Source organism: Mytilus trossulus, unplaced genomic scaffold, assembly GCF_036588685.1.
Source record: "Mytilus trossulus isolate FHL-02 unplaced genomic scaffold, PNRI_Mtr1.1.1.hap1 h1tg000085l___fragment_1__unscaffolded, whole genome shotgun sequence".
NCBI classification, from domain to species: domain Eukaryota; kingdom Metazoa; phylum Mollusca; class Bivalvia; order Mytilida; family Mytilidae; genus Mytilus; species Mytilus trossulus.
In genome coordinates, this window is record NW_026963295.1 from 951,374 (window position 1) to 1,023,462 (window position 72,089).

A 72,089-nucleotide genomic window follows, 5' to 3' on the forward strand; every position below is an offset into this window, starting at 1 on the left:
AGTGCTGTTTGGTTGTTGTACCATTATTGTATATCAGAGCATCTCTTGTATATTTAATTCATGCTTTAAAATAACGCCAATAGTACATTATATTGCCACATTTACAAGTGTAACTACAATTGTTGTCATGGACATTTGAATTTTAATATTAGATTATTCAAACATTTATGTAATGGATACTCAAGCACTATGTTAGATACGCGGAAGGACTGCATATACATGTACATAAGCTGCAGGTAAGCACGCGATGTATAAACTCTAAACAGGTTAAAATGTTATGCTTTTCTAGTAAAAGGTCAACAATGTATTGCATCAACACAAAGGTGGTATATTGCTATTATATATCGTAAATCAGATATACGCAGAAACACAGCAAACAGAATTTGAAAAATCACGAAAGATTTAGTTCTGACCACAACAACCTTTTTGCATGTTCTAATCAAAATCTTAAGGAAAACTGACCGTACTTTTTAGTTATTTTAGATGTTTTTTGTTTTGTTATTGTAAATATCATTCTCAAAGATATTTTTATTCAATCATGTTTGTTGTTTGTTCATCTTTTTTTTTAAATGAGTCAGACCATTATGGCAAGAACCTCGACCATGATAATAAATACATTGTATACTAGAAGCTTGTAATGGGTGCCACATGTGGAGCAAGATCTGCTTACCCTTCCGGAGCACCTGATATCAACCGTAGTTTTTGGTGGGGATCGTGTTGCTTATTCTTTAGTTTTCTATGCTGTGTCTTGTGTTCTATCATTTGTCTGTTTGTATTTTTTTTTTGCAATGGCGTTGACAGTTTATTTGCGATTTATGAGGTTGACTGTCTCTCTGGTATCTTTCGTCCCTCTTTTGTTATACTGATTTAAACGTGGAACTCATGCTGTCTATTGAGAACATAACTCGGATGAATTGAGGGTATACAAAAAATAAAGGCTCCTCTGATACACCATCATTACCATTGCACATACCAGCAAAGAACACTTCGCCGATTTTTTTTCATTTCCGAAAAATTCCACGTCAGTAACTTCAGACACCAGTGTGGGGTTTGTTTGTGTGGGTGATCATGACGATTAAAAAGTTATTTTTGTTCAGGTTGAAAAAAATCAAAAAGAACTATTTTTTACATGACTTAAATGATTACTTTTAAAAGTTTTTACTTTAATATTTCACATTTTATACTAGATCAAACCTGTTTCGTTTGTATTTTATGTCTACCCACACAGAAAGATACTTTACACGAGTGGCTATGAACCCAATTTAAATTAAAAAAAAACTGTTTTTCAAACGACTAAAATAAAATATTTCATTATAAATATATAATATAAATATAAAATGAAATTTATCATAAACAACATTATTTACTTTCATCCTTTTTTGCTTGAGTGCATATACATGTACATGTATATATTATAAACTACACGGATATTAATTTATCCGATTCGGAATTTCAATTAAAAATTATAGTGATGCACTTTTGACGTTTCATTACAAAAGTATATTATCTGTGAAATTTGCCAACGCATTTTGTATATGTTGTAAGTTTAAATCTGTTTTATCAGCTTAATCAAGTATGAAATATTAAAAACAAGTGAAACTGCGAGCTACTGCTCACTGATGATACCCCCGCCGCAAGTGGATAATATAAATAGTGTAAAAATATGCAAGTGTTCAGTAAACAGGAAGTTGTCGAGTGATGAATCTGAAAACGCATCACACGGTATAGCTGAGTTATATAAATCCTGAAACCAAATTTCAGAAATCCTTGTATTGTAGTTCCTGAGAAAAATGCGACGAAAAAATAAATAGTGTAAAAATATGCAAGTGTTCGGTAAACAGGAAGTTGTCGAGTGACGAATCTGAAAACGCATCACACAGTATAGCTGACTCATATAAATCCTGAAACCAAATTTCAGACATCCTTGTATTGTAGTTCCTGAGAAAAGTGTGACGAAAATTTTCAACTTGGCTATCATGTGTAAAATCATACAAGTGTTCGGTAAATAGGAAGTTGTCAAGTGATCAATCTGAAAACGCATCACACGGTATAGCTGACTTAGATAAACCCTGAAACCAAATTTCAGATATCCTTGTATAGTAGTTCCTGAGAAAAATGCGACGAAAAATATTCATGGGACGGACTGACTGACGGACGGACTGATGGACGGACTGACGGACGGACTGACGGAAAGACAGAGGTAAAACAGTATACCCCCCTTTTTTTTAAAGCGGGGGTATAAAAAGATTGTTTTGTCAAGAGAGATGTAACCAACAAAATGTAAGAAATTTGAGTATTCAAATTATTTATTTTGGAATAAACATAGTCGATATGTTGATGCTTCTACCAATATCAAATTATAAAAAATAGCAGATTTGGTATAATTCCGAAATTGAGACATCTTACATGTGAAAAAACGACGTAGATGGGGGGGAGCAACCAATTCATCCTCTTGTAGTTAAATGGTTGTGTTCTAATAGGTTTCTACAGGGACGCTATAGAACTATCTGACCAAATGTTTGCATGTTCGAACAAAACTTTTGGTAAAAGTGTTTAAATGATTCATTATTTATCCCCCAATCCTGAAATCCCAAGGGCTTTATAATGGCCGTAGTATACCGCTGTTCGATATTAATAAATCCATTGAAAAAAACAAACAAATCCGAGTTCGAAATTAAACTATTTATTCTTTAACTTATACTTTGGACTGAAGATACAATGTATACTATCATGTTGGATAACTTGACAATGTGCCTTCAGTAGTTTATTTGGACTTTTGAACAATAAAATATGTCTAAAATAAGCTATTTATACATAGATTACGGTCATCGAAATAAAAAACTTTTACAAGACACAACACCTATAGGCAACACGAACCTCATCAAAAACTGGTGGTGACCTAAGGTGCATCGGAAGGGTAAGCAGATCCTGCTCCACATGTGACAATTATCGCGTTGCTCGTGTTATTATACACACGGTAAAAAGTCTAATTCGGTAGGTCACATTCGTGGAAAGGGATTGTAGTTACGACATAAGGAACGAATCCGATATCATCTGTGAAACAAATAAAGTCCGGAATGATTAACAAACTCGTGTGATGGCGTCCGTAAAATTTACGAAGGATTGAATTCAACTTCACTATTTGGAACTCATGGTTTAACAGTTTTCTAGTAAGCAGTAACCCTCTTTCAAGGAAATTATGATAGAAAAAAGAAGCCCGAGAATATCGTATCAATTGGGAGATATATATTCCGTATGCAGGCGCTGCTGGAATGTTGCTACCTATTAATGGAAAGTTCACTATTTGGAAGCTGATATCATCTCTTTTGTCCTAAAGATTTGTTTTCAACCGACCCTCATTGATAATTTCTAGATGTAAGACAATATGCAACAGACCTAACTTTGACTGTTTTGTCCTTTATATCTTAGCTAAACCGGTGGGATATACATGTATGTGTTCAACATATATAGTTATCAAATTTTGAATAATTTAGTGGGAGAACATTATCTATATAGTGGAAAGTAAAGTTAAAGGGTGATTACTTTTTTGTGGTGAATCGTTTTAAAAAAAATTGTATACTAGTATATGTTCACAGAGCTGATGAACAAATGTCTCTGCTGTAACTTTTATAGTAGAACAACGATATTATATTATTTTGTCATGTACTTATCTTTAATGTCGCAGCCTGTTCGATTCAGTCTGATTTCAAAAGATCCCGTGTACTTGTTTTGCTTGCTGCTTTCAAAAAAATTTATCGTTTCTTTTGGCTGATAAGTATACATTGTACTAGTATTGCCTCAACAAATGTAAGTGCGCATGACAATTGATAAGGGTACATGTAAGAACATTACGGCAAATTCCGAATGTCTTTGAAAGGTTATAAAGTGAGTTTCCAAAATAGAGAACAAATCATATACGTCTCAATCAGATTTTAATTGCTATAGATGCCATTTTTATGATAACCACAACAGCATACCACATAAATGATAAAATCATCAGAAGTCTGTGGCACCATTTGCGTCTGTTTGTACGTATCCGTATACTTAATAACGAAAGTAAAACACCATTGTCTGGTCTAAAGAAAACACCGGCGAAGGTGGCAAATAGAAATGAAATAAAAAGCATCTGTCCACTTGTTTTGTCAACATTGTATATCAGCAAAGCAGTTTTTAGAACATACAGTATATACACTGGTCCCAAATTGGCGCGTACTTCTCTCAGGTTGCTCTTAAACGGCTGGCATCGGATGAACTGTGGAACAGCAGCAAATATTGCTATGGTGATAGTAAAAGTTGTCTTGTTAGTATTAAATACTGTAGATGGATCAACAATAGCAACAAAAAACGTCAGAAATGTCCAGATATTGCATGTTTTTAAAATTGTCCAGCTATACAAAATGATGATTAATCCGACCGCGAAAGCCGGCAGACGTAAGGAATATGATAATATACTTGTTAAATATCCTGCAAATACGAAACCTAGAACAGTCCACATCCATTTTAGCTGAAAAGACTTTCTATAAAATATCGTAGCACCCGCGGCAAAATATATTGAATGAAAATTGCTCAGAAAAATTAGTAAACTATTATTTAAAAGCATGTTTCAGTATAATGTTTATACTTAAATTAAATCATATTTCCACTTACGTTTATAAGTATTATTTTTTTCCAAATATAGCTCATATTATGATTTATTTAGTTCCCCCACACATAAGTAAATACAGGTATACCAAAATAATGTGGTCCATTAGACAACCGTGTCACAATTTATTCTCTATATCTTTTTGGATTTTAAAAGTACAATTTTATTTTATTCTCTATATTTTTGGGGATTTTAAAAGTAACAGGATATCGAAAGTTAGATTTAGATTAAAATTAAAAACTGCGTTAGTTCAAGATATGTTTACTTAATATTACGAACCCAGGTTAAAAACCGCGACATTCTATATACATGTAGGCCTGTCCCGACTCATGAGCCTGTAGTTCAGTTGTCTTGGGTTCATGTCGGTCATATTTGTTTTTTTCGTATTTTTTTTGGTTATAAATTAGGCCGTTTGGTTTCTCAATTAAAGTTTTCAAATGTTTTATATATCGGGTATTGTTATAGCCGACCATATGAGTTTTCCTCATTGTTGAAGGCCGTACGTTTTTTTTTTTAAATTGCTTATATCCATTTCATGGTTAAACTGTCTTTGTCTCATTGGCAATTTTTCTACATCTCCTTATTGTTCTATTGATTTTGTTTTACTTTAATAATGGACAGTACACATGAAAACAAAAGTTTAACAAGACTTTTGAGTAGCAATACAATTATAAACATAGATGACACGACAATGTCAGTTCTAATTGACATCAAAATGTTAAATTATAAACCAAGACGCCACGTGCTCTCTCCAATCTTCCTTTTATTCATTCATCATTAAGAAAATTACAGTTACTAAGATCTCAATTCTAGCAATTAATATGACCTTTTCTGTAGTTTAATCTAAGCAACGGAAATAAATGTCATGTTCTCAGCAAGAAGAACCGGGTCTTTTTAGTAATTAAACTTATCAAAGGAAACATCCATGTTTGTCTCGTCCTTTAGTAACAAATAAGGGGATTCTTTAGACATTTATGTTGTACTATTAGTTCCGACTTTAAGCGATGGAAATGAGTAGCAAGCTTTTCTCCGTCAACAGAAGAAAACATCGTGCTTAGTTCTTAGTACATGTAGCTTGCCGTCCATAGATAAAATTGACACCGACCATGGCAGGCCTGTGTAGCCAGTCAAGGACGTTATGCAAGCCGATCTTTTTCCCCAGCTGTAAGACAGGATTATGCTGATGTTTTGCTTTAATCAGTTCCCATTTTAAAATGCCAGAACCTGTTATATATTACTATTGGTATAAGTGTTTGCTCATTGTTGAAGGTCGTACAGTAATGCATACCTGTTTACACCATCGCCCTTTTGTCTCTTAAGTACTGTAACAGGTAGTGTATCTCATTTGCAATCATACCATACAATTTTATTCTTAAAGCAAAATTTTATGCATAACAAAAAGAAACCAAAATTTTAGCTGGATACTTTCGGGTGTAATACCTCCCTCTTAACCTGTCTTGAAAAAAACCCCGCAAGAATGTGTCTATCGTACACGGATGGGGAATAAAATATTTGCTAGATGATTCCAGATAATAATTAAAAAGTATATCTACACATCTACTTTTGCATAGGTACTATTTCTGTACTAAAAATCTGTAGTACTGGAAATCTACTTTTAATATTCAGTACTATTTTGTAATATTTAGGTACTTGTATTTTACAGTACTTAATTTGTACTTGAAACTTAGGCACTACAGATTTTTAGTTACTACTGTTACATTTTCAGCATTTTGAAAGTTTTTCTATTTCAAATCTCTTAAAATTATGATTTTCAAACATGGAATAGTGTATTAATTTTGTACCAAGATATTTAGTACAAATCAAGTACTGTACAATGCAAGTACCTAAATATTACAATAATTTTAAAGTACAGAAATAGTACTAAATATTAAAAGTAAATTTCCAGTACTACATATTTTTAGTATAGAAATAGTACCTATGCAAAAGTAGCTGTGTACACAATGTAACATAATACTGGTATTGAAAACTCAGACAACCTCACTCTGAGATAATGAGAAAATTTAGTTGGTCACTTGATCAAGGAGGTTATATATATAATAAAATTGAGAATGGAAATGAAGAATGTGTCAAAGAGACAACAACCCGACCAAATAAAAAAACAACAGCAGATGGTCACCAACAGGTCTTCAATGTAGCGAGAAATTCCCGCACCCGGAGTCGTCCTTCAGCAGGCCCCTAAACAAATATATACTAGTTCAGTGATAACGAACGCCAAACTAAGTTCCAAATTGTACACAAGAAACTAAAATTAAACGATAATACAAGACTAACAAAGGCCAGAGGCTCCTGACTTGGGTACATGTATAACCTCCTTGACTTGAGGTAGCACAATACAAAGATAATATACCTCCAATTCCCCAGTTTTAAAATTCTGTAACTTTCTTTATAATGCTTGATAAAGTGATATTTCTGGATTCCTAAATTGAAATTCGCTCCTTCATGGATACCCCCAGAGGGTTGATTTTTATATTTTATTTTCTAGAGCAATTAGTTGCAAAATGTTGTTTCAGATATCGGATAGAATGTATAGATCACATTTTACAACTAATCAAACATTATCTACTTTTATGTGGTTAGAATTCGAATGTTTGTACACTAATTACAGATTTATGAGAGAATGGAATACGATAGCGATAATTTGAGACACCCTTATGTAGCTCCTGATGTGTTGATTAAGATTTCGTTAATATTTCCTCTTTTACAAATCTATATGCAGAAAGTAACAGCATTTTACAGGTTGGAGATTGAAAGTAAAAAATCTTTATATTGTGCTTCCTTTTATAAGTACATACATTGAAATAGCGAACGATAATAACAAATAATGTGCATGGGGTTTATAATTTAATAAACAAACTACCCGAAGGCTTGAAAATGAATATGTACTCGTATTTCCTAGACATGATTGTGTTTTCAACGTGACTATGTAGAGTTTTCTTCTGGTGGTATGACGTTGAATAATTCTGTCATATTTAGTCTGACGAATGATCTACAACAAAGAAGAGAGACAACATGAAAATAAATAACACACTATTTTTTTAAATATCATTTTCAATAGTTTAAGGAAGATGTGGTGTGAGTGCCAATGAGACAACTCTCCATCCAAATAACAGTTTATAAAAGTAAACCATTATAGGTCAATGTACGGTCTTCAACATGGAGCCTTGGCTCACATCAAACAACAAGCTATAAAGGGCCCCGAAATTACTAGTGTAAAACCATTCAAACGGGAAAACCAACGGTCTAATCTATATATAAAAAAAAAGTTAGTCGGACTTGTTTTTGTTGCTCGATTCATACATTGTAATCTTGATATTAGGGACAGTAGTATAGTAAATGTATGGATGCCTATATAGTCGCGATTACACTGTAAATTGATAATGTACATGAGGTCCAAGATGGCGGCCGTTATCCAGAAACACGTGTCGAGCGCTGAAAATGTTTTGACAATTTTTTAGCTACCATACATGCTTTATCGATAAATCTGTTGATAGACTTGGAGTACAATCAGTCTAGTAGCCGCTACCTCATAATTATCATTGGCATTTTAAGACAATTTATTATGCGAACTTCTCGTTTTACCCTTTTTTGAATGTTGCTACGGTTGAACTTTCATAGTTCCTCGCATAATTATGTTTATTATTTTCCAATCAAAATAATCGTACCTAAAAGAGATTATTCCAGAAATACGCATTGCACTTGTGCTAAATAAAATGTCTGATATTACAGACTAGGGGAATAGCTCTGGTAGCATGGATGGGGACAATTATATTCGGACACATAAAAACACATCTGCTTCTATTTTCTACATTGCAATCAGATAAAAATGACGTCACAAACATAAATACAAAATACTGACAAAAGGGGAACAACTCTCTCTAACAAACAGAAACACAATCTGACCATACATACTGATATATAACACTGAGCCCTCATTTAAAATCATTTTACCTTTCATATGCATAAAGAGGTCCTGACTGATTGGTAGATTTAGCGTTGGCAATGTATGCGATGCTGTTTGTTAGATCGTAAATGGCAATATGTAAGTTTCCTGTCTGGGTAATAGACGTGACGTCACGTATTACATTTTCTACGGTGATGTTGCCGTAATGTTTGGTTAATTGTCTTGAAAGTGTCTGACTAAAAGCTGGACACAACCAATCCATGCCTATAATAAAGAGGCCCCTCATGGGGGTATCGAAGTTATCAAATAATCCAAAAAAAATTGCTAATATGTACTCATGCAACAACATAACCATTAAGTTTTCTTTCTCAGCAATATAATCAAAAATACAGTCCTTAATATTCGTTGTTAGTGGCGTTAAACTAGCTGTCAGATAACTGCGAGTACTCTCAAATCTGTTCATTGTGTCTTATGGTGTCGGGATGTACAAGTACCCGGCCACGTCCACTTGTATGTTTGTCCATCTGATGAGTTAAGCCATTTTCAACTGATTTTTATAGTTCGTTCTTATATTGTACTGTTATACCACTGTCCCAGGTAAGGGGAGGGTTGGGATTCCGCTAACATATTTAACCCCGCCACGTTATTTATGTATGTGTCTGTCCCAAGTCAGGAGCCTGTAATTCAGTGGTTGTTTTTCGTTCATTTTTTTTTATATACATAAGGCCGTTAGTTTTCTCGTTTGAATTGTTTTACATATCTTATCGGGGCCTTTTATATCTGACTTTGCGGTATGGGCTTAGCTCATTGTTGAAGGCCGTACGGTGACCTATAGTTGTTAATTTCTATGTCATTTTGGTCTCTTTTGGACATTTGTCTCATTGGCAATCATACCACATCTTCTTTTTTATACTAGCTAGATAATCAAATAATCAAATGGTCATGAAATATTTGGTCTGGTTATCAAATAACCAATCTAATTAAAATATTGATCTCTGATTACGTATGTAGTATAACGTAATAAAAGGAAGCTTTTAAAATCTCGAAGAACAAACACAGATCGAAGAATTATTATACGTTGAAATTATTGTCTAAGTATTTTTTTCACTCAAAGAAATTTGAGAAATGGTTCAGTCTATATAATTCCTCTCCCATACGAAATGGATAAAATAGTAATGAGTTTTTATATAATATTAAACTTAGTCTAACAAATTAATTCTTTTGATTCAAAGCAAAAGAAAAAAATCATTTAACCCACTATTAATAAATCTCATTTCAAAAGAGAAAAAAATGTATTTCTCTACAAAAGCTTTATGGATGGACTTAGGTAAACTTAAAAAATAGAGATTAAAATTGATATTTTTTAAGCCCAAAGATCTTTATACTAATGGATAAAATCAGCTAATTATATCAATTTTCAAGATATTTTAATTTTTTTCTTAAATGATGGGAACAGGCTGACTCATGACTTTTACTTTAAATTTGCACTGGTATAATTTTGGTATCAAATCGAAAGAAGAAAGCTAGAATCTAGTACTGATTTTTTTTGTAAATGACACTTTATGAGTAATCGAAGTCTTATATAAAATGAACATTGGGTGTTATAGGGTAACATAATGTTACCCTGAATCATGGGGAATACAAGAATGATTGTGTCCGTAGTAAACGGATGCCCCACTCGCACTATCATTTACAATGGACCGTGAAATTAGGGTAACACTCTAATTTGATATTAAGATTAGAAAGATCATACCATTGTTCAACGAACAGACGGACAAACGAACGGGACAACAAACGGACGAACAGACGGACGGACCGACAGACCAGAAAACAACGCCCCTCTACTATCGTAGGTGGGGCATATATCATAGGTGGGCATACAATCAAGGAGTCGGTTGTGTTATGGTATTAACCCAACAGCTGTAAATAACGTTTTTCCTTGTTCAGTAACATGCCAACAAAGAACCTTCATATAATATCTGAATCCTTTTGGCCTGAGGGAATTGAAACCTTGGTTCATTGTTAATGTAACGCTTCAGTGTTTTTGATAATTATATTTCTTATGACTTACCCCAATATACCACGTCTTTTATTTGTGGATGCCAGGACGCCGTTGGTTTCATATTTACGTCATCCATAAAATTTGCTACTGACGCTGAGTATTGAATTCCTCGAAATTCACCCATCTGTGTAAAACAAATTTAACAAGTAATCCTGTGTTAGGATGCTAACACAAAAGTCACCAAAACGGACCCCGAATTATTGTTCTACGGTATCCATGATGCCACATAACCTGTGTGTAAAGTTTCATTTACATTTGAGATTAAAGGATTATGATTTTTTTCACATTTTTGCCGTTTCCATGGTTACAGCGGTCATTTTGGAAATTTTAAAGTCAAAAGTTATGTCTACATATAGTAGGCAACATCTGTTTTAAGTTTCATCAATTTTGAAGCATTTTGAAATTTTTGGCCTTTTTTGCTGTTTCCATGGCAACGGTGGCCATTTTGAAAATTCCAAACTCAAAAGTTCAGTCTACATAAGTTAGGCAACATTTGTTGTAAGTTTTAATAATTTTGAAGCATTTCTAAGTTTTTCATATATTATTTAAACTTCAACTTAAACTTTTATTAACACTCTAGACAGTTTACACTGTCACAAGAGGCAGACAAATATAATACAAGTAGTTATAGTTTACAATGGTGAACAAGATAGAAAGAAATATACATACATACACATGTACATTTTTTTTGTACATGTAGTTCATCATACCTAATTCTCTGTACATAAGTATACACATACATAACACATGATAATCATTCAAATCTAAAATAATGGGATATGAGATCGCCAGTCGATTACATGTAAGTGATAATATATTAGAATCATAGATATTTCATAAGTTTTTTTTTTATAAAAATAGACAAAAGGGATAAATAAACCTTGGTTCAGTATGAAAGTATATAAGACTCACAATTTTTTTTTATTTATCTTGTCATTACGAGATAAATAAGGTTGCATTTTTTTTTATAATTACCTCGTAATTACGAGATAAACAATTTTTTGAATGACCCTAACAGGCTTTCGTAGCTCAGGAATATACATGTAACTCTTTAAATCTGTTATGCTTTCGTAAAAGCATTTTTTCGTTAATATGTTTTAAGCGTTTACATTGTACCTGAAACGGATTAGAAATAATGTATGTAACCTAGAAGCTTAGAATATATTTATGAAAATGGTTGACACAAACGTACTGATGATTTTTTAAAAGAGTAAATTCCCTTAACAAAGGTATACCTCTTTAATTGGATGTACAAGTTATTCGGTATCACTTAGGCCAAAGCAAATATTTTTGTGTTTCCCAATCCCTAATGTCATTAGAAAGAGCAGGTAACTTTAGATAGATAAATAGATAAAGTATTTTTTGTTCAAAATATTTGACATTATGTATAGCCAAATGTTTTCGACTTCTGCAGTGCTTTATAAACAAAAATATCTATAAAATACGTTCGTTTAGGCTTGTAAATTAAGTAGCTATGGTGAGGTATGAAAAATTTTGTTTTATCTTGAGAAATACAGAAATGGTCTAAGGGAACGATTTTTCATAATAATTTGATTGATAGCATCGAAAAAGTAAAAGAAATCCTTGAATTTAAATGATTGCTCCCTAAAAAAACCAGTTTAGACAATAACGATCAATAACGTAGCGATGCAATAAACGTGTTCAAGGGATATTTTGGTGTATGGTACCGCAAATGTCACTTACCTTTCCGTCGCCGACCCCGAGTATTAAATCACAAGTTCTTGGAGAATTGGCAATTCTGTTGATGGAATCATCTATCGTGTTGTCAAATTGCAGAATATCACGTAAAAGATACTGATAAAATACACGAAGCATTAGTCTAACCTTTCGTAATACTATATATTACGTCAACATAAAGCTAATTAATAAACTATACTATAGTTATAATCCGTATTTTATATTGTCTTCTGTTCGAGAAAATGGAACCGTGGCTGGTATCTTTGGCTAGCGAACATTATATGGGGCATATTCGATGTTCTGTATCTCATTCTAGCCACAAAAAAAACAAAACCTGACCAAATCCGAACCAACCGATCAGAACCGATAATTGTGTCAGAGTGATAATTTAAATATAGCGTGAATATCAAATGAAACCAATAACGTCGCGAAACAATTACATATATACAAAGATGTGGTATGATTGCCAATGGGAAAACTGTCCACAAGAGACCAAAATGACACATACATTAACAACTGTAGGTCACTATACGGCCTTCAACAATGAGCAAAGCCTATACCGCATAGTCAACTATACATGTATTTTAACACATCCAATAAGGAAATATATTTTTAACTCGTCAAAATGTACCAAAAAAAATGTTTGTGTTTGAAAGACATAGACAATGTTCTTTCTCCTACATTTATGCTTAACACAACTCCAAGTTTAAACTCAAAATGCCTTGCAATATGTTTGGTCATGTTATAAAATTGATAATGGAAATGGAGAATGTGTCAAAGAGACAACATCCAGACCAAAGAGCGGAAAATAATCGAGGGCAACCAATGGGTCTCCAATTAATACAGCAAGAAAATCCCGCACCCAGAGGCGTTGACCATGTTAGAGTCAATAAAACGTACCGTAAAACGGAACTCCAGAATCTCGATTATTATTCAAATGTATCATCGGGAAATTAAAACCTATGTCATTAGGAATTGTGTAGAGTTGTTTGATTGACAAGCATACCACATCATTTTTGTCGAGCCTGCAACTTTTGTTGCGAAAAGCTCGACATAGGAATAGTGATCCGGCGGCGGCGGTGGCGTTAGCTAACTCTTAAAAGCTATATATTATAGAAGGTGGAAGACCTGAATGCTTCATACTTTGTATATAGATGTCTCAGTCACATGTCCAATGTCCTTGACCTCATTTTCATGGTTCAGTGACTTCTTGAAAAAAAGTTAAGATGTTTTGTAATGTTAAATTTTCTTTTATTATAAGTAATAGGATAACTATATTTGGTATGTGCGTACCTTACAAGGTCCTCATGCCTTTCAGACAGTTTTCACTTGACCTCGACCTCATTTCATGGATCAGTGAACAAGGTTAAATTTTGGTGGTCAAGTCCATATCTCAGATACTATAAGCAATAGTTCTAGTATTTTCGGTGTATGGAAGGACTGTAAGGTTTACATGTCCAACTAGCAGGTGTCATCTGACCTTGACCTCATTTTCATGGTTCAGTTGTGATGGTTAAGTTTTTGTGTTTTGGTTTGTTTTTCTTATACTATATGCAATAGGTCTACTATATTTGGTGTATGGAATGATTGTAAGGTGTACATGTATAGCTGAAAGATTTCATCTGACTTGACCTCATTTTAATGGTTCATTGATCAATGTTTAGTTTTCTTGGTTAATGTTGAGTTTATGTGACAGTTGTGATAAAGCTTTATATTTAGGACTAACAACATTATATCAATGATTATTAAAGAAGGCAAGACACTTCAGCGTGTGCACTCTTGTTTTATATAGACAATGCTCTTGATCCTACATTTATGCTTAACATTACCCCTCCTTTTAAACTCAAATTTACTTGCATGTCTCATAACGGAGGCAATATGTTTGGTCATATTGACCATATCATAGTCAATAAAACTTACAGTAAAAGGGACTCCGAATCTCGATTCCTTTCCGAATGTGTCATCAGGAAAGGTTACACCTATTTCTGATATTGCCATATTTTTGGAGCTCATTCCTATTTGATTGGAATTATAATAATTTAAAATAAAATGTCATACGTGTAAATGCGAGAACATTTTCTACAAACATCGTTACATGTTAAAAGTAGTACTACGTAGTACACACAATGTAGATCAAGTTGTAGTATTGTACGATTCTATGTTATGCAGTTATTATCTACTACATGTACCAAAATCCTTGGTAATAATGTTTTTGAATACTTCAAACATATACACATGTATTATTCTAACTTTATATTAAATATGATCATCTTATAGTTCAAAACGAAATTTCATTCAACAAAATAGGATGAATCATGGATGAATCATGATGTACTGTATCATCATATTTTTATATTGTCATCTGAACAAAGAAAATGATAGTGCGAGTGGAGAAGCCGCGTACTATGATATATTTAGTCAGATGTAGTGTGAGTGCCAATGAGACAACTCTCCATCCAAATAACAATTTAAAAAAGTAAACCATTATAGGTCAATGTACGGCCTTCGACACGGAGCCTTGGCTCACACCGAACAACAAGCTATGAACATATTTTTGTTTTTCATCAATTGGTTGGTCAGCAAAACTACCTGAAAGCTTATGGTTTTTCATTAAATTAAAAATGTGTAAGAACTCTCACAGGCAATGCTAACCGTATATACAGCCTTCTATTCTTTGTATGCTATTTTCGGAAAAGCTGTTCCTATCGTTAAGAACCACGCATCTCTATCTTCCTAAGGGAGCTTGCATACGGGTTTTCAGGGGGAGGGGGAGGGGGTGATTATGAAGAAAAATTATGTCCTGCATTTTGTTTTCTAGTCACCACCCCTTTTCTCGCTTAAAATCACAAATAGTAGGTCATTTACGACTTCCAAATATCTAGGTTTAATTCTTAATTTGTTTTAAGTTACTTCGGTCGCACGAAATTTATGAAGTTTGATTTTCTCTTTATAAGGTTTCAGACGCATCGTTTACCTGTTATGGATCCTATCCAGCCTGTCCATCCAAAATTAGCAAAAGCATGTCCGTTACCTTCAATTGGGTGGTACACGGTTACTTGTGGGAAATCTTTAAATGGACCTTAAAGATTAAAAAAAAAACAAAAAAAAACATCATTTCAGTTTAAAAATTACTTTATAATATTTTACTGTACATGTATTCCGTTCATTCTTCGTTTTTTAAAACTAAACCTTTTCTTGCATATTATTGAACTACTATTCATTTTCATCAGTTGCTACATAGCTGATTTTTTAGGGGCAGAATATAAAAAAATTTCATCCTGTAATGTGCTATAAATTTTCTTCTATCGAAAGGTAAAAACTATTCAGTCGATCGATGGTTGTTTTTTATGATTCCTAGGCGTCCAGTGGCAACTACTTCATTGTTATCGGGACGATCTAAATTTTGTATTTTACATTTTTGCTTGATTTCCATATGTTGAAGACATACTTTTTCGATCAGTTTAATTGAGGTCTTGAGCTGGCATGTGTTTGTCAGTAATAATTGCTAGCATTCCTTTGTTAACTTATGAAGCATTGTGTTTAGTTTCTTATGTTACATATTCTGAAATCGGACTCGGACTTCTTTTAATCTGCGTTTTACTGTGCGTTTGGCTGTGTTTCTAGATTCTACATTGGGTAAATTATAGACGAGGTTTGAGATATCACAAAACACGTTTAACCCCGCGCATTGATGCGCCTGTCCCAAATCAGCAGTCTCTGTCCTTGGAAAGTATTCATTTTTTTGTATGTTTTTAAATTTTATAAAAAGAAGATGTGGTATGATTGCCAATGAGACAACTATCCACAAAAGACCAAAATTACACAGACATTAACAACTATAGGTCATCGTACGGCCTTCAACAATGAGCAAAGGCCGGCCTTCAACAGTGAGCAAAGCCCATACCGCATAGTCAGCTATAAAAGGCCCCGATAAGACAATATAAAACAATTTTAACGAGAAAACTAACGGGCTTATTTATGTAAAAAAAAAGGAACGAAGAACAAATATGTAAAACATAAGTTTAGTTCATTTGTTTGTTTTGGAACTTAGTTTGACGTCCCTTTTCACCGAACTAGTGCACATAGTTATTTAGGGCCCAGCTGACCTCCCTCCTGGTGCTAGATTTCTAACTGGTGGCTTTCAGCTGTTATCTAATCTTTTGTCGGGATTGTTGTCTCTTTGACGTATTTTCCATTTTCATTCTCAATTTTTACATGACTGACTCTTATTAAGCTAGCATTGTGATAAATTTTGCTTACCGTCAACGCTCCAATCTAATGCTCTTAGTTGTAACAGTGAACCTTCTACTGGAACACTTTTACCCCATGCTCCAAACATTGAGCAGTCACCTTTGCTAGGAATTGAAATTATATAACACAATGCAAATAAATGCACACTATTACTTATATATGACAATGTAAACATTGGAGAAATTATATATTTTCTAAACATTTGTTCAAATATGATCGTTTACCAACTATTAAGAAAGTACAATCAAGACGTCATGAATGCATAGTGTACAAAACCAGATTATTTTTGAAAAAGAGTTAATAAAAGTAGATCTGGACCAATTATAAATAAGAGAGCAACCAAATGATCTATATAGAAGAACATATAAAACATAGGAAACTTAAAAGGTCAGCTTTCCATTCGTCAATTGACTATTTAACGATTGGTATATTGATTTTAATTCTTTTTTTGTGTCCAATTGTAAACCTTTTTCAGATTAATATATAAATTAAATTCCCACAGTTCTGTGTGTCTAATTTCTACGGAAGCCCATAGGGGACCTACAAAAAAATAAAATTATTTCGTTATCTCAATATATATATCGTTATTTCGATATAATTAAATCGTTATTTCGATATAATTAAATCGTTATCTCGATATATTTATATCGTTATCTCGATAATTATTTATTTCGTTATCTCGATATAATTATATCGTTATCTCGATATTTAAATCGTTATATCGATATATTTATTTCGTTATCTCGATATAATTTCATCGTTATCTCGATATATTTATTTCGTTATCTCGTTATCTCGATATTTAAATTGTTATATCGATATATTTATTTCGTTATCTCGATATAATAACATATAATTGCAATTTTTGTCTCGCCTGCAACCAAAGTCGCAGTATGCGAGACATAGGTATTACTATCAGGTGGCGTAAACTATTTGTTTAAAGCATTATATGTCAGAAGCCAGAAGACCTGTATGCTTCATTTCTTATATGCATATACCTTATGTTACGAAGTTTCCGTCTGTCATATGTCCTTTGTCCCTGACCTCATTTTCATGGTTCAGCGACTGCTTAAAAAAGGGGAGGGTTGGGATCCCGCTAACATGTTTAACCCCGCCACATTCTGTATGTATGTGCCTGTCCCAAGTCAGGGGCCTGTAATTCAGTGGCTGCCGTTTGTTGCTGTGTTACATATTTGGTTTTTTTTAGTTTGAATTGTTTTACATTTGTGATGTAGGGGCCTTTTATTGCTGACTATGCGGTATGGGGTTTGTTCATTGTTGAAGGCCTTTCGGTGACCTATAGCTGTTAATTTCTGAGTCATTTGTTCTGTTGTGGCGAGTTGTCTCAGTGACAATCATACCACATCTTCTTTTTTATATTTATATGTTGGTTTGAGTTTTGTTGCACCTAATATGAAGAATCACATGAGCCTCAGCCAATTCCATTATCATGCATCCGTCTTCCGTCCTTTAACCGTTAAGTTTAAAAATCTACTTTGGAACAACTATTGGTATTCTGGCATAAAGTGTTACCCTTGTCCGTCCGCCCGTCCGTACGTACGTCCACCAGGGGACTTTGAACATTCTATTTGGTCGATTTTTTCAAGAGTTTTCTATATATAACTACTGAATTGATTTGATTGAATCTAATTATAAGTAAATATGTTCTTACCAAAGTCCTTAACAAGTGTTGTTTCTTTTTGAGCCGATCCGAAATTCAAACTGTCTGGCCACTAGCGGAGGTCAAAATTTGCATTGAATCCCTATAGAAAACCACATTTGCATCTCCCTTTTTGAGAATCACTAATCAGAATCGAACAATTATTACTGAAAAATTATTACATCAGGGTTTTCGATATCACAAACTAGTCAAAACATTTACTAAAATTTATCATCGGTATAAAGACATCATTGGTAAATATAGCTCAACATGCAGACTTCTTATACGTTCTGGTATTTCACATCCAATTTTTTTATGAAAATATTCTTTATAAAGCACAAAGGTGTCATTATTCACCTCAGAAACTTACAAAACCTTTGAATAGACTTATTAAGAAGGGATATAATTACGGTACTGTTGTCAAGTCATTAAAGATTGCATATTTTGGCGTTAATATTGAGTCACTGATAAGGTCTTTGCGTCGGAACTAAACACATTTATTCTAAAAACAGTTGTTGGTATGACACGGGTTATGTTCTTCTCATATATTTTATAATGGTTTGATACTAAACCCCTAACGGGAAGGATTGTGCCTGATGTTCATATGATAAAATTATAGTCTTTCAGTCAGTTTAATTGAAGTGTGGAGCTGGCATGTCAGTTAACTGCTAGTAGTCTGTTGTTATTTATGTATAATTGTCATTTTGTTTATTTTCTTTGGTTACACCTTCTGACATCAGACTCGGACTTCTCTTGAACTGAATTTTAATGTGCGTATTGTTATGCGTTTACTTTTTTACATTGGTTAGAGGTATAGGGGGAGGGTTGAGATCTCACAAACATGTTTAACCCCGCCGCATTTTTGCGTCTGTCCCAAGTCAGGAGCCTCTGGCCTCTGTTAGTCTTGTATTATTTTAATTTTACTTTCTTGTGTACAATTTGGAAATTAGTATGGCGTTCATTATCACTGAACTAGTATATATTTGTTTAGAGTCCAGCTGAAGGACGCCTCCGGGTGCGGGAATTTCTCGCTACATTGAAGACCTGTTGGTGACATTCTGCTGTTGTGTTTTTTTATTTGGTCGGGTTGTTGTCTCTTGACACATTTCCCATTTCCATTCTCAATTTTAAAACTTGATATAGGTGTTCACTATATAGGTCTTGTTGTTACTTTGTAGTGGATTCGTTAAACAAGAGTGCACACGCTGAAATGTCTCGCATGCTTTACTAACCATGATTGGTTTAATGTTGATAGTTCTTAAGATAAAGTTTCACTACAAGTATCACATATATAAACTTAAAATCATCATTGATCCATGAAAATGAGGTCAAGGTCATATAAAACAAGACAGACAGACATGTTCACCTTACAATCATTCCATCCATCAAATAAAGTTGACCTATTGCTTATAGTATCTAAGAAGGAAACTTAAACAGGAAAACTAAATACTAACCAATGAACCATGAAAATGAGGTCAAGGTCAGATGAACCCTGCCAGACAGACATGTACACCTTACAATCATTCCATACACCAAATATAGTTGACCTATTGATTATAGTATACAAGAAAAAGACCAAACCATGAAGACTTAACATTGACCAATGAACCATGAAAATGAGGTCAATGACAAATGACACCTGCCAGACAGACATGCACACCTTCCAATCATTCCATAAACCAAATATTGTTGACCTATGGCTTATAGTATTAGAAAAACAGACCAAAACACAAAAACTTAACATTGACCAATGAACGGTGAAAATGAGGTCATGGTCAGATGAAACCTGCCAGACTGACATGTACCCCTTACAATCATTCCATACACCACATATAGCTGACCTACTGCTTATAGTATCTGAGAAACGGACCTAATCATGTTACTTTAACCTTGATCATTGATACATGAAATGAGGTGGAGGTCAGGTGAATCCTGCCATCGTTTAGAAATGTCGCAGACTGATTCACATGCGCTTGTTGGGTAGACCCTCATTTTATGTCGCCTGCGCACGCAGAAGCGACATATAGGGATCACTATTCGTCGTCATGTTTAACTTTGTTTTGAAAACATTCTTTCATTATTTCATTTAATAGCACTAATAATAGTGTTATTATAGTTAAAATTTATTAAGTATCATAAGAATTAAATACGAAAAATAAAAAGGTTGTGCAGCCCATCGGCACATGTGGGCTAATTAAGCTTATCATAAAAAACACAAGAAGGAAGGTTGTTGATGATATGAAGATTTTAATGCCTTAGAAAATGTACCCATTACAGTCATAACATACACCTAATATACATTTGTAGTTGAACTGTTGCTTAAAGTACTTCAAAAACAGACTAAAAAAAAAAAAGAATACATTAACCAATGAACCATGAAAATGAGGTCAAGGTCAGATGAAACCTGCCAGACTGATATGTACCCGTTACAGTCATTACATACACCACATATGGTTGACCTACTGTTTATAGTATTTAAAAAACGGACCTAATCACGTAACTTTAACCTTGATCACTGATCATGAAATGAGGTCGAGGTCAGGTGAAACTTGTCTAACAGACTTGAAGACGTTGCAATGAACCCGTATACCAAATATGGTTATCCTATTACTCACAATAAGTGAGAAATCCATATGACAAAAAAGTCTTTTTTTTTCAAGCAATCGCTGAACCATGAAAATGAGGTAAGGGACAAAGGACATATGACAGACGGAAACTTCGTAACATAAGGTATATGCATATAAGAAATGAAGCATACAGGTCTTCTGGCTTCTGACATATAAAGCTTTAAAAAAATAGTTTACGCCACCTGATAGTAATACATATGTCTCGCATACTGCGACTTTGATTGCAGGCGAGACAAAAATTGCAATTATATGTTATTATATCGAGATAACGAAATAAATATATCGATATAACGATTTAAATATCGAGATAACGAGATAACGAAATAAATATATCGAGATAACGATGAAATTATATCGAGATAACGAAATAAATATATCGATATAACGATTTAAATATCGAGATAACGATTTAAATATCGAGATAACGATATAAATATATCGAGATAACGAAATAAATAATTATCGAGATAACGATATAAATATATTGAGATAACGATTTAATTATATCGAAATAACGATTTAATTATATCGAAATAACGATATATATATTGAGATAACGAAATAATTTTATTTTTTTGTAGGTCCCCTATGGGCTTCCGTAAATTTCGGAAGTTTTCTTAGTAACTTTCATAAAACTTACGTTAGTTCACCAATCATATGAATTCGTAGAATTTTCTGAAAAATAGAAAGTTGATACTAGTAAGCTGAGTAGACTCAGATACTTTACAATAACTCATACAGTTTGTACAATGTTTAACCAAAGAAACAAATTAGATCATATTTTGTTTTCTCGTGATGCTTTTAATTGGAAATATGATTATAATTACCGACCAATACCCCTTGATGTTAAATGTTTATAGCTTTAGGGGGATTCCAGTTTTGGTAGAGAATGATACATGAAGCACCAACATTTACCACTAATCTGTATTCAATTACCTCTCAGTGTAAGAATTGTCTAATGTCCAGTCAAAAACATTACATGCATCAGAACGAGAATATGCTTTTTGGGCCTTGCTTTTTACTAGAAATATTGATCCAGATTTTTACCGTGCTTTCTAACAAGGTAAAAGCAACATATGGTTCTAAGGTAGCAACTATTCATTTACTTCAAGTAGGGTGGTGTAATGTCTTTATTTTTTTTTTTATCAGAAAATCTTTTTCGTCAAACGTGCGAAGAGATTTTTTAGTGTTTCGACGGTATCTATCAAATGTTTTTTCTCTCAAAATTTAACACTACAATATATGAGGGAAATCTGCATTAATAACGTTTTTCTTTAGTCATCTACCTGACCAGAATATTTCCTTTTTTTTAGGGATTAGAATATTTTTTGGGAGAAAATTCCTTGCAGTCAAATGCTCGTTCCCTAACTGGCCACATCATTATGACTCCGAACTGTCTAGTATTTGCTTTTACTGCTTTTCGGAGACGCAGCGATATAGAATATTTCTATTCTAATAGGACAAATGTATGGTTAGTTTAATATACTGCAACTCCTACAGCTGTTCCAAAATAATTATTTTGAATAAAAACTATTAGTTTTTGAATTGGAGAAATGTGTAAATAGTTTACATTTATAGGTCAAGGTACACCTTCAACATGGAGCATTTACTCCAAAAAGACTAGTGTAAAACATTTCAAAGAAGAAAACCAAGACTCAGATTTGTTTGCTTGCAAATTCTGCATGCTTTCTATTTCGATTGTTATCTTGTTTAATATAACTTATTGCGTGTTATGCCAGTGGGTCGGTTAAAAGCTCACTATAGTTATGTTATTGATTCGTAAACAGTGTCGTTTCTAGATTAAGCCTATTTATCTTTATTTTCAATCACAACTCCCGGGTGACCCCTTCCCAAAATGAAAAACAACATAATAAAAAAAAACTTGAACAATTTACTTACAACGGAACTAATTATTTACAGTTTATTAGAATTTTATATTTCCCCATAATTTACAACAAAAAACCCGTACAAAATGAATTATGAAAAAAGAAGTCTAAAAATACAATCATAATAAAATGAGCTGTAACAATTTATCAAAACGGAAGTTCCTATTTACAATTGATTAATATTTTTTATGTTCTTCAAATTTTAATTGCAATCTATTTTTTTAATTTCCTACCACAACTCCCGAGTGATTCCTCCCCCCATATGAAGAACAACATAATAAAAAAGGCGATAACAATGAGTTATGCAAAAGAGGTTTAAAAAACAAACTGGAACAATGCAATAACATCAGGAGTAATTATCAGCGTTTTGCATTTGCGCCGATCTGCACTTCATTTGCGCCGATTTTTTCTTTCAATTGCGCCGATATTTTCTTTCATTTGCGCCGATTTTTTTACAGGTAAATTACAGGTGAATAGATATAAGAAGATGTGATATGAGTGCCAATGAGAGAATTTAACTCTCCATCCAAGTCATGTTATTTTTCATTTAACATTATAGACCTCATCCATTAGCCACTTGTACAAATTTATGAATTGTCAATCATAACATGTATATAACTGGTGTCCCCTGCTCAAAGTGGGGAGGTGGAAGAAGGCCTACAAGATACATCTCTATACATTTTCCCTGACCGTAACCGTAGTTCTTTAGCCTCTGTCTTTCGGACATCTGCCACATATTTATGCACGATCTGTGTTTTGACATTAAAATCCGTGGTGACTCTGGCTTTACACAGTTTTATGGTACATTAGTAAGATATGTTGTTATATTTCAGGTCACTGACCTTCCGATATGTATGGCCCTTCATGATTAAAGAATTGTCTCCTCGGCTCGTTTCAGTGTGCAATATGCCAATCATGTTACAATGAAGTTGCAGAAAAATATAAATCAAAATTATCTTTTAACATAAATGAAAAACATTTAGAACCAAATTTTACCAAAGGTATAGTACAGTACATGTACAAGTTTTAATTTACCTGTAAATCTAATTAGGAGCAAATAAAAAATAGGCGCAAATGAAAGAATGAAAATTTTCAAAATCGGCGCAAATGTCATACGCCCGTAATTATTTACAGTACTTAAATTTAATGTATGGAATCTGATATTTCTTTAATGTTTTAAATTACTAAAAAAACGTTCAAAATTAATACTGAAAAAGAAATCTAAAACACAATCATGATAAAATAAGCTGTAACAATTTACCAACAACGAAAATAATTATCTAATGATAGTATGTCAAAAATAATCAATCATTATAATATATATATTTAATTTCATATTTTCCGGTTATTTACATTTTAATTTCAATTTTAATTAATTTACTTCATTACAATGTAATTGCATTGTATTAACACCAATTAACATATATATTAATCAATTATAAGTAATTATTCTTGTTAATCGAGTAGCTTGTTATGAAAAGGTGCCAAAATGAGGCAAGGTGAACTCTATTTTTGAGTTAATTGGAGCAGATCGTTACGAATAGTATTCATTGCCTGTGAGCATTGAGAAATCTTGACTTGTGACAATGGAATAAAAATATATATAAACATGGATTTTAATATATTTTGTACATGATTCTTAACATTCTGTTATATATTTGAAACAAAGGATATTTATTTTAACTGTAAACAGTCTACCAGACCCCATCTACAAAGGATAAAGTGTTAGAAGTAAACATGTCTGGAATTAGTTTGTAAGTACATTATATACTTCTATTAATTTTAATTTATATGAATAAAGACTACTGACACATTTTTTTATATCCCAAGTATTATTTTTCTTCAAATGAATTATGCAAATTTCCAAACAGGAAAATCAACGGTACATAATAAACCAATTTCCTTCCTCAAAAGGGGCATACAAGGGGGGACATGCTCCCCTTACCGCTTATGCTTTCGCATTGTTTTAAACATGCAGCTCTCAAAACAGTTCATGATATCAAGTAGCTGAAAGTTACAATTTGTCAAGAGTAAAGTAGCTTTACGATTGATAGTACAGATAAAAATTAAAAGATGGTGTATGATTACCAATGAAACAACTACAAACCCGATTCCAAATTGCATGGATTTAAGCAGATGTAGGATTAAAACAATTTAAAAGTCAAAATCAACAGCTTGATCTACAAATGTATATCAAAACAATCAATGAAAACCAAGCAGACACGAACCAGTAAATAAACTCATCATAGATACCAAGACCAAATTTAGTATATAATACGCCAGACGCGCGTTTCGTCTACAAAAGACTCATCAGTGACGCTGAATACATTGTTTTCAATGTTTTTCGAATCTTTTTTCGTATTTACCTGACTTTTTTCATTACATTATTTACGTTGGCATCAATATTTTTTTTGTTTTCTAGCAATGCGCAGTTTACTTTCCATATCCTTAAAAAAAGTTTACTGAAAAATCTTATATTTAAGTTGAAAGACAATTTTTTTATCTGATCACTGAATCCATGTGCATACAAAATACGACGGCGTTAAACATACGGGTCAATCGTGAACCATCTGTATTACAGATATACATGTAGGAAGATGGGATATGCGTGCCAAATGAGACAACTCTCTATCCAAGTCACAATTTATAAAAGTAAACCATTATAGGTCAAGGTACGGTCTTAAACACGAAGATTAGTCTCACAACCAACAGGAAGCTTTAAAGGCCCCTAAAATTACTAGTGTAAAACCATTCAAACGGGAAAACCAATGGTCTGATCTATGAACACCATGAACCACATCAACATACGACATCTACTGAACACCGTGACCAACCACATCAACAAACGACATCTACTGAACACCGTGAACCATCTGTATAATGTTTAGTAAAGTTTTACAATTTACATATGCTCTCGTTTCAGATTAACCAATAGCATGGGTTTATCTGGTACCTGTACACCAACAAAAGATGGGATAGATGAAGTTTTAAGTATCATCACACCAGAGATGAAGAAAAATTTGTTTCAAACCACTGACGAAGACGACGATTCCGGTATTGGTTTGGAGTTTAAAAAGGTAAGTTTATCTGTAACCCTTCCGGAGGACCTAGATCTATTTTTAAAAAGGTGAAGTAGTAATTTTCCCCGATATTTAGAATAACGATGCAAAATGTCTATTTTTAAAAGGTATATGTATCCGCATCTTTTCTTGCCAAGGGTTACGATCCACTTCCCTACTCTCCACCCCTGGCGGATTGAGATAGAATTTCGGAGAGGAGTGAAACCATAACCCTTGGCTAGAGAAGATGAGTTAATCCGGTTTCCCGCACATTTATAATTACACTATGCAAAATATATCTTGAAAAGGTGTAGAGTTTCCCCGACATTTAGAATTGCACTGCGTAGATTTTATCTTAAAAAGGTGTAGGGTTTCCCCGTCATTTAGTTTAGTTTTTTTTTTTTTTGGTGATGTGTTTGTAGATCTTACTTTTACTGAACATTCTTGCTACCTACAATTTTCTCTGTATAGACTTGGCCCTTTAGATACAGAGGAACATATTTTGTAAAAATTTACAAAATTTACAAAATTAATGAAAATTATCAAAATTGACTATAAAGGGCAATAACTCCTTAAGGGGCAAACATTGTGGTCATGTTGACTTATTTGTAAATCTTATTTTGCTGAACATTATTGCTGTTTACAGTTTATCTCTATCAATAATAATATGCAAGATAATAACCAAAATCCGAAAATTTCTTTAACAATTACTAATTCCGGGGCAGCAACCGAATAACTGGTTGTCCAATTCATCTGAAAAACAATTTTACCGCGTGTCAGACGACGACGACGACGGACGCAAAGTGATGAGAAAAGCTCACTTGGCCCTGTGGGCCAGGTGAGCTAAAAAAGATTAGAGTTTGACTTTTCCCGTCATTAAGAATTATAATGCGCAGTCTAATTTAAAAAGGTGTAGGGATTTCCCGAAAGGAATTGTGGTATGATTGCAAATGAGACAACTCTTCACAAGAGACCAGAAATTAACAACTATAGGTCACCTTACGACCCTCGACAATGATTTAAGCCCATACCGCATGGATAGTGAGCTATAAAGGTACTAAAATGAAGTTTGTGAGCACTTCAAACAAGAAAACTAGCATGTTTTATTTACCATAATTATTTCAGTTACCAGAAGACCTTCCAGTGCCAAGATTTTCAGCAATCTGTTCGGATAACCCTTCGGAATCTCTCACTCCAGATATATGTTTTCAGGTAAGTTTTTAAGTACATTGTATCTGGTACACTCAATGGGTGAAATTACGAGAATTGAGATTTTCTTTTTCTTGTCACAATTTTTATACTTATTTAAGATTTCTCTCAACAACTTGTTAAACAGTTACTAGATGCCTTTGCTGATGTATTATCTTTTTTTTTCGTACGTATACTGTATTGTTGAAATCAATTAATTTGAAACTAATCTATCAAATTCATAATCAAAATGTGTAAGAAAACCTTAACGTTTAAAAAATGCAATTCTCCTAATTTTAAGAAAGTTCGACAGTGGTATTACAATAAACTCTGTGTCAGAGGCCTCGGTGGCCGAGTGGTCATAGTAGTTACTACTATAATCCTTAGCCAATCAACACTGAGGTTGTGAGTTCAAACCCCGCTCGTACGGGTGCACTCGATTCCAATCTTAATTGACTGGGATTGTCGTTTTCCTTTCGAAGTTCGGTGGTTTTCTCTGGTCTTTCCGGCTTCCCCCACCAATAAAAACTGGCAACCACGAAATAGCTTATAAGTGGCGTTAAAAACACAAAAAACAACAAAAAAAAACTTTTGTGTCATTCTATAGAATCTATCTTTTTTTACAGATCCGAAAACCAAAAAGAAACACCAGAAACTCGCTTTTCTCTTCAAAACGCCTCCTTGAAGAAGATGTTGGACCATCAGCAAAATTGCAACGTTGTGATGACACAAATTTTAAACGGTGGTTTTCATTTGGGGTTAGTATAACATCTTATCTGTAAAATGTAGTAACTTTTTATAGCTGACTATGCGGTATGAGTATTTCTCATTGTTGAAGGCCGTAAGCGGACCTATCATATTTGATCATTTCTGTGTCATTTGGTTTCTTAAGAAGAGTTATTTCATTGGCAATCGTGCCAAATCTTTTTTTATAATTTTAATTTCACAAACATTTAACAGAGGAGGACATTCAATTTTGTGAATCGTCAGTTATAATATAGACAATATATATATAATTTTTGTAATATTTGACTCAAGTGATTTTGGCGTTGATGGAACAACCTCTGGTTCGGTCAAACAAAACACGTGACGCGGTATTTACGAGAAAGAGAAAAGTCTTGTGAGCTGGGAACCAATTGTATGTCCGGGTAATGTTTTCTTGTAGGTTTTTACCTAGGATACAACCACTAAATCCGGCTTAGAATGTCGTTCAAATAAAAAACAGCCTTTTTATATGGCCCGTATGCATCAAGCTACTTAATTAAGTTTATATTTGTTTCGAACGAACGATTTTTTCTACATATTCAACGAGAAATTCGTATTACGATTTATTTCTCAACTTAAGTGTTTATGAAAAAAAAAAGATGTGGTATGATTGCAAATGAGACAACCCTCCACAAGATACCAAAATGACACAGATATAAAACAACTATAGGTCACCGTACGGCTTTCAACCATGAGCAAAGCCCATACCGCATAGTCAGGTGTAAAAGGCCCCGAAATGACAATGTAAAACAATTTAAACGAGAAAACGAACGGCCTTTTAAACTTATGTGTAAAAAATGAAAGAAAAGCAAATATGTAAACATAAACAAACGAAAACCACTGAATTACAGGCTTATACGGGCCCCGATTCATATCAAAATCAACATGGTTTCGTCTTGATATGAATATGACATTTGTAATTGGATGTTAAATATGGATCGGTCCATCTTTCAATATTTCGTAATAAAGCACGAAGTGGGAAGAATGAAATGAGTTTTCACGTGCAGTTTAAGAGGGAAAACTCTATGTAAACGTTGATTTAATTTTTTTTCTCTTATACTAGGTTTCATCTATTATGTCAGACTTACACAATATACATTTTACCTCATAAACATAATAAAACCAGCACCATTGTATTTTTTTCAGGACCAAGTAAACACAAATAGTCCAATGCAAATTAAAGAATCAGCTGTTTGTCGACTTGGAGAGACTGTGGAACTAGGTAAGAGTCCAGCGGTGAGCGTGCAGTCCATTGTATCCAATTCCAGTGAGAATCATGTCCAGTCAGCTGTTTCCCGCCTAAGCGAGAGCCAGGATCTTATAGCTGATGGCTCTAGTACGTTTTGTCTTCAGATGGTCAGGGGACAGCATCCAGATTTGAAAAGTATTTCTCCAGTTACGGTACGTAATAGATTGTACGAGAACCCATGCTAGTTGTTAATTTCTGTGTCATTTGTTCTCTTGTGAATTGTTGTCTCATTGGCAATCATACTATTATATATTGTTAGCGTAGTGTATTTGGTAACCTTGGTGATTTTTTAAAATACAAAACACAAAAATTAAATGGACAGTTCTCAGAGAAAAATAGAGAATTGATTCAGTATCTTTTTATCTTATCCTTAATAACCTCAGTCAATAATTACCAATTTTCCTCCGTTTCCGCATATGCGCAGTTGAAGCGTTTTGAACAGAAATATGTCTCATTGACAACCTTGATTTCAAGGTAGTCTTTCATGAATATTGATATATAAAGTTGAAATGCATATATTTTGAGAAAAAAACTGTTTGGAGAAGTCACACACTGTGTCTTGTGCCCTTATCATTTGTATGCCTTTAGTTGTCTCTTTCCTGACTGCCGTCGTGTTACTATTCTATTCGCGTTAACTCTTCATTTTTGTGCTCACGTTTATAAATATAGTTCAGCCAAAAAAAAATATTACGTCATCTCCAAAAAATATCAATCATTTCTGACAGAATGTACAATTTTAAATGTACTAACGAATTGATTATTTGCGATTTTTGTCACTTTTTTGCAATAATTTCAGAACTGTTACATCATAAGACGTATTTTATTTTTTATTTCAGATGTTAGAATTACTCAATGGTCATCTTGACCATATGATTGACAGTTACAAAGTCATAGATTGCAGATACCCATATGAATTTACTGGTGGTCATATAAAGGTTTGTAGGGTTTTTCCTCACGTAATTTTTTTCCTCACATGTATTTTCATTACAAAATTTCTGTAAATTGAGATTGAAGCGAAATACATGTAAACTATGCTAAATATCAAAACATATATAAATAAAACAATCACAAAACCAGAGTTCAATTTAAGAACGGTTCTCGAGTGTCATTTTTTCATAGTAAAGGTCCACTTATGTATTGTAAAAAAAATATCATATGCTACACAGTAAAAATAAACTCGCCAACTCCAAATCTTAGGTAAAAATTTAAGACTATACGCAATTTGTGTTTCTACCAACGGTGCAAGGGTTTTAGAATAATGCATTGGCGAAAAAGTCGAATTATTATTGCATTTTTAAAGTCCCGTGAAAAATAGTCCATGCATATTCAGCACGTTAAGGAAATTTTCTTCAACTAAACAAAACAAGAGTAATAAAACATAAACTAAAGTTATTAAATAGAAAAGTAGAGTGCAAATTTGTATATACATGTTACAACTTTTGTTTATGGAAGTCCTAGGCACACGTTGGATTTAGTAACAAGACTCTAAAAATGTCAGACCAACCCGAACAATAACTTCGAAGGGGTTACTAGGCAACTGCTTTTAAGCCAAATTTTCAACGCATCAAACAATCTCTTCAATATAGCCGATGACAGTAAGCCATATCTTCCCTTTTAAATGTTTACAATATTTGAAATTCTGCGAATTGTATGATCTTATTTATGTTTTCTTCCGAATAACATTTGACGTGAAGGCATACAAGAATCAAGTAGATATAGGAAGATGTGGTGTGAGTGCCAATGAGACAACTCTCCACCCAAATAACAATTTAAAAAGTAAACCATTATAGGTTAAAGTACGGCCTTCAACACGGAGCCTTGGCTCATACCGAACAACAAGCTATAAAGGGCCCCAAAATTACTAGTGTAAAACCATTCAAACGGGAAAACCAACGGTCTAATCTATATAAACAAAACGAGAAACGAGAAACACGTATATATTAGATAAACAAACGACAACTACTGTACATCAGATTCCTGACTTAGGACAGGTGCAAACATTTGCAGCAGGATTAAACGTTTTAATGGATCCAAACCTTCTCCCTTTTTCTGAAACAATAGCATAACATCACAACATAGAAAAACATACGATAAAATATTATACATGTGTAACATCCTAACTATTCCGTTCTTTTCTTACAGGGAGCCGAAAATCGGTTTACACACGAAAGCATATTAGAACTATTAACATTACAAAGTCCACCAAAGGTCGGAGGAAAAAGAAAGATACTTGTCTTCCATTGTGAATTTTCATCAGAAAGAGCACCAAAATTGTAAGTACTTATTTTAGTGTATAACAATTTACAATGAAATTTTACAAAAAAAATGTTTTCTTCAATATTTCTTGCCCTGTCTCCTAATTATGCTCATGAAATAAAAGATTGTGTTCCTTAAAAATTACCAAAAGGCTATAGATCAGACAATAGGGATAGACGATTCCGCGTTTAAAAAATACATATATGTATATGAAACAAAAAGAAATAAACCAAAATCCAAGCAAATAATAGTTCATGACTCATGTTTTTCTTTAGGTGTCGATTTCTGAGAGGAAAAGATCGTGAACAGAACAAAGAACATTATCCTGCACTTAACTACCCAGAAGTCTACATTCTGCATGGCGGCTACAAGGCATTCTACGAACAACACAAGGTAAGACGCACGGAATAAATGAACCAAGTTCATGGTAGACTGGTCTTGTAGGGTATCAGAGTCGGATTAAAGAGAGAAAGGATGCCTGTTCCCCTCTTTTGACGGAAAACAAATGGTTGGATATACTAGTATAGGATATCGCTGAGGCATGACTGAAGTAGACCCTCAAAGTAGCCAATGGTTACAACACGTAAAAAAATACTATTCGGAAGCAGAAACTCTCTCCCTTACTCCAATGAGCTTTTGTTCTTTAAAAAGCTAGACGGCTTGATACTTTAGTACTTAACGTCCAGTGGCATATATTACACGTATATTAGGACGGGAACATGATAATGATCAATACTTATGAACTCTGCTTTGTTAGGTGATGCATATGAGTTGGACTTAAACAGGAATTGCATTTTATAATGGATAATAATAACCATGAACCACAACCACTCAATTAGTATATATCACTTGCAAATATTTGTGTTTTGCTTAGCCACATATTTGTTTATTTATTAAGATATAATTTTATTTTGGATGCAACACGTCTTCTGATTGGCTGACGTAATTTTGTTATCAGTCCATAGACATAACTTAGTCATGTGACCGTGGCGTCATCAACGCTTTTTCATGGTTTTCTACTGTTTAAAATGGAATTTAGAATTAAAAATAACATAAAACATGTGGTGCACACTGTTTAATAACCTGCTACGCGCGTTATTTAGTATGCACCAAATTTTTTATGTTATTTCTTCATAGACAGAAAAAATATTACAGTCATTCGTTAAATGAAATATAGAATATACATTTTGCTGAACCAAATGTCAAGAGAGCCTAGTCTGGATTTCTTTGACTTATATCGTAAATAACGTTTTCCCCTAAACATTTTGAATAAAAGTGCAACTCGAAATTTTGTTTTTATTTTTGCATATATTCAGAGCAAACATTTCAGGATTTTTAATTAGTATTCTTATTACTGCATTATAAGGGTAACTGTTGAAGAATCATTCACTATATTGAAATGAAATGCACTTGAAGATATACATTGTAATCGTATTTTAATTTTACTTTGCAGGATATGTGTACCCCGATTGGATACAAACCCATGCTTCACTCAGATCATTCCGCGGATTTACGTCACTTCCGTATAAAATCCAAATCATGGACTGCTGGAGAAAAACGACGTTATGCCCTCAAGACATTAAGATTTTAATTACCGAAAGAGAAAGACACTAAGTGCTTATTTGTAAATGTTTTGTTGATTTTTTGTTTTTGTACATACGCGAGATGCGTGCTTCAATATATAGTGAAACCTGTCCTAACCAAAACTCTTCTGGACTTAAGATTTTGTTCGGTTTTTTGGAGGTTTTTGTTTTAACCGGGTTCACAACGCATAATGTTTGATACGACTAGAAAATACTTAGTTTAGAAAAGTTTTCGGTTTATGCAAGATTTAGTTTAAACAGATTTCACTATATAAGATTACATAACAAATTGATGGCATCCATCAGTTTATACACTGTCATAAATATTATTTGTGTATTATACATTTGTAGATTCAAAATTCCGGTGTATACGGATATGTAAATTGTAAATAAATCATACAAAATTAAACCAAAATGTTTACTAGAGAGGACCAAAGTTTTGACGCTGCGTTTATTGACGCATGTAAGGTCAGGGGCCGATCCAGCCATTTGAAAAAAGGGGGGACTAACCCGGGACAGGTTCCAACTACATGTCCCCATTCAAATGCATTGATCGTCCCCAAAAAAGGGGGGTTCCAACCCCCGGTTACCCCCCCCCCCCCCCCCCCCCCCCCCCCCCCCTTTTTAGATCCGTGCCTGAAGGTGTCTCTTCCGGTCATGTTTTCAGTGGATGTTAGGATAGATAATACAATCATATAGTTGTTATATGAACACTTAGCTAGTCCTAACTAAAGATGCATTACTTCTACTTTCACGGATTACTTCCATAGATGTTTGGGTTTCCCCCTGATCCTAGAATAATTGAACGAGTCGGACTTACCTTAAAGTCAGCCCCTGACCCATCTGCAAGACCTTGGGCTTCTTCGAAGAATGCTTTACGAGTGAATGGACGAGTAATTTCTATTTCAAGATCTAAAGCTGCGTCAAGGCTAAAAATAAAGTAAAATTTATATACTTGGATATTAACAAATATTAGATGGTAAAACAAAGCCACTAACAAGTAGATCGGCTCATTTTGATTATAAACCATCACATGTTCCTCCAAAGATATTGAATTATCTGGTAAATTCTCCTCACTACATACAAAGCGTCATTTCCAACTATTTGAACATTGAAACATCTCTAAACGGAATCTCTTCTGGACTTAAGATTTTGTTCGGTTTTCGCAGGTTTTCGGTTTAATCGGGCCAATAACGCATAACATTTGATACACCTAGACTTTAGAAAATACTTGGTTTAGAATGGTTTTCGGTTTATGCAAGATTCAATTTAAACATATTTTACTGCACTTTACTTGAGAGGTGAAGGCTATATTGCAAACTTATTGTTCGGCCGTTTATCATAAGTTTGTCATATCGTCTACCAAGCATTTTTGTCTTGTGTCTCTAAGAAACTGTAAACAGCATGCCTTAATATTTGAATAGCAGCTATATAGAGGCAAGTTGTAACGTGTGTGCGGTTTTTAAATCCAGTATATACCTATATAAGACAATATGATAATCAAAAATGCATGTTCTGTATGCTAAAATCGAATAAAAAAAAGAATGTTGGTTATCCATCCATGACGAAATTAGTACAATACAAAAATATATTTACACAATATGCGTTGCAAAGGAACAATGCTATGGTGCTGTTCCTCGTCTCAAAGTCACTCCGAGGCGTATAACACAAAAAAAACCAACCCTGTCTCCCCTAATCCGCTAGTACTGTCTTGAGCCAATAGAGCTCTTGGCGAACATAAATTGAATAGACTTTTTAAGATGTAACAAAGCCAAACAACGACGGCGGGTGCGTTCTTGTTACATTGTACATTCTGAAAATAACAGTTCTGTGTAGACGGTGTACACAGGTACTAAACACATTAAGACTCTTGTTGGTACATATACATGTACTTTTAAAAATTACATAATTTAGATGATAAAAGTACAGTTACTGGGACATGTTCTTCGTCTTTTAGAGTCACCCCTTCGTATATGTATCATATACGTATCTTCTGTTTTTTGATGTTCCCACCTCAACGGAAGAAACATTTTAAAAGAGCTATTCTCTGTAAGAGCTATTCTCTGAAAGAGCTATTCTCTGAAAGAGCTATTCTCTGTAAGAGCTATTCTCTGTAAGAGCTATTCTCTGAAAGAGTTATTCTCTGTAAGAGCTATTCTCTGAAAGAGCTATTCTCTGAAAGAGCTATTCTCTGTAAGAGCTATTCTCTGTAAGAGCTATTCTCTGTAAGAGCTATTCTCTGTAAGAGCTATTCTCTGAAAGAGCTATTCTCTGAAAGAGCTATTCTCTGAAAGAGCTATTCTCTGAAAGAGCTATTCTCTGAAAGAGCTATTCTCTACGAGCTATTAGCTATTCTCTGTAAGAGCTATTCTCTGTAAGAGCTATTCTCTGTAAGAGCTATTCTCTGAAAGAGCTATTCTCTGTAAGAGCTATTCTCTGTAAGGGCTATTCTCTGAAAGAGCTATTCTCTGTAAGAGCTATTCTCTGAAAGAGCTATTCTTTGAAAGAGCTATTCTCTGAAAGAGCTATTCTCTGAAAGAGCTATTCTCTGAAAGAGCTATTCTCTGAAAGAGCTATTCTCTGAAATAGCTTTTCTCTGTAAGCATCTCTTTTAAAAGTGTTTACTTACTCGTGTCAGTCCGTCGTACCGTCGTCCTTTACGTCCATACATCCGTACGTCCGAAAACTAGTCTCCGTCCTCTAACTTTGCCTCAACTTAATGTTATTGAACTGATACACAATGCTTTTACGGTTTACCACAAATCACAGATCAAGTTCGAATTTTGGATGCGTCACTTTTACCGTTCTTGAGAAATGTTCCTTTATAAGAATATTTTTTCTGTCTATGAAGAAATAACATTAGAAATTTGGTGCACACTGAATAACGCGCGTAGCGGGTTATTTAACAGTGTGCACCACATTTTTTTTTTATGTTATTTCGAATAGACAGAAAAAAATATTACAGTCATTTCTTATAATTTAATTCTAAATTCCATTTTAAACCGTAGAAAACCATGAAAAAACGTTGATGACGTCACAGTCACATTAAATTATGTCTATAGGCTCATAACAAAATAACGTCAGCCAATCAGAAGACTCGTTACATCCAACATTAAATTATTGCTATATGCAAGCGGGGTATCCTCTGTGTCTATGGACACAATGTCTAATTTATTTGTGAATTTGCTATCAAAATTTTTAATATGTTAAGCTGATCAAACTTTTAGTCTCTGGCGTTCTGGTGTATGTTATACCTTGAAATTTACACAGGGTTTTAATATTCATATGTCTACCGTAAATATCTTATTTGATACCAAAAGCGGTAAAATGACCAACATATTAAAACATACCCAAAATCTGCCACGTCTTTTAAAAACCAAGGTTTAAAAATATGTACAGTACTGTTGATGGCACCAATCTGAGAGTAAAAAGGAAAAGTACAGTGCAACCTATTTAATCCGACACCTGAGTATTCTAACATCCTACTTTAACCGACACATTTTTCTGGTCCCAAAATATGTTCCTTCAAGAAAAAACCTGAATATTCCGACACCCTGCTTTTTTTCTGGTCACCATGTTGTCGGAAAAACAGGTTACACTGTAACTCTTATAACTTCTAGGCGAAAGTTTCAAGACTGTTAACTTTTTAAAGTTGTATTAATTATGCTGTTTGTTTTCTCGTTGAGAGAATTGTCTAATTGGCAATCATACCACGTCTTCTTTTTTATTTTTAGTACTTATATGTCTACAAGGATGACATAGAATATATTGCTTTGCGCTTGGTTTTCGTGCTTGAACCGTTTAATAGATGGTTCATGAAATGCAGTTTTTCTCTGTGGTTTTCAGCTTAATTATCTAAGTTCTTTACACAACTTAACCATAGTTCAAAGAAACAAAAAGATGAGGGTATCCTGAAATATTCGAGATCAAAATCGCCATATCAAAATCTAAATGGTTGTTGGTACTAATTTTTTATTCATACCCTGGCCGAGGTTTAAGGTGGACATCACTGGCCAAGTGTTATAAGTAGTCCACCTGCTGTTTCACTAGCTAGTCAACACTGAGGTTGTTGCCCACACGGCACAGGTGCACTCGACTCAAATCTAAATTGATTACGATTGTAAGTTTTCCTACCGGAAGTCGATGGTTCTCGATGTGCACTCCTGCTTCCTGCACGAAAACAAACTGACACCACGGAATATCAAACAAAGTGTTGAAAATGGCGTTTAACTTACCAAACAATCAATTAAGCAATCCCAGCTTTAATGAGAGTTTGGTTACCGCAAAAGGGTTTTACACGTACAACCACATGCACTGTATGTGTCGTTCTCAGGTCACGCCTGTTTTCCATTGGTTATATTTAATCGTGTGTTGCTGTATATATCATAAATTTGTTTTTAGTTTATATTTGGACTTTTAAAAGAACTTTCGTTGTCTCGTTTAAATTATTTTACATTTGCAGCATGACTTTTCCTATGGTGCTATAGTATACAATCTTTTTTGTTGATGTCGAAGGCCTTATAGTTACTTGCTAACATCTTTGTCATTCGGTCCTTGGTGGATAGATCAAAACACATCTTCTCGTGAAATGCTAAAGTTGAAACGGAAAATATCACTTTGTCATCGTGATCGGAAGCATAACGATATTGCTTGACGTTGCTAAGAACACACGGTTTAGTGAATAACTTCAAAAAGGGCGGATGTTGTTTCCCCAATATGATAAAAAAAAAAATACTCCCTTAAGTTTCCGCTTCTGAATATTTTACCGACTGAAGAGAATATATTTTGGCGATTATACTTTTAACAAGAGTGTATGATTTGTCTGTTTTACTATAATTGACTTCGATGACACTTTTCGTACCACATTTTGTGTAATTTCATGTATGCAATATGTATTGTATTATACATACAACTTGTTCTTCTAGGTATTTCCATACACTGTTTATCATGGCATTTGTTCTTTTATCCAATAGCTGTCCGTGGGCTTTTCCCATATCATACGGTGTTCCTACACAATGAAAGCACAAAACAAGTATATCAACACATGTCTAGCAAATTGTAAACAAAACATGAAAAACAAAGGAAGACAACTACGTCCATTCGACTACCGTATAATTAACAATTCTCTATACATTGTGTATCTTCTCATTTAAATCAAACAACCCAGATTAACACAAAATTATAATTTGGCATAAAAATAAGAAAGCTCATATCATAGTGAACATGTGTAGTAAGTTTCAAGTTGACTTCAACTTCATCAAAAACTATCTTGACCAAAAAACTTTAATCTAAAACTTGCACTATCATTTTCTATGTTCAGTGGACCGTGAAAGTGGGGTCATAGTTTTGACACATGTGTACTAAGTTTCAAGTTGATTGAACTTCAACTTCATCAAAAACTACCTTGACCAAAAACTTTAACCTGAAGCAGGACGAACGGACGAACAGACGAACGGATGAACAAACGAACAGACGAACTAACGAACGGACGCACAGACCAGAAAACATATTGCCATCTACTATCGTAGGTTGGGCATAAAAACTTCACGATGAGTAAGCAGTCAGGATTCTACTTCGTCAAAATTATCTCCCTATTACGCCAGTTCATTTTCACAACCGTAGAAATGGAAGCCATTGCAGGGATGACGCGCTACCAATTTTGCTCTTAGAAACCGATAAATTTATCCACATTGCACCATTGTGATCCTTATATGTCAGTTGTATTTTAAAAGACAAATGTATCAACTAGCTAATGAGCATCAGTTAATAATCTTGACTGCATTGATTCAACTTAAAACTATTGTCTAATCGGTTGTGAGGTGGAATTTTCGAAATTTCATAAACATTTAAAAAAAATTCTATTAAATATTTCGTGGAAGGGCAGACTAGATTTTTTTAGTGTATGAAGACTATAAACCCTAGTTACCACAAACAAAATATAAGAATTTTTCGAAGATATGCATTTTCGTCATCAAACTGGAAAGACTGTCGTCAAGTACTTTCAGTAAAAAATAGCTATTCGAATACACCTTGTCTGTTTTTGTGACTCATTAGATAGGTATAAAAATTTCACTTGACCCATATATTTCATCTTTTAGTACTGTGATTTCTTTTAGTTATAAAGTCAACCTGTAGCTTTAATATATAAAAATCTGAAGCGAGACGATGTATGAAATATTCTTACTTTGTACGATATCAAGACAAAATACTCAACTCAAACACGCCCTAACATAAAAAGGTGCACTCGATTTTCTCTTTACGGTACAATTGGTACCCATTTTTTGGAATTTTTTCTTCAGTCACATAATGGAAGGGCAGACACGAAAATTACTGAACTAATAGATTGATATGTTTTCCGTCCGTGGTAATTTATTTCAAACAATCGGAGGTTAAGCATTTTCGTCATCCAACTTGAAAGATACCCATGTCGTCTACCTGATATCTAATTGTTCTGCTTAACTATGTACTAGATAAATTGAAAACCTATGCAAATGGTGTTTTTAAAATAAAACACCTCGTAATTGAGAAGAAAATTGCAATTTTGTTTGTTTCTATTAACTTTTAAAAATGTTGACACTATAGTTAACAATACAGTAAACATGTATTGCCGTCTCTAACAAAGAGCTTCGATTCTTTTGTTCTATTTCAACCTGGTTTCCGACTGGCTTAATATTGACGAGGGCTCAGCCTATCTGATATTCCCGAAAAATGTTCAATATTTTTTTTCATCATCTGGTCGTCAAAATACGTGTATATACAACTGTCCATTTACAGAGCAACCATTTTATTCATGAGGGATATAATGATTTTTTTTGTCTGAATCAGATTTTTTTTTGTTGGTTCTCTTGTCCTTTGCTTGAACAGAATATCTTTTTTCACCAATTTTAGAATGATTATTTTTATGGGAAAAAAAACACGACCCTCCCTTATAAAGTTAAATGGGCGTTCCCTTAAAACTGACTTTCATTTACTTACCCCAAATATGTACAATATAAAACTGATTATTTGCTGGTTGACCAATTGTATACAAGTGTCCATTTACAACTGATTTTATCTTAGTTGGTGAAGCTGTATAGATTGGATTTAAGTTTTGTTTAGCGTTAGGATCAGGCTACAAGAACAAAAAATATGGCTTTATCGGATTAAGATATCAATTAAGAAATAATTCCTTGTTTTCAAAGCGTAATAAGGACGTCATATTAGAATTTCCTGTATAGTATAATGCCGCGGTCACACCTTACCGGATATCTCGAACGGACGCCTAACGGATAACTTTTTTTCAATCCGTTCATGTCCGTTAGACGTCCGTTCTTGTCCGTTAGGCGTCCGTCCATATCCGTTAGGCGTCCGTTAAGCGTCCGTCTTATCCGTTGACGTCCGTTCTGTCCGGTGGAAAATTTTGAGCATGTTCAAAACTTTGAACGGACGTCCAACGGATAAAATGTCCGTTGAACGTCCGTTAGGCGTCCGTTAGACGTCCGTTTTGTACGATACTCGTCCGTTTTGTATCCGTTACGTGTCCGTTATGCATCCGTTGGAGATCCGGTAGACCAATTCACCAACGGACGTCTACCGGACGCCTAACGGACGCCTAACGGACGCCTAACGGACGCCTAACGGATAAAACGGATGTGAAACGGACATTAACGGAAGGATAACGGATAAAACGGATGCCTACCGGATGTAAAACGGACAAATGCCAATTGAAATGCCTTTAATTTTTCAGATGGTTTATTACCTTTAATTTTTAGAATATTTTGTTCATCCGTTTTATCCGTTACGCTTCCGTTAGGTGTCCGTTTTATCCGGTACTCGTCCGTTGGATGTACGTTCGACGTCCGTTCTGTCCGGTACGTATCCGTTTCACGTACGTTCAATGTCCGTTGTGTGTCCGTTAGGCATTCGTTACATGTCCGTTATTACACCAACGGACTCCCAACGGATAAAATTTTTGTCAACGGATAACTTTTTTATTATCCGTTAGGCGTCCGTTCGAGCTATCCGGTAAGGTGTGACCGCGGCTTAAAGTTTGATGATAAACGATTCTAATATGACGTCCTTATTACGCTTTGTAAACAAAGCCGTGTTCTAATGAGCACAAAATATGTTTGACACATGCGCACGAACTTACTGTGTATATTAATGTTATTTCCATCGTTATCAATTAAAATTTATACATTTAAGCAGCTAACATAAACTTTTATTATATATTTTTATAAAGCAACATATATATTTACCCTGGTCGTAGTTTTTAAACTTATCAAATATGAAATGTAACGCACAGAAATCTCGGGGAGGAAACGTGAAAAGCCAAACTTTGTTACGGTATTTTCGTACTCTTCGACCTATACAAATACTGTATTTGTCCTCTTAGAATCGGAATAATTCCTTCATGTCATGCTCTATGCTCATTTTTACATGGTAGGCATTATAATAAACATTTCGAAAAAGAGCAGGCTAATGCCGCTACAAGGCAGCATTCGAACCAGTAAAACGGAAAGGGATTGATATAAGTTGCAAAACTCGTTTCCCAATCCACTATAAATAAATATGTTTAAATTAAAAAAACAAAACCTGTTCAAATGCATAATACATACTGTTTTATGAACATGTAACATTACAAATCCTATGTCTCATGGTTTCTTCATATACATGCATGATATTTGAAATAAATGCCGCTCAACACAGTCATGTTCTGTCTTTTAACTATGTACAAGTTTAAATTTATTTTTTAGAAACAAACTTTGTCTTAATTAATGTCTTCGAACTACGACCAATGCATATTATATCTAGACAAGGCACCATCCATTCTTCTCTTGTGGAAATAAAGGATTTTAATTGTCTCTGGGTTTTCCTTTTCTTTCGGCTTTAGATTTAACGAAGGTACAGTGATCGGGTTGTTGTCTCTTTGACACATTCCACAGTGACATTTCCATTCTCAATTTTACAACTGTATACATTTGTACATGTACTCTTTTCCAACAAGCACTTATTGAAATACTGAAAATGTTGTTGTTTTTAGTAAAGTTATGACAACTTGCATTAGTTTCGTCTATAACAATGAGCACCTGTTGAGCAAGGTAGGTTAACAAGTGGTCATATTTATCTTGATTATTACAAGTAGTCGTTTTGGCAGGTGAAATTGTATTTTTAGACGCATTCTAAATTTTAACCTCATTGTGTGTTACTGAAATAAGAATACATTATATATCAACTATTATCAAAAGTCATTCTTTGCTTTGAAGCAAAGCCATGCATGTTCTAATTCCAATATACATGTAAGGGAGCTACCATTTGATTTGTATGCGGGGGGGGGGGGGGGTGTGCTAGGATGAAATTTGAAAAAAATTAGGCAGGACAGTAGTTTTGAGTAAAAAAAAAGACAGGATGAGCAACTTGGTTAAAAAAAAGCAGGATGACAATTTGTGTAAAAAAAGTCAGGATAAACTAGTAAAAAAAAAAGGCAGGACCGAATAGAGTAAAAAATAAAAAGGCAGGACAGAGGTTATATTAAAAAAAAAGCAGGACAACATTTTTCATCCTAGCCCCCCCCCCCCCCCCCCCCCCATAACAATCAAATGGTAGCTCCCTAACAGCAACATCACTTGATTGACATCACCAATGAAAATGCAACGGCAGCTGCTGTGTTTGAAACAACCGCCAACACGAAAATGGACATCTTTGCTTGTGTTTTATTTTGTTATCAGGAAATTATTAAAAAAAACATTCTAAAGTAAGTTTACATGTATTTGTCCATAACTGTTAATAATGTGAAGAAGTTTATTTTTTTAAACGTTTTGACTTTGTCATATCAAAACGGATGCTTTTCGAACGTTTGTTCATATACAAATGTAGGTCCACTTCAAAGAATAAATTATTTTAAGGTCTAAATTTTCCTATTACATAGAATTGAAATAATTCTATCGTGCCATGTTCTAATACTATGCTTATTTTAACCTGAATAGGCATTATATTTGTCAACGTTTGACACCTCGCTTAAAATTACGCTCGGTATAAAGAAATTGATAATTATAATGCATATCCATGTAAAATCTAGCACCGATCATAGCATGAAAGAATTATTTCTATTGTATACATGTACCTTTGAATTATTACTATTTACCGAGTTTGTAATAACATGAGCAATACGACGGATGCCACATTTAGAGCAGGATCTGCTTACGGTCCTTCTGGAGCACCTGAGATCACCCCAGTATGTGGTGGGGTTCGTGTTGCAATTTTTTTAGTTTTCTATGTTGTGCCTTGTGTATTTTTATTTGTCTGTTTAATTTTTTCTTATTTATACATGGCGTTGTCAGTTTATTTTCTATCTATAAACTTGACTGTCCCTCTGGTGTCTTTTTGTCCGTCATTTTAAAACAATTTTCCTCTAAAATCAAAGACCAATTTGATTATAAACAGTATTAATGAATGAGAAATTATAAAAATGCTGTAGTACAATTGTACATAAAATTCGGATATGAGAATCGGAAAGTTTTAAATTTTGTTTATAAACCCGTCTCCAAATCAATAGGTCAACTGTCTAAAGAGGTCATACTAGTATTTAGTTTAACCTATGTGTGACAGCTACCGAGACATTTGGAGGTACATTTTTTTCAAATATATTAAAAAAAAAATAATTACTTATATTTACAATTGAATAAAGAATATTACCTTTCCGCTACAGAATGCAGCGTTTGATGTTTGTACACAAATTAAACAAAGCACAAGGATAGTTCTGACCGACATTTTGTCATCCATTATGTCTTATCTAAAGTAGGTTATCAACACAAAGATAAAATTCTCAATAATAATTCATTATTTCCGATCAGGTTTTACAAATTAACTAAAATATTTTCCATAAAAACATTTTTTTCTCTTTTCTCGACTTCTTTTGTCCTATATTCTCCAGTCTTTATGTTTAGAACTACATTATTATGTATTCCCCCTCCCATTTTATTTCGATATTATCCCCCATCAGTTGTTTTTGTTAACCCCTGGCCCATCTAAACTAACCATTTATTCCACTAAATTTGATTTATCAAAAACTGGTCATACATTTTTGTACTTGATAATAAAATATAATAAATAAGTCATTTCAGTAGGCAGGTCTTTGAACGTCTCAATACATGTGTACGTAACTGAAATATTTAAGAAATAATTCATGGGGGCTTGAATATATCGTGATTTTACCACGGGTTGGCCCTTTATGACAAATATTTTACCCTGAGCGTTAGCGAGGGGTAAAATATCGGCATAAAGGGACAACCCGTGGTAAAATCTAGATATATTCAAGCCCCCATGAATTATTTCGATTCTAATAAGACAAATACGGCAATTCTTTTGGATCGAAGCGCTCTAGGTGAGGGCAAATATTTGCCGTTCCCATAAATTAACGTACTTTTAGATTGGCGGTAAAGAACGGATGAAACAGAATAAGTGACATGCTCATACTATTTACAGTAACATATTTAGATAAATTTGGATGAATTTTTATGATAATTTACCTATATATCTTCCATGTATATAAAAAAGGGCTTATACCACATTTTAGCATCGTTTGATTACGTTTCTTTGTTGTGATGATTTTCGGTATCAGAAGCGTGTATTTTCCCGTAAAATACTTAAATTATTACGTCATTATTCTATGACGTCGTGTACTTCATTCATAAACAATCATGTGACGTGGGAGTACAATCGGAACAGCCCAACCAATATATTAATATTTTACCACGGGTGTGTACTCAAAGCGTTTGAAGGACGTCATGTTAGAATCTCCTATATATACCATGTATACGTATAGCTATTTCTTTCGCGGAGTACAAATGTACTCTGGAAGTCTCACTATTCTATTTAAAAAACACAGTAGAATATACTTGTAGTGCTTTCTTTCGTAAACGAGGCTGGTGACGGCATTGCAGTCTTGAATGAGGTTGATAGAGATAATGAAAGACTCGGCGACGATGTAAATTAGTTGATGACAAATGACAAATTTGACACAAGTGTCAAGTTAATACCCTTTATACCGAATCCATGACAACAAGCGAATCTGCCAAATCGTCCCACATTTTCACCAACACTCCCTTATTTTTTTAAAAATTGCCTCAAGAACCAACTTTTGACTTCTGTTCACGAGTAGAATTATGTAAAAAAGTATTATTGGTATACTTATTCGTAGAAAAAAATGAAAACGCACTATTCTTATTCTGTTTCCAGTGTTTGAGCAGAAAATAACGTCGCGTCCTTTTTTTAAAACCATCGGAATGTAACAAGACCTTGTTGATAAATATTCCTTATCAACTTCACAAATAAAACACGATAATCTTGAAGTATAGTTGAAGTTTTAAGTGTTTCTATGTTACAATGAACATGATGACGTGGCCCTGTACTTATACATTCCGTCATTGTTTTGTGATAATTTTTGTATTCTTATCATTCGATTTTGCTAATACATGATTGTATGCTTTTCCATTCTCAATTTTATTTGTCGATAAGCCTTTTTTGTGTTTCTTTGTTACATATGACGTGGCTGTTTACTGGTACAGATACAGCCAGTTATTGTTTTACTGTGCCACGGTTTGTCTGGCAGCACTCCTTTTGCGCCAATGACTGTTTTTCAGGGGTATCATTTGCGCCAAATTCCCCCCCCCCCCCCCAATGTATCAATTGCGCCAATATTGGGAACTCATTTGCGCCAATTTACCTGTACACATATCTATCATAAATTACAATTGTCCTTCCACATTATGCTTACTTCCGATATCTTCAATTTCAGTGAGCATAATTTAATACAGAAAACAATTGTAATGTATTACATCGACATGAAATTATAAGAGATTAACAGATTTAATTAGCGTGCTTTTTTTAAGTAATTAAAATCTAAAGTTTATATTTCAATTACACTTGAACTTTTTATATTAATTTTAGTTGATCTGTTATATGCACTTGTATCTAATAAACTTGACTAACTTCTTGATATTCGTTAGACCGTACGCGTACGGTCCGACCGTATGAGTATTTTGCAAAAAGTTCGCCAACGGTCCAGACCGTACGCGTGCGGTCCAAATACTCATACGGTCTGGAACATAATACATTTATTCTTATTTTTGGCTTAAAAAGTATCATGTGTGCGGAGATATTTCACCATGAAGATGAGCATCTGGAGAGAAATGACTTACAATGCATTAGACAGTCAATGTACAGAGAGAGAATAAAACGTATTGCATTGCTGAGTATTTAACATTTATTGATGATACAGTGATTTGTTCATACCATGCATATGGGCTTTATTATAATTAGGAATTATAATGAAATGTTTTATGCATTTCATCCTTCAATGTTTGTGTTTTTTGACAATTATGTGACGTAACAAACTACTACATACATTAATTTGGTATTAACATATCTACTTTTTACATGCAGCAGCAGTAAGAAGAAGATATGTTTCAGAAAAGGAAACATTTGCAGTGTAAACGGCCGGTACCAAGTTCGAATAAAGGATTAGAGAAGTAATTTCTTCTAGTTGGCGCAGTCGTATGTTTTACTTTTGGCGCAAATGATATCATGTAATTTTAAAACATGTGGCGCAAACGTAGCATTTGAAAACAAAATGTTGTGGCGCAAAAGGAAGCATTTTTGGCGCAAACGGATCTCTCCCGTTTGTGTATATATATGTTGTGTTTTTATAGTGATTAAAGACAATAACACAATGTTGACGGCTGTATCCCTATTTTTTACATGTATACCTACTATGTCTATTTGTTTTGTTCACACATTGATATCGTTGTCAATGTAATGGAATTTTATTCGACTGTGAGTGGTTTATCTAGCCATAAAACCAGGTTTATTCTCCATTTTCTACATAAGAAAATGTCTGTACCAAGGCAGAAATGTTCCAGTTGTTATCGTTCGTTTGATGTGTTTGAACTTTTGATTTTTGTATTTGAGTAGGAAATTTCCGTTTTGAATTTTGCATGGAGTTTAGTATTTTCGTGATTTTGCTTTTTTACCAAACGATATTCCAGAGTTATATTTTCTTTTATGCTTTCCGTGATACAGGATTGCTGCTTACAACAAACCATTTAACATGTCAAAGGTTATACGTGATATAAATGATTAATTAAGTTTAAAGTCATAAGAAACCTCAAATCCAAAAGAAAATTGTATATGTTTTTTTATAACTCAAAGGATAGTTTTCATTATAATTTTATATTTTTATTTATACTTTTTTCTGAAGAAAATTCTTTAATTTACTTATATTTAGAAGAAATTTACTTTATTTTCATTGCTTCCTTCCAGGAAGCAATTCCCCCGACATATATATTTCCGTATGCAAAGTGACCTCAGTGTGACCCATCTCGTAAAAACCCGGTGATCGCAATACGCATGGATGTCCTTAAAATAAACTATTATCTGAATTTACATGTTAAACACGTGCTCAATTTCCATGCTTTTTGTTGATTTTAGTCGATTCTTGACAAACAGGTGACAATCGTTAAACTTCGGCTTCAAAACACGAACTTTAATTACCTGCCATATTTTCACAAAAACACTGACCGATTGAAAAAAAAATTGACGATTATACCAAATTTACACGAAAAAAATGATAAATTCGTGCACAGAAGACTAAGTTTATGATGTTTGTATGCATTGGTTCAAGATTTGGAAGAACGTTATTTTTCACCGGTCACTCGTTTCTTATGACTTTAAGTCATCCCTTCGAAATTTAAAAGGCGTCATCATTAGTTAATTCGTCGTTATGGAAAACTCGCTTCACTGATGACGACGGATTATTTTAATATGTTCCATTATTATCACGCTATCTTTTCCTTAACTGAAATCACTGAACTCGTCTGATCAGATTATATGTGGTTTGATCACGACGGTTTCAACATTTAGAACAGAATCTGCTTACCATTTCGAAATTTCTGAGATCGGCACCGTATTTTGACAAGGTTCGTGTTGCTCAATTCTATCTATGTTGTATTTTGTATGGTCATGCATGATTTTAATCGTTGTTCGTCGTTAAGCATAGTGTTTTCAGTTTTAATCGTTGTTCGTCGTTAGGCATGGTGTTTTCAGTTTTAATCTTTGTTCGTCATTAGGCATGGTGTTTTCAGTTTTAATCGTTGTTCGTCATTAGGCATGATGTTTTTAGTTTTAATCGTTGTTCGTCATTAGGCTTGGTGTTTTCAGTTTTAATCGTTGTTCGTCATTAGGCATGGTGTTTTTAGTTTTAATCGTTGTTTGTCATTAGGCATGGTGTTTTCAGTTTTAATCGTTGTTCGTCATTAGGCATGGTGTTTTCAGTTTTAATCGTTGTTCGTCATTTGGCGTGGTGATTTCAGTTTTAATCGTTGTTCGTCATTAGGCATGGTGTTTTCAGTTTTAATCGTTGTTCGTCATTAGGCATGTTGTTTTTAGTTTCAATTGTTGTTCGTCATTAGGCATGGTGTTTTCAGTTTTAATCGTTGTTCGTCATTAGGCATGGTGTTTTCAGTTTTAATCGTTGTTCGTCATTAGGCATGGTGTTTTCAGTTTTAATCGTTGTTCGTCATTATGCATGATGTTTTCAGTTTTAATCGTTGTTCGTCATTAGGCATGGTGTTTTCAGTTTTAATCGTTGTTCGTCATTAGGCATGATGTTTTCAGTTTTAATTCGTTGTTTGCATTAGGCATGGTGTTTTCAGTTTTAATCTTTGTTCGTCATGAGGCATGGTGTTTTCAGTTTTAATCGTTGTTCGTCATTAGGTATGGTGTTTTCAGTTTCAATCGTTGTTCGTCATTAGGCATGGTGTTTTTAGTTTTAATCGTTGTTCGTCATTTGGCATGGTGTTTTCAGTTTCAATCGTTGTTCGTCATAACGCATGAAGTTTTCAGTTTTTCCTGGACTCATTTGTTAAAAAAATTCTTTAGTATCTGCTGCCTCTCTTTTATAGTTTATATAATGTGTATAGTTTAATGTTCTTTTTAAAAGATTATATTAAACATTGATATCATATTTTCAAAAAGAAAAGGTACACTTTATTTAAGATGACACGTTCTTCTCAAACTCTGCTCGGAGGAGGAGTGAAAGATACGAGATAGCTTAGTTAAACCATAGATCGAAAATAAACTGACAATGCCATAAATGAAATTAATCAAATAAAATATGTTATTGTACAATCAAACACACGAAGCTTGCAACATATAATGCCTTCGACAATGAGCAATACCCGTACCACATAGTCAGCTATAAAAGGCCCCGAAATAACAAATGTAATACAATTCACTTGAGAAAATGAGAAACTAACGGCCTAATTCACGTACATAAAAATGAAAGAACAAAAATTATGTAACACAGCAACAAACGACAACTACTGAAATACAGGCTAGACAGGGATAGACACCTACATACAGAATGTGTCAAAGGTAAACATTGCAGCAGGATTCCAAAAAGCACTGGGATAGTTGAATAACATTGAACTATAAAAATCATTTAAAAAAGGCTCGTGACTCAGTTACATTTTGTTTTTTGACTAGTGAGTTTGAATATCTTTTTGATACCTTCTGTTTCTCTTTTCTAGTTTACGCTGCTATAGGCTTTAAATTTTGTGATCTAACATTATGATAGAAAAAAAAAACATATTGTGTTGTAATAATATTATTAGAAAAGGCCAAAAGCAACCATTATTATAAGATCTAGTGATTATCTCCATATATCTCACGCATACTTGAATTAGATAGAATATTTTATTGTTGAAACAAGCAAAGACAGGACGCATACAATATATTTGACATTCATAATTCGTAAATACATTTATACAGACAAAAACAGTGAATAATCATAAAAATGTGAATAATAATTAGTCAGTACAATGTGAGTAACACGATTGATTGGTCACTAGTAATGGATTATTAAAAAAATATACAAAAGACAAAAAGATACTAAGCATGTTTGTTTACACAGTCAAGTGATAAAAATCTGTTGAATCTCTATTTTGATAAACGTAGTCTATTTTCATGTATTATACAATGTATTATTTCCATTTGCAATATTTGCTTTGTTAAAATTAAGTACAAAAAAATGTACTTGTAAATTAAGAATGCTTTAAATTTAACATGTAAATCACACTGAAAAAACAATGAATGACCTATTGGCATATTAACAATACAGAAAAAAACCGAAATCAAAATGTAAACAAACCAGCATTTAAATCGATACTGGTGTGCCTGAAGAAATAACACCAATCGCTATATCTCTCAAATTATGAAATATGATCCCTTTTCATTGCAGTTTCTTAAGCATGGTCATTAATAATTTCACCTTACATACAACCATGTATTTGTATCGTATTAATAACACCATAGAATAGTAGAGGGGAAAAGAGAGTCCAAAAACAGCCGCAGTACTATAGCGATAACATTTTCGTTCAGTGATAAGGGAGCTACCATTTTATTTCTACGTCGTCGTTAACTTTTACAAAAATCTTCTCCTCTGAAACTACTGGACCAAATCAAACCAAACTTGGCCACAATCATCATTGGGGTATCTAGTTTAAAAAATGTGTGGCGTGACCCGGTCAACCAACCAAGATGGCCGCCACAGCTAAAAATAGAACATAGGGGTAAAATGCAGTTTTTGGCTTATAACTCAAAAACCAAAGCATTTAGAGCAAATCTGACATGGGGTAAAAATGTTTATCAGGTCAAGAACTATCTGCCCTGAAATTTTCAGATGAATCGCTCAATCGGTTGTTGGGTTGCTGCCCCTGAATTGGTAATTTTGAAGAAATTTTGCTGTTTTTGGTTATTATCTTGAATATTATTATAGTTAGAGATAAACTGTAAACAGCAATAATGTTCAGCAAAGTAAGATCTACAAATAAGTCAACATGACCAAAATGGTCAGTTGACCCGTTTAGGAGTTATTGCCCTTTATAGTCAATTTTTAACCATTTTTCGTTAATTAAAGTAATCTTTTACAAAAATCTTCTCCTCTGAAACTGCTTGGCCAAATTAATCCAAACTTGGCCACAATCATCTTTGGGGTATCTAGTTTTAAAAATGTGTGGCGTGACCTGGTCAACCAACCAAGATGGCCGCCACGGCTAAAAATAGAACATAGGGGTAAAATGCAGTTTTTGGCTTATAACTCAAAAACCAAAGCATTTTGAGGAAATCTGACATGGGGTAAAAATGTTTATCAGGTCAAGAACTATCTGCCCTGAAATTTTCAGATGAATCGCTCAATCGGTTGTTGGGTTGCTGCCTCTGGATTGGTAATTTTGAGGAAATTTTGCTGTTTTTGGTTATTATCTTGAATATTATTATAGATAGAGATAAATTGTAAACAGCAATAATGTTCAGCAAAGTAAGATCTACAAATAAGTCAACATGACCAAAATGGTCAGTTGACCCCTTTAGGAGTTATTGCCCTTTATAGTCAATCTTTAACCATTTTTCATAAATCTAAGTAATCTTTTACAAAATCTCCACTGAAACTACTAGGCCACAATCATCTTTGGGGTATCTAGTTTGAAAAATGTGTCCGATGACCTGGCCATTCAACCAAGATGGCCGCCACGGCTAAAAATAGAACATAGGGGTAAAATGCAGTTTTTTGCTTATAACTATGAAACCAAAGCATCTAGAGCAAATCTGACAAGAAGTTAAATTGTTAATCAAGTCAATATCTATCTGCCCATAATTTTTCAGATGAATTGGACAACTGGTTGTTGGGTTGCTGCCCTCCAATTGGTAATTTTTAAAGAAATTTTGCCGTTTTTGGTTATCTTGAATACTATTATAGATAGCGATAAACTGTAAACAGCAATAATGTTCAGCAAAGTAAGATCTACAAATAAGTCAACATGACCTAAATGGTCAATTGACCCCTTAAGGAGTTATTGCCCTTTATAGTCAATTTTTAACAATTTTCATTAATTTGGTAAATTTATGTAAATTTTTACCAAATATAGTTCTCTGTTACTAATGGGCAAAGTTCATGATAGATATAATTGTAAGAAGCAAAATCGTTCAGTAAAGTAAGAACTTCAAACACATCACCATCACCAAAATACAATTTTGTCATGAATCCATTTGTGTCCTTTGTTTAATATGCACATAGACCAAGGTGAGCGACACAGGCTCTTTAGAGCCTCTAGTTTAAGGTGTAATCTCTGTCCTGCCTTTTTATTTTTTACTCTATTCGGTCCTGCCTTTTTTTTTACTAGTTTATCCTGGCTTTTTTTACATAAATTGTCATCCTGCCTTTTTTTCTACCAAGTTGCTCATCCTGCCTTTTATTTTACTCAAAACTCCTGTCCTGCCTATTTTTTTTTCAAATTTCATCCTAGCCCCCCCCCCCCCCCTAAAATCAAATGGTAGCCCCCTAATATGATTCATGTGACTATTCAGGACATCTAAAGCATGCACATTCTAAGCTTTAATTTGCTGCATACAGTTACTTATGTTTTATTTTTCCAATCCAAATGATATTTTAATTGATACATTATTTTTAATAAAATGATAATTCTGTTTTACCGTTTACAGAAAAGATATCATAGATGTTTTTTATGTTGCACCATTTAGAAATACTCATTAGTATACATATTCAAATTATCTTTATTTTGTCTTGTTTTGTATCAAGGTCTTTTAATTTAGCTTCAATTATTTTTGTTATCTGACACTGGCTGTCCCGTTTCTAATTTGATATTTCTCGCTAGATACAAACAGGACTATGAAGTCTTAGACGTGTGGTTCTAATGCAAATTGGTACGTTGACGAAGAACATAGTAAATGAGAGACAAAAACACCAAACGAACATTTGAATTCTTTAGTTGAAAATAAGGCAAGACATAACTTACAATGTCATTGCATTAGAGAAAACGACCAATAGAAAAACAACAGTATACCGAACACAACATAGAACACAAAAAACTGATTATCAAGAAACACAAACAACACCTGAGGTCATATCAGGTGATCCAGAAGGATAGGGATCCAGCTGCACATGCGCACACATCATGTTACTCGTGTATCATTCTTGTGAGTTTCAAACTCTAACGTTTGGTTACCTGGGTTTATATAATTGTTTGTTCGACCGATATCGATGTCATTTTTGTGAAATTTTACATACCCGTACGAAATAAGTAGTAGGATTCCACCCAGACACTAGTAGGAATGGAGTAGGAATCCACCTAGATTCAAAGATTCTATATAGAAAGTAGACGGACATGGAAAATGAACAAAAGTCTGACTGGATTTTTTAATATTCCTACTTCAAAAATCCTACTACCTAGGTGGAATTGTTAAAGTCTGTATAGATTTTTTTCTGTTTTGAAAATCTGAGTTGATTATTTATTTTCCTACTACATGTTTAAAATTCCTACCAGAATTTATTTATATATTCCTACCAGAAAATCTTTCTACCTGGAAAGTTATCTTGAACTGGATTCCTGTTTGTAAATAACACACATTTTGCAATGTTAAATGCAAGCAAGTTCCAGTTCACAAATTCAAAAGTTGGAGGGGAAAGATTGAAAAGTTGTGTTGGAATACAATGATGCAAGCTAGGGTCACACAACATAACAATGTAGAAATGTAAGAAAATATGGATAATCAAGACTAAAGGTAATTCTTTTAGATTCAAGATGATTTTTTTTATCTGCCTGCCAAAAATATTTAGTTATCAATTAATAGTTCATTAATAGTGCATAATCTTACTCATTATTTGTTCTTTAAACTAATTTAGATCTACATGTACTTTATGTATAACACTTTCTATAGCCTGCATATATTGCATGCAGTTTCCTTAAACATTTCAAAAGTCTATTTGTTTAAAAAGGAATTGATTCCATGAATTTCCTTTGTTCTTTGTTGTTGAGATTCAAACTTACCATTGACCCAGTTGTGTATTTTTGAATATACACTTACATTTTGTATATTTTTAGATTCCTACCAGAAAATATTTTTTTCTGGGTGGAATTTTGAAAAATTCCTACCAGGTTTTCTAGTAGGAATTTTATTTTCCTACCAAATTATTCCTCCTAATTTGCATATTCCTGGTAGGAATATACAATATTCCTACTAAGAAATTCCTGCTAATTTAAATTTTTCGCCTATTTTTCGTGTAGATTCCTACTACTGTCTGACTGGAATATTACTCTTTTCTGGTAGGAATTCAAAGCAATTTTCCTACTATATTCCGTGTACATTCCATACAGATTGTTTCATACAGGTACACATTTTGTACTTAGGGAAAGCATAACAGACATTGGAAATGCATAACTGTCTTTTACGTTTTGATTTTTTGAGAAAAGTACAGGTTTTGATTATTTGCATATAAAATATGAGCAACTTCATGCAACAAGGTACAAAAAAAGAAAAAGTGGCGAAATTAAAAAAAGTGTGATTAATTATAACAAATTCACTAATTTTTAAACTCATGTGATCTATAAAACATAGACATGTATCCCTTTACGATCAGATGACAATAAGAGCACTGAACATCCATGCTCAAATAAGACGTAGACCCAGAGCAGATATCGCGTGTATATCTAAGTTATAGTATATTATTATAGAACTGCACCGAACCAAAACTCACGATTAATCGTGGATGCGTTTTACGTTACGTTTAACTATTTTGTTCCTTTCGTTATGTATAGGTAATGATGATCAAAACTTAAACTTTTCTCCCTCTAGTGCCAGAAATTATATATTTTGGCTCAGTTAGCATTGTCAAATAATCAAATACTTGCCATTACCTAAGTACAACCATTCCCATTATTACAAAATAAACCGTTTCTAAAAAAATGTTTTAAAGAACGTAAACAACGGGTCCTGTAAAGTTAATCAACACACTTTTTATTCCTTTTTGCATGGAGTGGCTCATACATTATAAGATATCAGATATAAGTATAGTATAAGCATACAATCCAAACATTACGATTACTTCTTCATGTATATAATACTACGGAAGCGTATTAGGGACATAGAAAAAAAAATTGTCAGTGAACTTCTTTTTTCAAAGTCGAAATTTTGACTTTTCAAATCTCGAAATTTTGACTTTAACTTGAAATTTTGACTTTTCAAATCCCGATATTTTGACTTAAACTTGAAATTTTGACTTTCTAAAATCTTTAAATTCTTTTTGAAAAGTCGAAATTTTGACTTTTTTGAAACTCGGAATTTCGACTTAAAAAAAGTCGAAATTTCCGCTTTAAACACGAAATTTCGACTTTTAAAACTCGAAATTTCGACTTACTTAAAACTCGAAATTTCAACTTATTTTAAACTCAAAATATCAATTATTTAAAACTCGAAATTTCGACTTATTTAAAACTCGAAATTTCAACTTATATTAAACTCAAAATTTCGACTAATTTAAAACTCGAAATTTCGACTTATTTAAAACTCGAAATTTCAACTTATTTTTAACTCGAAATTTCGACTTATTTAAAACTCGAAATTTCAACTTATATTAAACTCAAAATTTCGACTAATTTAAAACTCGAAATTTCGACTTATTTTAAACTCAAAATTTCGACGTTTTGTTAACTCAAAATTTCGACTGTTGAAATCTCGAAATTTTGACTCTTTCTAAGTACTTTTAAAACTTTGATGTTAGTATTCAAACACAGTTATTACAATTTTAGAAGGAGTAGACATGGACGCAAATTATTAAAGCGTCATCCACACATTTTGGCAATTTATATTCAGAAATTGGTTTTGTTCTTAAATTAAGATATGGATTAGCATTAAATATTGTGAAGAAATCATTCGTAAAGAGCATGCATGTTGTCAAAATCCCCCCTACCCTATTCCATGTTTTAGTTTCCACGACACTGTCATGTGATCGTCAGATCTAAGGACATTTAGCATCACAGTTTCAAAGGCCTGTTTGGTCTCCCAATACCAAGTCACCGACTTTGTCTTGTTTAAAAAATGGTAAATCAAGTAGCCAAAAATGCCATGCATATTCAGGACGATCAATGAGCTGCTCAGTTTTCTAGTTTTGGAAGTTTGCATTCTTATAACACAACTATTAACCCTTGTCTTTATATATTAGACTGTTGAATAAATTATGTCGTAATATAGGTGTGTCGGAATAGCGGGGTTGTCTTGATTACACATATCAGAAGTCCAGACTTGAAATATGTATTTGAACGAGAAACATTTTTTTATTGATTCTTCGGCAAGAACAAGATTTTCAATCTAAAATAACCTCTTTTAAATGGTTTAGTTTATTAAAATATGCTTATGAAGTTTATGATATATATGGCTCTCCGCCTTGCTGATATAAATGATTGTGAATGTGGTAATCGCAAACGTATAAATACTGAGGAAAAGTCGAAATTTTAAAGTTAAAAAAAGGTCGAAATTTTGAGTGTAAAAGAAGTCGAAATTTTGAGTTCAAAATAGGTCGAAATTTTGAGTTTAAAAAAAGTCGAAATTTCGAGTTTCAAAAAAGTCGAAATTTCAAGATTTTAGAATTTCAAAATTTCAAGATAAGAAAAGTTTAAATTTCGAGCTAAAGTCGAAATTTCGAGCTTAGAAAAAAAAGTTAACTGCCAATTTTATTTTTTCTATGTCCCTAATACGCTTCCGTATAATACAAGTAAAAAAAAACATACACATAAATTATGTAACATTTACTAAAATGTTTGTCAGTATTTTTGCTCGTTTTTCTTCTGACTTTTCTTAAATGATTTACAACATACATATATATATATTTAAGCAACTTGTCACACTATATATAATAAAACAGATATATTTAAATTGAATATTTACAGTTATTTCAGCAATACAACATGTACAATTGAACATGAAAATCATAATCTATTTTGCAGAAATGTTTTGATATCTTAAAAAAAAAAATAACGAAAGATACAAGAGGGACAAACTCAAAAATCGAAAATAAACTGACAACGTCATGGCTGCAAATGAAGAAGACAAACAGACAAACAATATTACACATGACACAACATAAAAAACTAAAAAATAAGCAACACGAATTCCAACATAAACTAGGAGTGATCCCAGGTGCTCCAGAAGGGTAAGCAGATCCTACTTCACGTATGGCAGCCGTCGTGTAGCTTATGTGATAACAAATCCGGCAAACAGTCCAAATCGGCAAGTCATATTCAAGAAAGAGAAGGGGATTCTAGGTACGACGTAAGGAACATATCCGATATAATTTGTGAAACGGTTAGTCCATAACGGTGAACCAACTCGTGATGGCGTCCATAAAACTTACGAAGGGATGATTTCTACTTCACTATTTGGAACTCTTTGTTTAATACTTTCCTTGTGAGCAGCAACCTTCTATCATGAAAATCATGATAGGAAATTGGGAATATATATCCCGTATGCAGTTGCTGCTGGAATATTGCTACTTAGAAATGAAAAGTTCACAATTGGAAAGTTGAAATCATCTCTTTCGTCGTAAAGTTTCTTCATTGTCAACTTCTAGATGTAAGTCAAGATATGAGGCCAACTTAACTGTATCTGTAGTATCCTTTATCTCTAGTTCAATGGGATAGATGCGTTCAACATAGTCACCAAATTTTGAATTATTTAGTGAAAGAACATCATCTATATAGCGGAAAGTTCTAGTAGATTTTAAGGAGATTGTTAACTTCTAATATTTCTTCCTAAGAAGTTTCTATTTGAAATCAACCTCATAATAATAAAGATTCAGATCGGCAAAAAGAGGGACACAATTTGTTCCCGTTAGAATGCCGACGGGCTGTTGAAAAAACACGTCCTCCGAACGTAACAAATATGTTGTCAATCAAGAAATTTATCATCTTGATAATGTCAGTTTCAGGTAGAATATTTTGTTTGAATCAGAGTAATCCTTTACAAAGTAGGATTTATCCCTCCCTAAGACAAGATACGTGTATCTACTTTGGCCAATCTTTTTAATGAAACAAAGACATACCAGCTCTTTTAATTCGTCTTTTAGTTTCGAATGTGGAATACTTGTGTAAAGTGTAGAAAAATCAAATGTTTTAATCCTATTACAAGATGAACAAGAGTTAGATTGTATGTACTCTAAAAGATCTTTGGACGTTTTAAGTATCCACATTCTAGAATAGGCAGTTTCACAATGACTATGGAGCTCGTCTTTGATTGCTGATAAAATATCAGTTAATAATTTAGAAAGAGGTTTTGTGGAGAACTTGGAAGACCAAACAATATACCGTCGTTTGTAAGGACACTTATGTAGTTTATATATCCAATACAGTGATGGAAGATCCAGTTCTTCATCTTTGGTTGCAATTCCAAAGGAACATAGAACAGGTCATCCAGGATTTCCTTTGGTTAGTGTCGTGAGGGAATATGTTGATTTTTCAAGTGAATTGTACTGCGTTTTTCACAAAAAAACGATGTTGTTTGGGGCTTTATCTGCAAGGACAACACCATATTTTTCATGGAGGTAGGATAAGTGCTATGCAACATTTGAGTCTTGAAAGATTGACGTAGCAGGGGCATTGATAGACCCATTCAGTTTCTTAATTCTGATTCGTATCCATGACCATACGCCTTAATCAATTTTGAAAGAGTGTCTACGTCTTCCTTCTCGCTCTCGAATCCATCAACGTTGTATCTCAATTGGTGTATTTAGGCTCACGACATTTCCGACTTTTTGATAACACATTTTGTAGAGAAGTGTTATTAACATTGTTGAGGTCAACGGTAATAACGTGGCCAGCCGAAATATATGTGATTTGGGAACTAGCACAAGTGCAATCAGAAGGTTTAGACTAGAAGTCGTCAATATTGAGATCCTGAAAAACCTGTTAGCTTTGTAATTGAAAATTTTAGTTGCAATAGGTTTGGTATAGGTATAAAAAATGATTGGTACAGACTGATCTTTGAAAACAGGAGGTATTTTCGATTGAACTTATTGTTGAAGGATGTTGCCTAAGCTAACGCCATCGATACCTTTGTTGGCAAATGAAAGATAAAGGAAAGATCTTTTCGCTTTTCCATCTTTTTAACCCTTTGAATACATACATATAAGGATGAAATAATTTAAAAACACATTATTTTCAATAACATTCTCCAATTTACCTAAACATACAAATGTTTGCACCTGTCCTAGGTCAGGAATCTGATGAACAGTAGTTGTCGTTTGTTAATGTAATTTATACGTGTTTTTCGTTTCTCGTTTTTTTTTTATATAGATATGACCGTTGGTTTTCCGGTTTGAGTGATTTTACACTAAGTCTTGTAAATTTTTATAGAGGATCTTTATAGCTTGTTGTTCGGTGTGATCCAAGGCTCCGTGTTGAAGGCCGTACAATGACTTATAATGGTTTGCTTTTTAAATTGTTATTTGGATGGAGAGTTGTCTCATTGGCATTCACACCACATCTTCCTATATCTATATACATACAATTTGAATAAAATACATATTTGGACTGTTTAGCCTTTACGTGTTAATGGTATGTATCAAGCTGACAAAATCAGAAGATCCCGAATTGCTTTTTCAAGTCAGATAGTTGAAAGAGCGTTTTCAATTCCTTATGATGCCTTGGTCGCTTAGAAGAGACACATTCACATGAAATCGTATGAGGCACTTGTTTGAGAATAGACTATTTTAAATGAATTAAATTAAATATGACTTAAAGATATATGGAAACACCCTATATGGGACAACAACCCAACCACCGACACAAGGGCAAAAGTGACATAGAAATAATGATACGGACCAATAAAAAGCGTTTAAAAAACTAACGGGTAGATTCGAGTATTTATACATATTTTCTAATAACGAATAAGTTTCTAATGATAGAGATTGATGCAAAAATCAATTGTCTAAAAAGGATCAAAGTTGAAAGTTGACAATTTTGTTGTTATAATGTTTTGTGAAACATTATAACATTCAACAAATACAAATAATTCAATTTTCGATATAACACTTTTTCTGATTGGCTGAAAGTTATTTTTTAATCTTTCAGCTGATGGGCATAAATGTGTCATGTAACGGTGACGTCATCAACGTTTTTTCTTCATTATTTACTCCTTAAATATACATTTTCTCTTATAAAATTATGACGAATGACTATTTAATTTGTTCTGTCTATTCGAAATAACCCCAGAAATGTGATGCACACTTAAAAAACCCGAGTTGTGTGCACCGCAGTTTGTTTTATGTCATTCCGTAATTAACAGAAACAAATATTACAGTAATCCCTAAATGAAAGTTATTGTCATCTCTCAAATTTATTTTAGAAATGTTCATTATAATCTTGAGAAACGCAAAAATCGGCACACTATTTAAAACAAATGTTTTCATCAAGCGACTGCAATCTGTGTCTTCTAGATGGTTCTCTCTTAAAATTTAATGTCATTGTACTTCGCCTGTAAATTAGAAAAGTGATGTTTATAAACTAATAATTAGTATTATTATGGTAGTTTCAGGGCCCTCACAGGGGTGTCCTAGTAATCACATTATCTAAATATTAATGCCAATATATTTTCAATGGTTTTCCTAAAAAAAATGAAAACAACACGTTTAACAATTTCATGCGTCCGAAGCGCTTTTCTGGATTAACCTTCACAAGGAACGCTCAAAGCCACACAAAAACAACTTTGCCTGCGGGAGTTGAAACCTAAGTTTCATAATAAATTTCAAAATTTATTAACGGTCAATTTAAGTAAAATTTGTTACATCAAGTCAGTACCGAAGCACTGATTACTGAGCTGATGATCCCACCGGGGACTGATAGTCCACCAGCAGAGGTATCACCCCAGTGATGTAAAAAATTGAAAACAACACGTTTAATAATTTCTTGCGTTCGCCGCGATTTTCTGGATTTTCTTTCATTAGGAACGCTCAAAGCCAAACATTTGAAATCCGAAGATAGATAAGTACCATAAGTTGTTGAAGAGCCATATATCAAAAATATTTAAATTTTCTTAAGCAAAATCACATAAAGCAAACTTTGCATGAGGGAGTTGAAAATTTAGTTTCATAATAATTTCAACATTTATCAACTGACAATTTTAGTAAAGTTTGTTAAATCATTTCAGTTCCGAAGCACTGACTAAATTGTTACTTGGATGGAGAGTTCAACTTGTCTCATTGGCTCTCAAACTACATCTTCCTATATATAATACATGTATATAATCATTCATGAACATTTGTTTTATTTAAAAAACAAGACAATTCAATAACTAAAAAATACAGTCCTAGATTGTGAGATAATCAAATAGTCATGGAATATTTCGTTTGGTAATATAAAAATCAATATAAAACAGCCATGTAATCACAAAAAAAAAAAAACATAAGGAGGACCAGGAACATAGTTTTCGTACCCAGGAATATAGTCGCTAGTGTGGACAGGGTGTTAATTGCAAATTTTTAAAACCCCGTTCTAATTTGTTTACATGTTTTATGTCTCAAATAGCAAGTAAGATTGCATATTAAACATAATATGGCTATATCTCAAATATTATTATAAGTTTTGATATACTTTATATAGTTAGCCTCCTGGCTCGAGAACACAGTTATTTCGTAGTGCATTTTCTTTTTCTAGATAATATATGTCGGCAAAAAACTAATAGGTCCAGATATATTCTTATACAACGAACCTATTCTATCAGTTAAAAGTGCAACACATGTTGGCATTTCACTAGACACTTCAATGAAAACAATGGATCGTACACTGAAAGCGTGTCGAACATTAAGAGCAACCACAGCGTCTGTGATTCGCTCTGGTATTCACCCTGCTGTTCTCAACCCTATAGTATGTGCAAAGATTATTCGCCAAGTATGCTACCAAAAGCTCTTTACGGATGCGAGATCTGGGGCAAGCTGTCTAAAACAGAAACACTTATTTTAGAACGAACGCATCACTATGTTTGCAAGTTCATTCAAGGATTACCTAGACGGACAAGAACTGATATGTGCCTTTCTCTCATTGGTTGGTTAAACCTAGACAGTTTTATTAATGAAGGAAAGTTACTGTTCTTCGGACGAATTTGTAATTTACCACAAAGAGCGATTTCATTTCGTATTCTCGTACGTAAACTTTTTGAACTCAAGTACTTCAATCAAGAGTACACCAACTGTGCATCGGAATTTTCAAAGGACTGTGTGGATATACTCTACACATACCATTTATCGGACTATATAACAAAGTTTATGGATAGCGGACATTTTCCGTCCCAGCGTATATGGAAGCGAATAGTTCACAGATCTATTTTTGAATATGAACTTCACAAATGGCAACAACGTATAAATATATATAGTGACTTTAACATTTTCAAGAAGATACATAAAGTATTTCAGCCTCATCCTGCATGGACAGTTGCATTAGACTTTCCGTATTTGCGTAAACAGGCAAATTACATAATATCCCTGTGTTGTTTGGTCCACAATACAAACAGTGATAGTATTTTATGTGATAAATGTGGTAAACTTTTCACCGACCCGTGTATTCACGCAATTTCGTCATGTGACTATTTATCCGACATTCGGGATGAATTCTGGTGCGAACTTCTATGCTTAAACCCAATAACTTTCAGTGCCTTTCTTGGTTCCTTAGATGATGAAGATTTCTGTTACATTTTGCTCTCATGCGAAACCGAATTTGAACTAGACTGTGTGCAGAAAAAACGTTTTCAATTTTTATGCGTCAAATATGTTTACAAATTTTGCAAAACATTTTCTCATTCCTAATTGACAATTAACAATGTGAATTAAGTTGAAAGTACTTTCAATTATTATTATTACTATTTTTTTAAATTTTTTTTTCGATTCAAATGTGTATATATTGTGTTATTCTATTATATTGTATTGATATCACTATCTCTCCTTAAGGAGGCTAATAAAGATATATATATATAATAATGTGTAGTACTACATTTGGGTAAAATCATATCTATATTATAGACAGCCCAATTAGCTTTAACAAAAATATTTACAATTTTATGTTGCGGGGGTCTTAAAATTGTTTGAAAATTACCGAAATAATATTTTTAACCATTTTCATATTTACAAAATTACAACTTTACAATTCATGATCCATTTTGTTTACAATGTAATTTATAAGAAAATTCCATTTCGAGAAACATTCACTGATGATCTAGCTTTATCTAGTTAAAAAATCAAGACTATTTTTGTCAAATTATCTAAAATTTTGTCAATATTTTTTACTTATTTCAGATAAATAAGGAAAAATACTTTCTTTGGGTTTCATGGACTAAACTTTTTGCCACAACCATACTTGAGGTAATCAGTTCTTAAAATGTGTCCGATGATCAGCCTATAACAACATGGCCGACATGGCTAAAAGTATAACCGACCGTGCGAGAGCTGTAAAGCCAGTCAAGGTCGTTAAACACTTTCATATATATCTAAGTATAAAATAGGGGTAAAATTAATTTGTCAAAAATCTTGAAATTCACTCTGAACAGAGAAAATCTGGTAACGGCAGACATGTTCAGAAAGTTAAGATCTATCGTCCGTTTTCCCTCATCATAGAACATTAGTACCATGTGTATGCAGCCCAAAACACCAAATCTGTTTAAAGGGGAAACATCCTTACAGAAATTGATTGTCTCCCATTCTACTCTCTCTTCTATGTGCATGCAATAACTGTTCAGTGTTCTATTGTCATGAATTTCATTTTATTATTTCATTGTTATAACACAAATCATTGTAATCATTGTATGAAACTTAAAACCCGTAATGGTCCATAATGGGATTAATAAAGTATTCTTATTCTTCTTCTTCATGTTTTTAGTACCGACGAAAATAAATGAATACACAGTTTGTTGAACGCATATTGCTTATCAAACTAGAGATAAATTTTACAACAGATATGATTACATGAGTTAAGACTGCTTAATATCTTGAATAATATCTCAAAATTGACAATGAGTGTCGGCTGAAAACAAAACCTTACGACAAAAGAGATGACTTTAGCTTCCCAATTTTGAATGTTGCATCTTATCTATAAACATTTCAACAGCGCCTACATACGGATGATATATCTTCAAATTGATACGATATTCCCGGGCTTGAAATTTCTATCAGGATTTCCTTATTCGAGCTGCTCACAAGAGAGCTTTTAACCCAAGAGTCACAAATGTTGGGATTAAAATCACCCCTTCGAAAATTTTATGAACGCCATTATGAGTTGATTTAACCATTGGGAATATCCGTTTCGCAAAGTTTATCGGATATGTTCCGTATGTTGTAATCACAATCACGTTCTCTTCTCACTTATGTGACGTACCGTATTTGACTATTTGCCAAGTTTGTCATACCAAGAGCAACATGACGGGTGCCATGTGTGAAGCAGGATCTGCTTATATTTTCTGGAGCACCTGACATCACCCTCAGGATTTGGTGGGGTTTGTGTTGCTTAGTCTTTAATTTTTATTTTTGTGTCTTAGGTACTTTTATTTGTTTGTTTTCCTTTTTTAGCAATAGTGTTGTAAGTTTATTTTGATCTATGAGTTTGAATGTCTCTTTGGTATCTTTCATCCCTCTTATATAGGAGTTATTGCCCTTGAAAGTAAAATATTACCAATTATTTTTCATTTCGGCAGTTTATTTTGAAAAGTATAATTGTCAGAACATGTTGAAAGAATCTTGAATTAGAAGCTAGTCGACAAAACAGGATATACCAAAAAGTAAACTAAGCTGAAATTTTCAGACGATTTCGATTGGAGTTTTTGAATGACTATTTCAAAAATTGTTTGGTGTTTTGTATAATATCTTAAAGTAAATACTATGAATAGAAAGACACTTCAAAACGTAAAAATTATCAACATGACAAGATCTTCAAATACGCCAACATGACTGAATTTTGATTTCACTTTCAATATAGTGATTGCTCTTTGATAATCGTTTTTACCTGCAAAAAAGGTAATTAATGTTGAAGAGGCATGTGACGACAAAAGCTTTTTCTAGCCTCCTGTTTGCTAAACTAATGACTGGATTTGTGTTTAATACTGTTAGCAACAATCAACTTACTTTTTTCACAGACAAAACGATATTCCCTTGAACAAAATATATCATTCCATTTAAACACCCTATGAAATGAAAGACAATTTTCAGTTTCGGTTCCTCCATCTGGTTGTAGGTGAGCCCAATCATTGAAGATGATCGCAGTCTGACTACTTGCCCATACCCATACATCTTCATTGTTGCTGTCTGTGCCGCCTATCCACTGAACTATAACAATTATTAAAAATCTATAAAAATATACAAATGCATAATCATCTAATATGCATATCTTGGTAATATATATTTATTTACGTTTATAAATCACCAGTCTGCTTAGCTTTCCACATGTCCAAGAAAACATGAGATCCTGCATGTTAGGGGGGGGGGCGGTGCTGCTTTGTCTGTACTGTTCTGATTTATAATGTGTACGTGTTGAATTGTGTTGCTTGTCTTTTGAAAGTCTTTTAATTTTAGTTAATGCATGTCTTTGTTGGTTTCTTTTCCTCTTATGAGTTTATATAGTCTTTGGTATTGTTTGCCTCTCTGCCAAACATGCAGTTATTACTAAAAAAATGTTTTTACCTGGTTGCTTAGAGTAATACCAAACCATACAAGGTATACATTTGATGCAATTTTAATGATTAATGTCGATGCCAAAATAATATTAAACACCAAAAACAATTAAGGACTAATGGATTCAGAGATACAGTAGGTTACGGAAATGTCTTTATCGGCATTAAGTACATTTTCAATTTAATCTGACTGCCTAGTGTATATACAGATGGGTGCAGTCTTAACCTGTACATCTAGTTAACTTAATAAGCAGATTTTATGACTGGTCAAATATAACTTTAGACAGGTTTTATGACTGCTGCGACCGGTCCTAGGACAGAACTCGTTTTAACTTAAAAAAAAACCAGACTTGGTCCTAGGACTGCGTAATGATTGCTTCAAGGCCGGGCCAGTATTGAAAATTACTAAAGAGTAGTCTACACAAATTTTAACTTATGGCCAAGAATGCCATCAAAAGTAAAACCAGAACTGTTCTTATAAAAGTAAACTTTGTTTTGGTCCATGATAAAGTTAACATGATCATAAGTTAACTCTGGTCTGGTCTGCTCCTCTAAGATTAAGTTAACTTGATATCACAAGCTTACTTTGGTCTGATCTGCTCCTCAAGGATAACGGTAACATGATTCAAAGCTAACTTGTAAACAGAACTGCTCAAGCACCCTGTCCACAGGTATAGTCTGATCAAGCAGACCTGTCCACAGGTCTGGTCTGGTCAAGCGGACCTATCCACATGACTGGTCTGTCAAGCTGATCTGTCCGTGGGCCTGGTCTTGACTGTCAGCAAAATCAACAGCTGTTTACTTGGGGCCAAATTTAGAAAATTCTAATTGAAGTTGATAACATTATCGAAATTAGTGTATCGTTGTTCCATCATTGTTTTGCTTCAAGTGAAACCATTTCAATAAAAAAAATGTTAGATATTTGAACATTCATATTTAATATTGAGATAGTTAACAAAGCATAAGCAGTGGAATAACACATTCATTTCCATTTACTTCCACAAATATAAATATTTGATCACCGTCGAAAAATCATATTTCCCTCGGACAGAGCCCTCATGAATTATGAATCTTCTTCAGTGAACAAATCTTCATATCTCCCTCAGGCACGGGAAATAAATGATTAGTATTGCATTAGATAAACCTACAGTTAATTGATGTCCTCTTCAGAAAGTCGTTTTCACTACTTGAAGTTACTTCAGCAAGCATTCCTCCGTATTCTTCGCAGGCAATCTACAATTAATAGTTAAGCACGTCTCATAATTTTGTGATATAGGTTTGTTTTAAACTTGTTTTTCGTCTTATTTGTATATCAAATTAAAACTGTTAAATCCTATATGAGTATATCGTGTAAATATTTATTCTGTTTCATAGGCTCGTTGTTGCTTTTGTTTTTGAATCTGTTTATCGGTGTATGTTCATATTCAATCATGAGCTATCAATAGTTGCAATTTTTATAAAACTTGTACATTACAAAATAATTTAATTTGGAAGTGACGCGTCTTCTGATTGGCTGACGTTATTTTGTTATCAGACCATAGACATAATTTAGTTATGTGACCGTGACGTCATCAACGTTTTCTATGGTTAAAATAGGAATTTAGAAATAAATTTTAAGAAAGGACTGTAATATTTCTTCTCTCTATTCGAAATAACATAAAAAATGTGGTGCACACTGTTGAATAAGCCGCTACGCGTGTTATTCAGTGTGCAACACATTTTTTATGTTATTTCTTCATAGACAGAAAAAAATATCACAGTTATTCCTTAAATAAACAATATTCTTTATACTCGGTTATACACAGAAAAAGTACTAGTTCATACTCTGTGACTTCCAGAAACTACTCAAATGCAATATGATGATATTCAGATTCATATTACTAATACCTAAGTGAATTACCATTCAAATTTAAAAAGGGGGAGATGGATTTTGGTGTTTTCCTGAAAAAGTTCTGATCTTAAATTTGAAGAAAAAACCATTGTGGTCTAGCAAAACAAATTTTCTGAATTCTAAATCCAGATTTTTACTTACATTTTAGTGATAAATTTGGGAAAAAAATTTGATTGTTTGGGTTATATAACTGTTCTGAATCAGACCAAAATATACCATCTTTGAAGTAAAATGGTTGCTCTCTTAGAAGTTTTAAAAACGCTCGTTCTTGTAAAAAAGATGTTATACATACTTTAGCATCGTTCCAAGTTTTTATTTCATCGCTAAAGAAGTAACAACTGTTGTTGAATCTTACCCATCCATCTGGGCATGGAGATGATTCTGAAAGATAAGTGTGAAATCTTTAAGCATACGTAATATATCATTTAAATTTTATGTTACTGCGTACAAATTTTAAACACTTGTTTCATTGTTGTTCCCAGATATAATAACATTTTGGATTTCATTTCCTTTTTTCTTATAAAGTCTTTCTTGTGAATAGACCCGTAGTATTTATCCGGATTATTAAGTGTTTCGACTTTGCCTTGGTCAGAGCTATATGCTATCTTCTGAGTATCAGGTCCTCCACCGTTTCCGTGAAGAGACCTATGGAATTTGGTCTGATTATCAATATTTCTTTCCACTACATGTATGTCCTGCTTAGTATATTGATTTCGCTAAATGTGGCTTAAATAATTTATTGATTTATGATTATTGAAAAATGCAGATACATTGTAACCATAAAAATTCTTAGATTTCTAGAATTTACTTATATTTGTTTGTTATGATTCATTTTCAAGGTAATTGATTATCGAATTTTAATGTGTTCAAGCTTTAAATCATATCCGAGGTAAATCATACATTCATGTTAGTGTTTAAAAGGCAACAAATCTACAAAAATCACAGATTAATATTTATTATTGCACTTTTGATGATGTTTCAGGTTTGAATTAAGTGAATTGAAAAGTTAATAATCATATTCTTAAATAAATCATTATTAATTTTTATTTTTATTGGGTTTATTTGTTAATATATCGTTAAGATTCACAAAATTTCTTGAATGAACATATACATGTATATGTATATTTTGTTATAATTCATTTGCAAAGTCTTTGATTATCGAATTTGTGTTCAAAAACTAAAAGTCGTATCTAAGATAAAAACATATATAGATATAAGGCAGATGTGGTGTGAGTGCCAATGAGACAACTCTCCATCCAAATAACAATTTTTTAAAAAGTAAACCATTACAGGTCAAAGTACGGCCTTCAACACGGAGCCTTGGCTCACACAGAACAACCAGCTATAAAGGGCCCAAAAATTACTAATGTAAAACCATTCAAACGGGAAAACCAACGGTCTAATCTATAAAAAAAAAACGAGAAACGAGAAACACGTATATAATACATAAACAAACGACAACTACTGTACATCAGATTCCTGACTTAGAACAGGTGCAAACATTTGCAGATATTATATTCATTTTGGTTACTAGTAATATGTTCCGATCAAACCATAAGACAGGAAGGATAACGTGATTGTTTTGTTAAACAAACCCACAATTAATCAAATGATATCAAATTGAAAATTCGATTCAAGAAATACATATGTCGAACTTGTTTGGTAGCGTCTATTGCATATTGTTAGTAACATGTATGCTGTTTAAAGAATACAACTTTGCTAAGGCATTAAACTAAGTGGAACAGTTGAATAAGGTTGATCATGTTGATGAAATAGATTTTTTATATCATACTTATTTCTTTAAAAACAGACTAGTTGAACGACCATGAATGACTACTATTTATTTAGATATTCAAGAGGCGAATATATTACCTTCCTTGTATTTAACTCTTAAAGTTCTTTTTTGAATGTTAAAAAATAGCCTTACTGTTTAACGACGTAACACAATAATACTTGACTGTATTGGCATCACATGCACGTTTTCGGAATTATTCTACATTGAATAGTTGATTATAAATTAAAAAAAAATTTATAATATGTAATTTACCTGTTGAATCCTTTAACATCAGTGCATCTTCTGATGGCTCACTTTCTGGGCAGCAAGAGGTATCAAGGCTACATTGGTCTGATTTCCCCTCAAAACTAGCAGAGCAACATTCTTGATGTATTGAGCATAAAGACGCACAAGCTGTTGGTGACAGCACTCTTTGCTTTATGATTGTGGTATAACTTGGAATAATTCTTTTTTCATTTGTGGCAACAAAGTAACGTTTTATAACGTTGACCTGTGCAGCACTTAATGAGAACATAGCACACAAATATACCATTGACACATCAACTCTCCTCATAGGGAAATTAAGCATGGTAAAGAAAAGTCAGATTCGTCTAATGTTAACAAATAATATCAATGAATGATTCACCAAAAGTAGATCTTGTCAGACCAGACAATTTAAATAAATGCAAACATCTTTTAAGGCAACTTAAAAGATTTAATTATTTATTACAAACAAAAGCGGTTGAATAAACAAAGAAAGATAAAACAACTGCAATATTATGATTTAAACTGTGTCTGTTACATAGCAGTTACCATGTAAGTCGAGATGTATTATTTAATTAGACTGAAGGTGTGCAAAATTGTCATGTCAGGTATATTGGTATGCAATCTTTTTATCTTTAATTGATTTGTGTGACATTGCAAAGTAAGGTGCTCATTATTTCTTTGCTTGCATGGTCGTCTTCCATTGATTACAAAATTCATTAAATATTTAACAAAATAATTGCTTTCGGATATTAGCTGACGATTTTACACTGTCTTATTATGTACAAACAAGTAAGTTGATTCAGATCATAACACAATGATGACAGATGTACCCCTTCTTTCTTATAATGCTATATATAATGTCTGGTTGTTTTGTCCATACATCGTTGGCAATATAATGCGATTTTATGCAACTGTCATGCTAATAAGAGGTTAAAACCGCAGTCCCACTAGGCCACGATTGCACCACGATCTTTGATAAAAATGCGTGATGAGGTCTTCACGATCACGATGAGCCTGACCAACTTCGATCATGTTCAAAACAATCGTGGTGCCGTCGTGCCGTCGTGTCGAAATCAGGTCCTAGTACAAGAGTAGTGAGAGCTCAGTAAGGTCTTGGTAAGATTGCAAAGGTCGCAGTACCATGGTAGCGAGGACGTGATTCGATTCAGAGAGACTACGCTACGATCTCACAGCGAGGTTATAACGACCTCACTACAGCCATTGTGTTATCACTGCCACCCAACTACGCTTCCAATACGACTATGTCACGTTCACACCACGCTGTTGAAGATTACAATACGACCTGACTACGTTCAAACTACGACCATTATGCTCTTTGTCATGTCACATAGAAAATATAAGACTCTCCAGGCTTTATTTGTCTGTATGTAATTTTGACCTCTTGTCCTTTTTCTCTAACGGCTGGACCAACCTTGATACACTTGTATCATCACTGTTATGTTATCTGAGCTAGATGGACCAGCAATAGGTTGTTTCAGGTTGGATTGGTCCGTCCGACATCTGTGCTGAATCAGGATTCGTTACTTGTGACGCCCCCTCTGCCTCTGCCTTTACCCTTACCACCACTGCTACGTGTTCTTTTTTCTTTTTGTAGCATGACATGTTGTTTCTGAGAAATCTACGTAATAAACAGAAATAGACGGAATGGAGTCGAATTGATATGGAACACGATGTTGACGTTAATGCTTAGAAAGATCGCGGTATGAACGTAGTATAAATGTGGTAAGAACTTGCTATAATCGCAGTAGAAGCATTGTAAGATCCAGTTGCAATCATATAACTCGTAGTATGGTCCTATAAAAAACAAGATGAGCATGGACAGATCTTAATAAGCGTAGTAAGATCGAATAATAACCGCGGTATTATCGTAGCGGGATCGTTGTAGAAGCGTAATGAGGACACAGTAGCATCACGAAAGCGACTAACATTTACATTTTCATGCCGCTCATACCGCGACCTTACCACAATCTGAATTTATTTTATATCGTTGTGAGTGTGGTGCGATGGTGGTCTAGTGGGACTGGGGTTTAAGCTAGCTATAAAGCCAAACTGATGAGTTTTATGTAGACGAAACGCGCGTCTGGCGCACGAAATTATAATCCTGGTACCTTTGATAACTATTAACACCACTGGGTCGATAGTCCCCGAGGGTATCACCAGCCCAGTAGTCAGCACTTCGGTGTTGACATTAATATCAATTATGTGGTCATTTTTATAAATTTCCTGTTAACAAAACTGAATTTTTCGAAAAACTAAGGATTTTCTTATCCCATTCATAGATTACCTTAGCCGTATTTGGCACAACTTTTTGGAATTTTGGATCTTCAATGCTAGCTCTCCAACTTTGTTTCTGTTTGGTTTATAACTATTTTGATATGAGCGTCACTGATGAGTCTTTTGTAGACGAAACGCTCGTCTGGCGTACTAAATTATAATCCTGGAACCTCTGTTAACTATTAATCCACCATTTATTGTTCTTAAAAAAGTGCAAGTATATAATTATTCGTTTGATCTTCCATTAGAAATGATGTTCATGAAAGTATATACCTTTGATGTATATTGATTTGTGGGACATTGCAAAAGGTGTCCATTTTCCTTAACTTGTTCGTCTTCCATTGATGACAAAATTCATAAAATATTTAATAAAATAATTGCTTTCGGATGTATGCTATGCTATGCTATGCGTACGAATTTTCTCGATTGTAACAAAGTAACTTTTTAAATATTGCATACGTGAAATCAAACGGAGAACACTAATGGAC

General features: G+C 33.5%; 3 protein-coding genes across 3 annotated transcripts; 1 reads left to right on the forward strand and 2 right to left on the reverse strand.

Moving 5' to 3' along the window:
- Window positions 1-7,582: 7,582 nt before the first annotated feature.
- LOC134699774 (protein dcd1B-like) lies at window positions 7,583-43,629 on the reverse strand. Its single transcript, XM_063561193.1, has 13 exons — window positions 43,523-43,629; window positions 39,824-39,959; window positions 37,759-37,856; window positions 36,199-36,266; window positions 33,669-33,777; window positions 21,503-21,537; window positions 16,585-16,679; window positions 15,299-15,403; window positions 14,245-14,339; window positions 12,331-12,441; window positions 10,636-10,750; window positions 8,612-8,828; window positions 7,583-7,649 (listed from the first exon to the last, which is right to left on the reverse strand). The coding sequence occupies exons 1-13, from the start codon at window positions 43,607-43,609 to the stop codon at window positions 7,583-7,585; spliced, it is 1,338 nt and encodes a 445-aa protein (XP_063417263.1). The 5' UTR covers window positions 43,610-43,629.
- LOC134699767 (M-phase inducer phosphatase-like) lies at window positions 24,257-33,239 on the forward strand. Its single transcript, XM_063561187.1, has 9 exons — window positions 24,257-24,502; window positions 25,672-25,825; window positions 26,933-27,019; window positions 27,622-27,753; window positions 28,907-29,161; window positions 29,846-29,944; window positions 31,152-31,282; window positions 31,541-31,658; window positions 32,719-33,239. The coding sequence occupies exons 1-9, from the start codon at window positions 24,486-24,488 to the stop codon at window positions 32,854-32,856; spliced, it is 1,131 nt and encodes a 376-aa protein (XP_063417257.1). The 5' UTR covers window positions 24,257-24,485; the 3' UTR covers window positions 32,857-33,239.
- A 21,153-nt stretch (window positions 43,630-64,782) lies between the features above and the next one.
- Window positions 64,783-69,628, reverse strand: LOC134699830 (CD209 antigen-like protein 2). Its single transcript, XM_063561240.1, has 4 exons — window positions 69,313-69,628; window positions 67,558-67,646; window positions 66,523-66,607; window positions 64,783-65,030 (listed from the first exon to the last, which is right to left on the reverse strand). The coding sequence occupies exons 1-4, from the start codon at window positions 69,626-69,628 to the stop codon at window positions 64,783-64,785; spliced, it is 738 nt and encodes a 245-aa protein (XP_063417310.1).
- Window positions 69,629-72,089: the final 2,461 nt, after the last annotated feature.

Bases quoted from the DNA above. Each gene is read 5' to 3' on its own strand.
- LOC134699767 (XM_063561187.1), top strand. The intron at 25,826-26,932 runs GTAAGTTTATCT...TAATTATTTCAG, and splicing joins TTGGTTTGGAGTTTAAAAAG to TTACCAGAAGACCTTCCAGT. The intron at 27,020-27,621 runs GTAAGTTTTTAA...CTTTTTTTACAG, and splicing joins CTCCAGATATATGTTTTCAG to ATCCGAAAACCAAAAAGAAA.
- LOC134699774 (XM_063561193.1), bottom strand. From the start codon at position 43,609: ATGGATGACAAAATGTCGGTCAGAACTATCCTTGTGCTTTGTTTAATT. The intron at 39,960-43,522 runs GTAATATTCTTT...TTGTTCTTGTAG, and splicing joins CTGCATTCTGTAGCGGAAAG to CCTGATCCTAACGCTAAACA. The intron at 8,829-10,635 runs GTAAGTCATAAG...TCTTTATTATAG, and splicing joins AAAAGACGTGGTATATTGGG to GCATGGATTGGTTGTGTCCA.
- LOC134699830 (XM_063561240.1), bottom strand. From the start codon at position 69,628: ATGCTTAATTTCCCTATGAGGAGAGTTGATGTGTCAATGGTATATTTG. The intron at 66,608-67,557 runs GTATGTATAACA...TATTAATTGTAG, and splicing joins AAACTTGGAACGATGCTAAA to ATTGCCTGCGAAGAATACGG. The intron at 65,031-66,522 runs GTAGGTTTATCT...TAATTGTTATAG, and splicing joins GAAGAGGACATCAATTAACT to TTCAGTGGATAGGCGGCACA.